The 72,089-nt window shown below is 37.9% G+C and overlaps 3 protein-coding genes across 3 annotated transcripts; all 3 read left to right on the top strand.

Annotated features, from left to right (window-relative positions):
- The first annotated feature begins 47,202 nt into the window (after positions 1-47,202).
- Positions 47,203-48,732, top strand: LOC147488998 (uncharacterized). The gene is made up of 2 exons (XM_086574540.1): positions 47,203-47,827; positions 47,924-48,732. The coding sequence occupies exons 1-2, from the start codon at positions 47,203-47,205 to the stop codon at positions 48,730-48,732; spliced, it is 1,434 nt and encodes a 477-aa protein (XP_086430666.1).
- Positions 48,733-49,068: 336 nt separating this feature from the next.
- LOC147488999 (uncharacterized) lies at positions 49,069-49,509 on the top strand. Its single transcript, XM_086574541.1, has one exon. The coding sequence runs from the start codon at positions 49,069-49,071 to the stop codon at positions 49,507-49,509; it is 441 nt and encodes a 146-aa protein (XP_086430667.1).
- A 667-nt stretch (positions 49,510-50,176) lies between these two features.
- LOC147489000 (uncharacterized) lies at positions 50,177-50,671 on the top strand. The gene has a single exon (XM_086574542.1). The coding sequence runs from the start codon at positions 50,177-50,179 to the stop codon at positions 50,669-50,671; it is 495 nt and encodes a 164-aa protein (XP_086430668.1).
- The last annotated feature ends 21,418 nt before the right edge of the window (positions 50,672-72,089 follow it).

Consider the following 72,089-nt stretch of genomic DNA (forward strand, 5'->3'; position numbering starts at 1 on the left):
CCAACGGTTGACAAAACAATGGACACAACCGTGGGCAATATGTGAGGTAAAAGTCGAACTACACAAACAATACCCCACGACCCACTAAAAACTTAGCCACGAATGTTGCCTATGGGACCCTAGCAACAGCTAATGACCGTGGCCAAAGCTCAATTTTCTTGTAGTGGAAATGCCCAAGGTGTGATCAGTTTGAATGGTTGGAAGTTGCAATTGCATGTTGTAAGAAGGAGAAGTCTGAACCAAAGAAGTTGGTTTTTGAAGAAGAGGCGAAGGAGTCATCGTCTTCTAAGTCCAATTCCAATTTGAAATTGAATATTGAGTTAGTCATACAAGATTTATCTGAAGCATTTAATGCAAATATTCTTCTTAAAAGAAAGGAACAGATGAAGCAAATTTAGCATGTTAATGTGCAGGGACTTGATGTATTATTTTGTTATGTTGTCATGTTAGCTATTAATCAAAATTGTGGTTTGTTGACTGTTATTAATTGGTGTTAAGTTTATTATCACAAAAAAAATATAAATCATTCCCTAAAAAATAAGTTTATTCCCTAAAAAATAAGATAAAACAGGAAGAATTAGAAATATATAAGTCATTCATAATATATTAGGTCCAAAACCAAACATTGTCCACGTACCATCCAAAAAGGACCAAACTAACAAAAGAAGTCATTACATGCCCAAAATGTAACGATCTTGCAGAGTTTCCAATTTAGCCATCCATCCAAAATAACAAAGGTACCCAAATCACAATAACCCTTCCTACAGAGTTCAGAGTTTCCAATCTAGCCTCACAGTTTGGAACTTCTGGCTTGATGCTAGATTTGGTGGAGGAGCTAGTGGTGGTTTGTTTTGTTTTGTGGCCTTGGCCATTTTTGGTGGTGCACTTGAACTACTGTTTAGTTTCTCTGCTGCACGTGGTGGCATGTAGGTGTCTCTGAGCCTCTTCATAAGGTCAGCAAAAGTATGCCTTTGCTCTGGAGTCTAATCAAATAAACCAACTCATCAATCAATTTACAAAACAAAGTCAATTTGATATAAATCAGTTCAACTTATCAACCCATAAAACTATACTATACTCTACCTGGAATGTATTAGCTTTATGTGGCTTCTTTGGTAATGGCACTCCACCTGTTGCCAATGTTTGTAGTTGCTTTGGTGTTGGTGATTGAAAATTCACAGTAGAAGGTTTTGTCACAGTTGAACATGCTGCCTTGGTTTTGGCCCTAGTGCTGGGATGTGATGATGCTGGCTGACTAACAACTGTTTCCTTGGACTTGGCTCTACTGATGGGCTGTGATGAAGCTGCTTCCTTGGTTTTGGCCCTAGTGTTGGGTTGTGATGAAGTTGTTTCCTTGGACTTGCCCCTAGTGCTGGGCTGTGATGATGGTGAATGCGGTACTTGACTTGAACTTGTAGCTTTAGACTTGCTCCTAGTGCTGGGCTGTGATGATGGTGAAGTTGGCACTTGATTTGAACTTGCACAAATGGACTTGCTTCTAGTGCTGGGTTGTAATGAAGGTGAAGCTGGTGGTTGACTTTCAGTGGAAACTTTGGACTTGCTTCTAATGCTGGGTTGTGAAGGTGAAGCTGGCACTGGACTTGAACTTGCAACTTTGGACTTGCTTCTAGTGTTGGGTTGTGAAGGTGAAGCTGGCACTAGACCATTTGATGCTTGTGAAGATTCTACATCTTTGGCCTTAGATTTACCTATTATCCCATTAAAATGATAAGGGTAAATGATAATTCCTGACATGTAAGTAATTCCCGACATGTCATATGTAACCATATAGTGATGAGTGTCCCTACCTTTTGGTTGTGCAGGGAGACCTTTGCATGTCTTGGAATTATGCCCCTCTGTCCTACACAACCTACACTTCCTTCTCTTCTTGTTTGGTGCTTCCTCATCTTCATCTCTCCTTATATTCTTTCTTGGCCGCCCGATACCCCTGGTGTGTAAAGGTGGATTGTATAGTTGTTCTAGTGTCTACATGCAAACAAACACATAAATTAATAATAGGGTACCTTACAGGCTGTATTATGAGGGTAACATAAATTAATAACAAGGGTTAATAACACACTATATAGAGTTTAGGGTAACTTACAGGCTTGGGCCAGTCTCTTGGATCTTCCATTGGCTTGATGTGTCCCTTGTAAGCCATTCGATATGTAGACACCTAGAAGTAGGAACTGCAATACTCTCTCCAATCAGCTCTCATTTTGTATAAAATAACTACTGCATGCACACAAACAATCCCAGAGAGTTGCCATCTCCTACAATTGCACTCTTGATCTACTATGTTCACAGTGTATCTATAATCAAACTTGACATCCCTGATACAATACAGACTGTTATTACTTGCTTCCAAATCCTAGTTAGGAATGTCTTCTATCATCTTCTCTATTTTCTTCACAACTGCAGGAACTAACTGATAAACGTAAAAAAGATAGTCTTACTCACAAATAAAGTGATGAAACTCTAAACGTAAGTAAAACTATAAACTGAACTGTTACTTATCAAAATATTTGTTTTCTACTCTCGAATCTATTGACGTAAAGTTGGAATAGAAGATTCGTTCCACTCCTAGTCCTTTAGCATTCAAGTTTTCTACAATTGACGAGTCTATCCAAAGTCTAATGAGAGTAATGGTGGAATTTATACTACGTGTGAATTCAAATAACAAGTTACGAATAACAAAATGACAAATTGCTAAGAGTTGAATCTAGATAGAGAATCAGGGGAATTTGATTCCACCTTGACTCCAACTTAATAAACTAGCGTAGATTTGTTGTAAACCAATTCTTACGTTCTCACGGTAAGAATTGGTCGTTCTAATCCCTAATTATACATGACATTTCTACCAATTCATAACTAGCATGTGAGGTCGTCCACCCATTCTCATGGCGAATCAACGACCTTCTAGAGTGGAATAGATTCTTATAACAATTCTATACTACACTATCAAGTTTTCATCAAACCCCTCTAATGGAGGTTTAGCCTTGATTCATCAAACTATCATTTCCTATTGAATTAAAACTAGACATAATATAAAGATTTGAACTTTACTAATTTTAACTAACAATACTTCAAATCTAATTAATACTAAGAATGAATAACAACAAGAATTGAAATTAGATCTATAAATTTAAATGACAAATTCGAAATGAACAAGAATAAACTATTTTATTTATCTAATCAATGAAGAACAATGATTCAAAGAATTAATCTAAAACCAGGAATGAAACTAATTAATTTAACTAATTGAATTCAAAAACTAGATCTACAAGCTATTTTAATGGCTACTTTCTATTCTAAGCTATCTAACTATCTTTTTCTTAAGAGCTAAGTCTTGTTTTATGTAAAGAAGGAGACCAGATCCATAATTTCGTGCATGGGCTGAGGTCTCATGTTTTGGGCCGGAAAATCGAGCCCAAAGCCTAATTTCTTCAGTCCACAGAGCCCGTTTCAGCTGGCTTTGACTTCAGCAGACTTTTCGTCCACTTTTGATCCTCTTATTGGGTCAAGGCTTGAACCATTGGAAATCTCTTTCCGAGCCGGTCGTTTTGACGTAAGGTAGGCCCAAATTTGAGGCCTAAGTCCAAAGATATGGTCTTCAGAAGTTCTGCTGACTTGTGCACTGTTTCTGCCCGTGTTGACTTTTCAGCTTTTGACTGGGCTTCATAAAGACCTTGTCTCCTTGAATCTTGGCCTTTATCACAGAACTTCTTAGCAACCAACCCTTTGCTCATTTATATCGCCAAAGTGGCACATTTCTGCACATAATTGAGTTCCATGCCTGAAATACATAAAAGTACGTAATTAGCATTAACTCTTATTTATTACTCGCATAATTGGTCTAAGAGTAGTATTATTAAGGGGTTAAAACTACAGTTTTGGGCTCTTATCACTAACCCATTTATATCCCATTCTTCTGCCTTCTCTCTCCTCTTATACAAAAAGGACATCAACAATGTATGATACTTATCTAAGAAAGGAACAATGGGCATATCCTTCAAGTCTAAAATCCAGTTGTTAAATGATTCAAAAAAATTGTTTGTGATGTGATCACATTTTGTATAATCATCAAAGTGTGCCCTTGCCCAACTCTCCACTTTCTCTCTCATAAGCCAGGCCCTAGCTTTTGGACATTCAGCTTCTAGTTGAGCCATACACCTATCAAAATCACTTATCTTATAACATTTTGCAGCACCCCAGACTAGCAACTCCAAATGTTTTGCCTTGAAAACTTTCTTAAAGTTTTTGTACATATACCTAAAGCAAAACCTATGGGGATTGTTAGGGAAAACAATTGACACAGCTTCAATTAATCCCTTTTGCCTATCAGACACAAATGTCAACTTGTACAAATGACAATCTAATCCATTCCTTTTCATTGTTTGTAAAAAATTAGTCCAACTCTCTTTCCCCTTAGATCTTGTGATATAGACTGCTATAGGGAACAAACCATTGTTCCTATCTAATGCTACCATGCTTAGACATTGTCCTCCATACTTACCCTTCAGAAAACACCCATCTAATCCAATAATGGGTCTACAAGCATTCAAGAATTCTGACAAAGAAGTAGTAAAACACACACATACATCTTCAAACTGCAAGGTTTGATCATTTCTAGAACAAAAAGCAATTGACCCTGGATTACTTCTCATTATCTGATAAAAAATGGAGTACACACAATATATAAGTAACAATAACAATGCATAAGTAACACACATATAGATAACTAACATTATCAATTCAAACAATATATAAACACATAAAAACATTTAGGGCTTACCTGATCACATAACACATGTACTAGTTTGTTATTCTCTGCAAAATCTCCATGAATCTATTGCAAGCATCTAATTCTTGCACTCCATGCAATCCAGTAAGAGATTGCCACATGTTGCTTCTGCCTAATGTTATCAATGATGTTTCTTGGAGTACAAGTCTTGTGATGTACCTTCATATGTTCTAACATAACAGTGGCCACCCAAACTGCATCAGCCATTCTACTCTTGTGGTCTGTATCAGTAGCACATCTATGTTCATTGTTAAAGGTGCTCAGTCTCATCGTAAAACCATCACTTTTCTTCTTCCTCCAGTAAGTCCTCCAGGGACACCCAATAGACTCACAGATAGCTAGAATTTTGTAGGACTCGTTCACAACCATCCTACCCACAAATCTATTCTTAATGCAGTAATCCTTAATCGCCTACCTCAATATTTTTATATTAGGCCATTCCATACCTCTTTCCTACTCATCTTCAACAATGTGTGGCCTAACATCATTGGCCTCAGTTCTATACACATCAACAGTCTCACCTTCATAGTTATAGTACTCTTCAGAACTTGGAATCATATACTCCAATTCATCTTCAGATGAGTGTGCACTGTGATACTCCTCTTCAGGTTCCAATTCTTCAACATTTGGAGGTGGAGGCTTTGCTGCTACTTTTCTCACTACAGGAACTTCAATACCTTCATCATCATCTAGCTCGTCTTCAAACATGAAATTATATGTGTTGACATCAAAGGTCACCACATTAGACCAAAAAGGGTCATCTTCATCAACAATGACACCCTTTCCTTTGACTTTTCTCCCACCCTTTCTCTTCGTACTTGTCTCTCCAGACTTGGCATACTTAGTTGGTTGTCTCTTTGCTGGTGTGGATTGCTTCCTTTTTCCTTTCCTACGAACTTCTTCTTGCACAACTTCTTTTCATTTCAAAGCTTCATTGTATGCCCTCTTAAGTTTTCTTTTCATGTGTGCTAATGTCAACTCAGAATGACTACCAACTTCTGCATCTATGGTCTCTTCAACTGTGGGGTCTTCAACTACTTCAGGTATGGCTTCAGTCATGTCATAAACTTTATTTTCAACATAAACATCACAGTACCCATCTAGATTGCTAACCAATTGTCTCCACATCTCCAATAAATCAGCAACAATCACTACATGAACTACTTTACCACCAACAATGTAAGCCAGCTTGACCTCTTCCATGTTGACATCCAACAATAAATCCTTCAAGTCTGATTGCATGTCCAACATATTTAGTCTATCACCATCTACATTCATCATCCAAACTTCCTTTTTACTAGTGAAATCTTTTTTTGACACTGTTAACCTTCTACGAGGTGTCTTAAAGAAACCCCCATAGTGAATCACCAGGTTTCCCACTTCATCATTAGCCATGACTGTACAGAATGAAGAACAAAATCATTGTTAAACAACTATTTTAACTACAAAGCCCTAACTTTTATAAGTTAATCATATGGTTTTAGAAGCAAACAAGTCTAAAAGCATTAATAAATGGTGAATTTCACTTGATTACCTTCAGATCTAAGATAAAGATGATGCCTTGCAGTTGATAAACACCTTCAAGCTGATGAGGCTTGCACGGTTCTACTGAAACATGTATATAACTACATCACCTTTGACAAATTAAAACTCTTACAACTTTAAAAATACAGTTATATAACAATAATTAAGTGTTGTTGTTGCTTAAGCACGCTCAAACACTAGATCAGTGATGTTCTAACAACAATGGAGCATCTTCCCGCTAAGAAAATATACTTGGCTCTTTATACAAAGTGATTGGACATAAAACTGCAGTTTAGCTTCGATCCGTTGGATAGAATGCACTAGATGACTCCACGTGTCTATCTATTATGACTGAGAAGTAATTTCTTTAGTAACTGATGATGATCGTTGGATTACTTTCATAGGATGGCGACACGTGTTTTACAGTTCAAACCATGGTAAATAGTCTGGTGGTAAATGAGTAATTAAAAGATCAGGGGTAGTGGGTGTCTTTTTCTTTGGATCAATTCTGACCGTTGATATTTTCGTCAGAGATCATGACATGTGTCTTATTTGACCTGGTGTGATGACTCAAAGTCAAGGGGTTATTTGCATCATTACTTGTGGCTAAGGGTAGTGTGGTCTTTTCACTAGAGTTGACTTTCGAGATAATAGTCAAGAGACATTGACTTGGACTGAAAAAAATGCGGGGTGACCTTAATATTTTTGAAAATGGGGCGGGTTGCTTCAATCGTATGAATCCTTCCTACCAAGGAAGACAACCACTTGAAAAGTTACAAGCTAGGCTATGGAAGCAAAAAAGCAACAGTAACTTCCTGAATTGGACATTGACTTAAAGAGTAGGATAGAGTAGCCTGTTGAATGTGGTAGAGAATATTTATTCCACTTCCGGACGTGGCCCCCATGATAAAACATAAAATGAATAGTCTACCTACGAAATGAACGATGAAACTCAAACGTAAGTAAACTAAAACTATTCAGCATGTCTATATTTATCAAGGTTTCTACTCTCAAATCTATCGAAATAGCGTGGAGTAACAAATTTGTTCCACTCCTAGTGCTCTAGCATGGAATGTTTTCTAATCTAATTAGTCGGTCTTAAGTCTAATGAGAGCTTTACGAAGGGGGAATTATACTACGATGCAATATCAAATTGATTATTTGAATTTAAACTACGAATGCTATGGAAATATGATTGTTTTTGAATCTAGATAAAGGATTAGAGGGGAATTGAATCCACCTCGAATCCAACTTAATAACCTAGTATAGATTCTTGTATCTCGATTCTCACGTTCTTACGGCAAGAATTCGAGTTCTAATCCCTAGTGTTCATGGCATTTCTACCGAATACTAACTAGCATGTGAGGTCGCCCACCCATTTCTCATGGCTTAATCCACGACCTTCTAGATTGGAATAGATTCTACAATGCTTCTACACTATACCACTAAGTTTTCATCAAGACTTCATCAACCCCTCTAATGGAGGTTTTAGCCTTGAATCATTCCGCAATCATTCCCATATGAATCTAAACTAAACATCATATCAAAATTCTAACTTTACTAATCTAAATTAAACAATAATTGAAATCTAATTAATTAACTAAGAATGAAATAAGAACAAGAATTTAAACTAGATCTATAAATGCAAATGACAAAAATCGAAATTGAATAATAATAACTATTTTATTTATCTAATTAAATGACGAACAATCATTCAAGGAATTAAATAAAAACAAGATATGAAACTAATTAAATTAAACTAATTAAATCTAAGGAAAACTAGATCTAGAATTAATTAATGGAGGCTACTAATCTAATCTTTAATCTAGGTCTAACTATCTACCATTAACAAAGAGTGAAGCTTTGGTTTTTATACATTCAGATCCAAAAATCATGCATGGGCTTGGAGCCATGTTTTGGGCCAGAGAATCAGGCCCAAAACCCAATTCTTTCAGTCCAAAAAGGCCTCTTCAGCTGCAGTTGTCTTCAATAGACTTTTCGTCCACTTCTGCTCCTCTGATTGGATCAAGGCTTGGACCATTGGAAAGCTCTTTCCGAGCCGGTCGTTTTGACATAAGGTAGGCCCCATTCCGAAGTCTGAGTCTAAAGATACGGCCTTCGGAAGGTTTGCTGACTTGTGTGCTGTTTCTGCCCGTGTCGACTTTTCAGCTTTTGACCGGGCTTTAGAAAGGCTTTATCTTCTTGAATCTTGGCCTTTAATCATGGAACTCCTTAGTAACCGACCTTTGCTCCTTTATCTCGCTAAAGTGGCACATTGATGCACATAATGGACTTTGAAGCCTGAAATGCATAAAAACACGTAATCAGTGTTAACTCTTAATTATTACTCACATAATTGGTCTAATAGTATGACTGTTACAGGGTTAAAACTACAGTTTTGGGTTCTTATCACCCCACTTGATGATAGTATGAAATACCCCTAATACCCTTCCACAACATTTATATATGAAGACATAACCTGAAAATACACGTTTAACTGAACTAAATATGATCATAGTAAGACATTGTATCTCACATGTACGACATTATGTGGTGTTGTTAAATGACACGTTTAACTGAACTAAATATGATCATAGTAAGACATTGTAGCTCATTTGTACGACATTATGTGGTGCTGTTAAATTCGTATTTGGATAACCTGAAAATACACGCTTAATATGGTTTTCATCCCTATTGCCACTATTGCTTTAGGTCTCTTTACAATGATCCAGTACTCATCAAATGCTCCCATCTCTACATGACATTTCCACCAAAAGTTGGCTTTCATTCTCGAATAATTCGTATTTGGATATCCTGAAAATACACGTTTAACTAAACTAAATATGATCATAGTAATACATTGTATTTCACATGTACGACATTATGTGGTGCTGTTAAATGACACATTTAACTGAACTAAATATGATCATAGTAAGACATTGTATCTCACTTGTACGACATTATGTGGTGATGTTAAATTCATATTTGGATAACCTGAAAATACACGCTTAATACGGTTTTCATCCCTATTTTGTTTTACTTTTACAACATGTGGAAAGAATCCAATGATCAAAGTGACTTGGGACATATAGGATTATGATGTACAAGGTAGGAAGAGATGTGACAAAAAGGTAGGAGATGTTCAAGGGTTTATATGTAAATTCATATAATGAAATATCATTTTTTCAAAAAACAAAACACTAATATGATTAGGGGTATTTCATACTATCATCAAGTGGAGGCCGCGTCCGGCAGTGGAATAAATCTTTTCTACCACATTCAACAGGCTGCTTTATCCTAATCTTTAAGTTAAGGTCCGATCCAGGCATTCTCTGAAAAAACAATCTCGTTTGAAGACAACTCATATAGTCCTAATTAATACTTCTTATGGTGCAAACACTTCTTATGGATACAAATTTGCTGAATCTCATTGGGTAGCAGGCCAGCACTGGGACTACAAATTGTATTACTTGTTGATCTTTCTAATCTCCATCTACACAACAAATACCCTGGTTATGATAAAGTCTTGATAGGTGATGTTACAAGTTTGCAAATTTCTAACATTGGCTCTACTATAATTTATTCACCAAATGTATCTTTTAAACTTCGAAATTAAATATACTTCATGTTCCATAAATTATGTGCACAAAGTTTTAAAAGATACTGAATGTTCAATAACCTTTACATCTTATCATTTTGTTGTCAAGGATAATATGAAAGAAAGGGAAGATCCTTTTGCAAGGGAGTCATGAAAATGGATTATATCCAATCAAGTTTCAACAGTCTACTACATTTCTTTGTCTTCATAAAGCTTCTTAATTTCTTTTTAACAAATAATGATATAGATGAAACGTCTACCTTCATTGGAGAAAGAATAAACCTCTAGCAACACATCTGGCAACAAAGGCTTGACCATCCATTTTATCAAGTTTTTCATAGGCTTGCTTCTAGTCATAGGATTTCTCTTGATATTACAAATAGTACTTTGTCCTTGTGTTCCTTGTAAACTTGGCAAGAGCAAATTAAAGGCTTCCATTTATGTATTTTATAACTTTTGTAAGTAAGCCTTGTAAATGTTCATTTTATGCAGAACCTTACAATTTTGGAAAACTTGGGGGGGGGGGTGGTGACTTTTACTTTTACATTTAATCATGTGTATTCTTTTTGGGATTGGATCATCATTTTTTGGGAATTGATTTCCATGGCTGATGAAGAAGAAGGGCAATATTGGCATTATGTAAGACATTAACATGGAATGGGGCGCTAAGTTAAAAACACTACACACTACACACTTATAGGGTCTAAGTAAACAAACCCCCCCCCCCCAAATTGTACTTTTACTCCATCTCTTCCTTCCAAAACAAAACTCATTTTTCAAAATTTTGATAAAAATGCTTTTGTTCAAAATCCTTATTTTTCTGACACCATTAGACAAGAACAACACTCTTCTGCCCCGCAAGACATCTCTCATTGTAGTTTTCATCCTCTTGTTTCAACCTTAAATAATACAAAATCACATACTCTTTCACAATAACAACAAAACAACTAATTAATGATCCATCACCATGACACTCTTCTTTAACTCATCATCACCACCACCACACTCACCTTTACTTCCTCGATCACCACCACACTATCCTTTATGTACTCATTCAATCACCGTCAATCTCTCCTTTAATTCATCAGTATCATCTCAGTTTGTTCAACCTAGCTAGTACTAGTTCACAACCACCTCAAACACCACATGTTTCTACTAGCTACTAGCATTCAACCAAATAACCATCATACAAGGTCAAATCTGGCGTTTTCAAAAAGAAAATATATCTTTTTACCAAAGATTTAAATGCTATATGATACAAAGTACTTTTTAAAAATTGCACATTGATACAACATATTTTTTTTTCTTGACCAATTGATACAATGTACTTCACGCAACTAACCAATCAGTACAACAAGTAGTATTTCAGGCCAAATTAGCTTGATTCATGGTGCATCGATTATCATTGTGCTACTTAGATTCTCGTCATGTGCACAATATGAACCCACATCAACTTTGTCACATACTAAAAATAAGTAGATTTCATTAGAGATATGGAATATCACTGAAATGTAGAAATCCAGGGTTGTGGTTTTTTACTATATTTTTTGTAGCCACAAACAATTATTATTGATTAATTGCCCAACAAGGGGACCATTTTCTTGGCGACTGGTTGTAACAACGTAACTTAAACTGCTTTTGTGATCCAGTGTTTTTTGTTCTTACCCAAGTTAGTTAAATTCGTTAGGTGAGAGCATCTTATCCCTTCTTTCTTCATGCTTATTTCCTTTTCTAGTAAAATCCTCGTTCGTTGATGATAAAACATAAAATGAATAGTTTACCTATGAAATGAACGATGAACTCAAAACGTAAGTAAACTAACTATCTTATGTGCCTATATTTTATCAAAGATTTCTACTCTCAATCCTATAAGATATAGTGGAGTAGAGTGATTCGTTCCACTCCTAGTCCTTTCGCATGCTGTGTTCTCTACGTATAAGTACTCTTAACTCTAAAGTCTAATGAGAGATTTACGAAGTGGCAACTAGACTACGATGCAACTACCCACAAGATGCAACTAGTCGATTAACTAAACAACTATGGGAATGCTACGTTGATTCTATGATAAGGAGTTAGAGGGGGGATTGATTCCACCTTAACTTGACTTAATCCTATTAACGACATTTAATAAATTCGTAATCGAATTTGAACGCCCAGCAGAACAATATGGTTTCTCCTAATCCCTAATTACACATGGCATTTCTACCAATTCATAACTAGCATGTGAACGATTAAACCCATTCTCATGGTGAACTAATCGTTTCTAGATTGGAAAGGAAATTACGACGACTCTACGATAATCGAGTCAAGCTTTCATCAAGGCTTCTCAACCCCCAATGGAGGTTTAGCCGAGAATCATTACGCAATCATTTCCGATTAAATTAAAACTAAACATACTATAAAGAATTGAAATTTACTAATCTAAATTAAACAATAATTAAAATCTAATTAATAACTAAGAATTGAATAACAAGTAATAAATGAAATCGGGTCTAACACAATGTAAATGACAAGAATCGAAATTGACAAAATAACTATTTTATTTATCTAATCAATCAAGAATAATGATTCTAAGAGTTTAATCTAAAACAAGAATTGAAATGGAACTAAACTTAATTAATCTACTGAAAACTAGATCTAGAATTCTATATATTTTTAGGTCTAACTAGCTACCATTAACTATTTACCCTATCTACCATTAACCAAGAGTGAAGCTTTGGTTTTTATACATTCAGATCCAAAAATCGTGCATGGGCTTGGAGCCATGTTTTGGGCCAGAGAATCAGGCCCAAAACCCAATTCTTTCCCAGTCCAAAAAGGCCTCTTCAGCTGCAGTTGGCTTCAACATACTTTTCGTCCACTTCTACTCCTCTGATTGGGTCAAGGCTTGGACCATTGGAAATCTCTTTCCGAGCCGGTCGTTTTGACATAAGGTAGGCCCCATTCCAAGGTCTGAGTCCAAAGATACAGCCTTTGGAAGTTCTGCTGACTTTGTGTGTTGTTTCTGCCCGCGTCGACTTTTCAGCTTTTGACTGGGCTTTAGAAAGGCTTTGTCTTCTTCAATCTTGGCCTTTAATTACAGGACTCCTTAGCAACCGACCTTTGCTTTTTTATCTCGCTAAAGTGGCACATTGATGCACATAATGGACTTTGAAGCCTGAAATGCATAAAACACGTAATCAGTGTTAACTCTTAATTATTACTCACATAATTGGTCTAAAAGTATGATCATTACGGGGTTAAAACTACAGTTTTGGGCTCTTATCAAACCACCCCAAACAGCATTTTGCTTGTCCTCAAGCAAAGATGAGAAATTAGAATAAGTGACCAAAAATGGAGTTCTAACTACTCGTTTTCTTGAGTGCGATTGCATTGACCGGATCTGATGCAACAAGGCCTTAAACCACTAGGAATTCCCTAGTGGATGAGTTATAGCCTCGTGAGAGTTTTCCAGTGAAGGTACTCACAAACTTCATCTATACTACAACGACTAAGAAATAAAACTATTGTTTCCTTATTCATGCTCTAAATTAACTATTCCTCTCACTAGCAATGCATATAAAGTAATCAAGTCGAAACCTAAGCTAATATATGCATAATAATCAATCATCTACAATAAACATATATACAATGAGTAATACTATGAAATGCCTAGCAGGTTCGTTTGAAACTTCGGGATAAGCGTCCTTAAGTAGGTTCTCACAATAATAGTCAAGATACAACACTCTCGATTTTTCCACTCAAGTTTAAGCATTTACTCCGATTAATGCGGTGGGCACACTTTACCTTTATAATCTCAATGACAACAAAGGAAGCCGGAGTCGATTAAACACATCTGCCACTTACTATCACACTAACCTATTCCTAATTGAGCTAGAGGTCTTTATTAGGTGTTACGGGGATTAGGAGATGGTTTAAGAAGGAAAGAAATGGATATTCAAAAAGGACAAGTATGAGATAATAGAGTCTTCAGATTATGTAACTAGAGAAAACCTTGTTATTTACTTTTGCTTCTACACTTTGTTTCCATCCTTAGCCATATATATTTTTTTTTTTTTTTTTTCTTTGGCTTTTGACTCCCTTTTATTCTATTTTTGGAGTTTTTATTTTATTTCTATTTTTATTTTTTTCTTTTCTTTGGATGGAAACTTCTTTTCTTAATTTTCTGAAGCCATTAACTAACTTTGTTTACACAAGTTTTTCTCTTCTTCTTTCTTCCTCATTCTATTTTCAGACTTATCTAAATTGGGTAGGTTGAATTTTTTATTTTGTTTTGTTTTGTAACAGGGTAAAGGATTTGTGGTTTATGAAAGGCTAAAGAAAGGCTCGAGAGGGCTTAACTAGCGGAAAATAATTCATAGGTTTGAATTTCGGCTATATCGATCCAAAGAGGGCCTAAATTCTCGCTTAGGATATGGCATAGTGATCAAGCAAGTGGGCGTGTGATTTCTCTATCCGGATTTTACTTCTCCCTCTTGTGTCATTTCTCAAATGTTTCATTTCATATATAAGGCTTTAGGCTATATTCTCACAGGATTTGTAGAATAAGTACTCTAGCCTAGAGTTCAGAAACTTACTGCTAACAATCATAGATACTCATGTAATATATTTATAGATAGATGCAAAAATTATTACCTACATATTAACCTAAGTTTCTAAAAATTATTCTAATGCAAAAGCTACGTGAGACTTCTAGATTATTAAGAGCATAGAGAAGGAAAACAATACCACTATTCCTAAGTGTATAGCATAACTTATTTATTTATATTTTTGAATTTTTGAAATTTTAACTAGAAAACAAATGCATAAATGCATATTATACATATCTATATCCTAACAGATGCCTTAATTACACGAGTTTCTATGCCCCCAAACAAGAAGCATGCTTTGTCCTCAAAGCATATAAATAAAGAGGGTAGGAAAATTACCATTGAAGCGCGTGAAATTCAGGAACATCTGCAAAACAAAGTTAGAACGTACTAATATAGGAAATAAAAACTGACTCAACTCTATAAGAGTTCTACCCATTATGGGGTTAACAAGAATGAAATTGCTTGGGACATAAGCAGACACTAAATAGAATGAAAATTTACCTTATCTCCGGCATTACTCATCATCTTCCTCATCTTCTTCTTCCATAAAGAAGTGAGGTTCCTTCGCGTCCTGCCATGCCTTGATAATTTGCCAGGCTTCCTACCATTTATCATCTATTATTGCTAACCTATTAAGAGCCACTTGGACTGACGGGGTGTAGGGTGCAACCTGATGAGGTTGTATCCTCCACCCTTGCCAAGTCATTGCACGGAAAGATCGAATAATACTATTGGTGGGTCGTACATTGTCGACCATAATCCAATCCGTGAAACGTGTACAAAAAATAGGAAAGAAACATAGCATAATACGGGAAATTAGAACAGGCATAAAAAGGTACTTATGCCTCATGTTATGGGATCGAGCTAAACTAGACATCAAGGTTCGGGGAAGGTCATGACACATACGTCGTGGCTAAAGCAAAGGAAGAGGCGGCGCAAGTGGCATCATTCACAGAAGAAAAACGCCATTCCCCTAAAATGTTTAGCATGATCCAAAACATAACAGTTCATATGTTCATGGACAGGCTACCAAAGGCGACGTTATATTCCCCTTGGTCCTCGATACGGAAAATGTCTGCGCCATACGACTCATGCAAAAACTCGTAAGTGTAGATATACATATTATCTATCTAATAGCACCATGGGTCTTGTATTTCAGCGGGCATAGCAAGTCCAAGAACAAATGCTAGCAAGAACCTGGTAATTTCCATTGGTTCATTATCAATGTTGATGGAGAACACTTGTTCTCCATCTGGTCTTTCAAAGAAAATGCAGTTATCGTAAAAATAAGATGCTAGTGTTGGAGAATAAAGTGCATCAGGTCTTACCATAAGCGGTTCCCAGCCTACATATGTGATAAACCGCCAAAACCAAGCACCGTAAGTAGTGCTTTGGAACAAATCTTCGAAAGACTGTTCCGGTATCAATGTTGGAGATGTCATCTCAAAATTACGCTCTGGAATAGCTGCGAATGATCCGAAAACTACCCGCAGAAAACTGGAATTTTTCAGGTCCACGGAAGTCAGGGCGCGAGTGCGCTCTCTTAGGGCGCGAGTGCGCTCTGAAGATTTGGAATTCCAGTGTTTGTTTGAGCTGGTCGCCTTCACCTTGAAAAGCCTCGACAAAAAATCTGAAAAAAAAAAAATTGCGGAAGCGAAAGTGCGCATTTCGAAGTTCTTGAAACTTCGGAAAATGAGACGAAACGTGGGAATCGTGGGAGTGAAAGGTGAGTGATGGAGGTTAGGTGTAGTGTGAGTTGTGAGTGTAGAATGTATGAAGTTTATATAGGTTTTAAGTTGCTAAACCGGATCGGGAAGTTGCCAAAAGCGTTTTTACGGCGTTTCACGAAAATACCAAATTTTCCAAACCCAAAGCGGAAACAACTCATTTTCTTGATTCTAAAACAAACCTAGTATCTTTTAGGTTGAATTTATGATAGAATCTACCTATTTAATCGAGATTTCATCCTACCATGATACTTATTCATAGATATGCCTAAACAGCCATATTTTCACCTTGACTCATAATAAATTCTAAGGCGAGGGTCATATAAAAATCATCTTTGGAACAATTTTTAAGGTGGGATCAATATTAAAAATTTTAATGAAAATAAATTATTTAAAATTTTCATTCAAAGTACATTTCACTACAAAATTCAAATTTACGAAATAAAACTTACATTAAAATAAATGGCAATAATAAAACTACAAATAAAAATAGAAACATCAAACGATACTATCCCTAATCACTCCGGTCATTGGTGGCGGAGGGCACACGGGGATGGCTCACGAGCTCGATGGGCCAAAGCACCATTCGATCTTTCGGCGACGACACTTTCGTGCCTCGATGGTGTGTCCTCGGAAGGAGAATCCCGTGAGGTGGGAATCGTTCAAGCATGTCGGCCGAACCGGCCGAGCTTCTAGCTCGCCCTCATCTGTTCCCACCTCTCATCCTCTCGGGTACGGATCTCGAAGTTATGATGGATAGTTGCTGTCGAGTCCGGAGGTCTTCGAGATAGTGTTGAAGCGAGCGATGCCACGATGAATTACGGCCATGCGTTACGCATCGACCAACACCTCTCCGGGGGCATCCGCATCAAAACAAGTCAAGTCCTCCTCATCCTCCGAGGCATTCTCATTTCCACCATCCTCCTCGGTGTTCTCATTTCCACCATCCTCCTCGTCCTCTATCCTATCCTCAGGCAACCGCCAAACTCGTTGGACACACTCCTTATAAATGCGAGGATTTCGGTGCAGGGTGATGTAAGACCTATCAGATGCCTGAGCTGCTCTCAACTTCAAAGATGATCTTGGTTATCAACCACGAGGGAGAGGTGCAATAGACTTCCCTACTCCCCTAATCATGCTAAGCAAAACTCCAAGATCTGAGAACTTCGTATTTTTGCTCTGGAGTATCCATAAAATGTGGAGGCGATTCGGACCGATGTCGCCGACCTTCTTCCTTCCCGGGACGTTCCGACCAATCCACTAAGTCAGTAGAAATTTGGTTGGTTTCGAGGATGATCGGCGAACACAATGCGATCTCGCATTGTAGTTCCCTTCGGTAACTGTCACGTTCATCAATGGTTCTACCCCATTATATTGGGAATCCTGCAACATGACATCCAGATGGATTCTAGGCGGAATGCCTAGAATCTCAGCCAACAACCCAGTAGTTACCTCGTTCCTCCTCTTCGCCACCATAACAAAAATTCTAGTCCCCTCCACCTCCTTCGTGTTGTAAAACCGTCGAACTAAGTCTACGTGGTAAAAGGCTTCAGTCGAGTACCACAAGCTATTCCAGTCTCTACTGATCATTTCGTCATCGAAAAGCGGTAAAGCGAAGCGCCCGATAAAAGCTTGCTCCGGTAAAATTCGACGTTGTTGAGCCATTTTAGTGTTTGGAATGTAGTGGGGGTTTAAATGGGATGTGGTGTTGGAAATTGAATCGACGGACTTAAACAAACTGTGGTGGTGGCGCGGCAGTTCAAAATTTGAAATTTTCGGTGGTTTTTGGTTATTTAATTTGGTGGAGGTGGTGGTGGAAAGCTTTTAGATTAGATTGGAAGTAGATTTGAACTGTGGGCGTGGGTTAATTTGGTTTTTTTTTTTTTTTTTTTTTAGGTTTTTGGAGCTTTGGTGGGCGTTAATGGCGGTTTTGAGAAGATGAACGCCAGATTTGTTGAAGCGAAGGTAAAGGGCGCTGGCTTGTGTCGGTGAGGCGGGTTGGGCCCAAGCCCAATTCAAAATTTTGAATTTTCGATTTTTCGCGAAACTTCAAATCACAATTGCCGCTTCGTTACCGGTCCGATTTTTGCGAATGAGTAATGGAAATGATCAGGAGAGAATTTCCAATCCAATGATCCATAAAACACTCTATTCCGACCGTGGATGACATATAAGATAGTGGAAAATGCCTCGAAGTGCGTGCATGACGTACGTTATGCGAACGAATGAACTCTAAATTCATAGAGTATGTCAACCCGAATCGAAATACAATTAAACGGCCTAAGCAACTCTAATGGGACAGAAAACATTCTAGGGCCGAAACCACGAACACCCCCCCCAAACAAATTTTTACAACAAAGCTTAGAAAATTTGTTTTTAGCGATGGGTCTTTTTAAAGTCGATTTCGAGACTTCCTAGATTTCTATGTTTATTTTTTTTTTATATATATATATATATATATATATTATTATATATTGTTACTTTTTTAAAAAAAGAAAAACAATAAACAAGAAAGACATAATTCACGATGATAAAGAGCCAAAACTGTAGTTTTAACCCCCTTAATAATCATCTTGTTAGACCAATTATGTGAATAATAAGTAAGAGTTAATCGATTACGTGTTTTTATGCATTTCGGGCTTCAAAGTCCATTATGTGTTGAACCGTGCCACTTTAGCGAGATAAAGGAGCAGCGGTCAGAGAGAACTTCGAATGCAATATCTTTGGACTCGGACCTCCGAATTGGGCCTACCTTATGTCAAAACGACCGGCTCGGAAAGAGCTTTCCAATGGTCAAGCCTTGACCCAATCAGAGGAGCAGAAGTGGACGAAAAGTCTGTTGAAGCGAACTGCAGCTGAAGAGGCCTTTTTGGACCGAAAGAATTGGGTTTTGGGCCTGATTCTCTGGCCCAAAACATGGCTCCAAGCCCATGCACGATTTTTGGATCTGGATGTATAAAAACAAAAGCTTCATTCTTTGTTAATGGTAGCTAGTTAGACCTAAATTAATATATAGAATTCTAGATCTAGTTTTATTAATAGATTAAGTTTTAGTTCCATTTCAATTCCTGTTTTAGATTAAATCTTTGAATGATTGTTCTTTATTGATTAGATTAATAAAATAGTTAGTTGTCAATTTCGAATTTCGTCATTTCCATTCTAGACCTAAATTAAATTCTTGTTATTATTCCATTCCAGCCATTAAATTAGATTCATTATTGTTAACTAAGTAAATCTCAATTTCTTACATTATGTTTAGTTTAGATTCAATGGGAAATGTTGGTTTGATGACTCAAGGCTAAACCTCCATTAGAGGGGTTGATGAAGCCTTGATGAAAACTTAGTGGTTAGTATAGAATTTGGTAGTAGAATCTATTCCACTCTAGAAGGTCGTGTTTCGCCATGAGAATGGGTGGGCGACCTCACATGCTAGTTAGTATCCGGTAGGAATGCCATGAACACTAGGGATTAGACTTCGAAATTCTTGCCGTTAAAAGCGTAAGAATCGAGATATCGACAATCTATACTAGGTTATTAAGTTGGATTCGAGGTGGATTTAATCCCCTCTATTTCTTTATCTAGAGTCAAACAATCGTATTTCCGTAGCCATTAGATTATCTTTAGTTATATTTTATCTTGTTATTTATTATATCTAGTTATTTAAAATAACAGCGTCTTGTTAGCATAACATTTAAGTAAAGCTCTCATTAGATTTAAGACTGATTTCTTAGACTTAGGAAACAATCCATGCTAGGGTACTAGGAGTGGAGCGAACTTCCTACTCCACTTAGTGCAATTTAGCATCGAGTAGAAGATTTGATAATAGACCACGAAAGATAGTTTTAGTTTACTTACGTTGTGAATTCATCGTTCATTTTAGTAGGTAGACTATTCATTTTACTTTTATCAAATGGCTGCCATCTTAGTTACACTTTAGCATTGTTTTCATAGTAGAAGTAGTCAATTTTAAGTCCCATTAAACCCACCCACCCTTGTTTGTTTCATCTTGTGGTTTGCCCATTTCAGCGTGACAAATTCGAAAAAATACGGGATGGCGCCAGCATACAAGGAGGAAGGCGACCAGCTAAATTCTTGGAATTTTGTTTACCACCTTGGCGCCAGCGCCCATACCAAAGCGCGACCAGCTCAAAAACTGGAACTTCGACTTTTTGGTAGCGACCAGCCCATTTGGGTAGCGACCGCCCTAAAAACAACTGTAATCTGAAAATTACGGAAGTGGCCTATCTGTATCTTGGCCTTGGATGTTAAAATTTCGGATTTCCACGGTTTTGATTCGAACTTTAATCTTTCATATTTTTCGGTGTTCTAACCTCTATATACACTGAACAAAGCGTAAACAAGATGCTATTCATAAAGCGAAGCAAGGGCCTTAATCGGTATTCCTTTCTTCCATACCTCGCATTTCGGTTAGAGGTTTTCTACTAGTATATCGAATTGTTTGGAGTGTTGCATGTTTAGTTAAGCTCAACTTAGTCTTGCATGAGATTAAGGTCTGGTCGAACAAAACAACAAAGCGTAATTACGCGCAACAAACAAGTCTATCTAGTAAACCACCCCGACACCTCTAACTACTATCACACACACCATACGACATAATGGTGAAGAAAAGAGACTCCTCTCTCCGGCTTTTACAAAGCCTTGGCGATAGCCCTAAATCGTGCATCGTTCTAGCGGACCCGGTGGGGATTTTTGAATCCCCAAACATATTTAATTTGTTACCCGTTTTTCATGGGTTAGACCATGAAAAACCTTATCGGCTACATCGTAGGATTGAACAAGTCCTTACAACATTCCATCATCCTACGGTAGGTGCGGAACAAATTAAAGCGAGGGTATTCCCTTTCACATTAGCCGATAAAGGCGTCTTGGTTAAGCTGCCCAAAGCGCCTAATTACGTGGACTTCGTGGGCTAAACTTGTTGTTTGTTTATGGAACATTTTACCCACCCCTAAAAACGGATGAGATGCTTTCCAAGATTCATTTTTCCGCCCGAATCCTCATGAATCATTTTTCGAGGCATGGAATCGTTTCACCGATCTCCTTATAGAGTGTCCACATCATAACTTAGCTAAAGACACCGTTAGTTAATTGCCTTTTCAAAGGTCTTCTACACCACCATAAAGAAGTCCTTGACATAATGAATGGGGGTAGTTTCCTAAGTAAAGGAGCCCGGAGGCTTATAAATTTTTAGAAGACCAAACTAAGCGGAATAATAATTGGGGGTAGTGATGATATCCCCATTTCGCTAGTTCTTCTTCAACGGTAAAAGCCGCGGTATGTTTGAGAAGAAAACCGATCGAACTTAAAAATCTAATCGAATCTCTAACTAAAAAAGTAGAGGCTATTTACGCTCAACAAAAGCCTATCCCGTCATGAATGTAAACTCCAACCCATGTAATTTCTGTTTGAGTCGAGCACCACGGCGATTATTGTCCTCTAGCTTATGAACAACAACCACGAGAACAAGATAATGTTTACTCTATTAATAACTATCCTATTCCTAAGCCCCTGGAGACAACATCAACCGGTTGGAGAAATAATCAACAAGTAACACCTCCGGTACAATAATCAAAGCGTTAGGCAAGCAAACAATTATAACCAAGCTCCACCTAGACAAGGACAAGGACAAGGTCAAGGGAATTATAATAATTATAACAACCAAAGCGCAACCCGACAAGGTCAAGCACAAGGTCGGAATAATTATAATAATTATAATACCAATAAAGGTATCGTTAGGTTAATAATAATAACTATCACAACCCACCCATAAATAATCAGCGAGAGATAGTTCGATCCACACCACCCGTGACTACTACACCTACACAACCGGATCGTATCGATGCCTTTATACAAGTTACCCAAACAACTTTTCGGACAATGACTCAATCAAACCAACAGATTTTACAATCCATAAATCGGGGCATACAACGGTTATGGCGAAAAGCCCAACCAAAGCGTGTTTCGGGACAAGCAATACCAAACCCTAAAACAGCAAACACGGCGACCTTTGGGGTAAGCGGTAATTCTAGTGCGGAAACTACAATCGTAGGTGACCTAAATGCCATCACCACTCTCGCTCTGCACGGAAGAGTGGTTGATAACAAAGTAACTATGCCTATAGTTACCCCATCCGTAATCCCTACACGGATATCGAACTAGATGCGAAATAGAAGCTGAAGAACCTACCTTTGTAGAGGTCGGTTAAACCACAACCTAAAAGAAAGAAAGCCAAGGTTACACTTCAAAGTCGAGCCATACACTAAATATAGAAGCGAAACCACCGTTCCCTAAAAAATTAGCCATGCTAACCGGGGATACAAACTTTGAGGAAATTAGGAGCGTTTTCAAGAATCTAACGATAAACCTTCTTTTTTTCGAAGCTATTAAAAGCTACCTAACCAGCTAAGTTTCTTAAAGAGTTGTGCACTACTAGGCGTAAGACCAATATACCTAAAGGCGCTTTTAACTGAGCGGTTCAGCGTTATCGAAAACAATGGAATTGTTAAGTACAAGGACCACAGTAGTATCCTCTTGTAAAATGCACCTTAGGAGATTCCCACCACGGCGACCGCCTTATTAGACACGGGGCGAGTGTTAACTTACTCCCGTATTACTTGTATAAACAAATAGGTCTACGGAAATGCAACCTACAAAAATAGCGTTGCAATTAGCGGACGAGGTCAATTAAGTATCCTAAAGGTGTAGTGGAAAGCGTGCTTGTTAAGGTTCGGGATTTCTACTATCCTGGCTGATTTTGTTATCCTCGATCGAAAGTAAGCTAATGACTCTGTACCGATCATTTTAGGGCGCCCTTCTTGGCAAGCTGCCAATGCGCTTATAAATTGTCGCGATGGAAAGATGTCCTTATCTTTTGGCCATCATGCGTCGAGGTAAATGTTTTTAAAATGATGAAAAGCGTTGCAGATTAGATGCGTAGATGGGGAGGTTAGCATGATCGAGAGTTTAGCTCAAGATTATTTTAACAACCGTTTCACGAAAACAATATGTACAAATTCCTTTCTTTTTGGACCTTCGATTTTGTAAATGACTCCTACTTAGAGGAAGTCAACACCATCTGGAGTCCACACCAATTGTAGACCGTCGGTTGCTCCATATCGCGATTCACGAAGACTTGCTACCTAAGCAAGTCTTCATTTCTAAGAATAAGGACACTTATGAAACATCAGCGGACATTCCGTCCCACACGGTCTTAAACCTCTTTCCGGAGTTAAAATATATTCAACTTGATCCGGATGGTAGTCACCCGATAATTATATCTTCTCTGTTAACTAAGGATGAAGAGACATGTTTAATAAGGGTGATTAGGGAACATCGGTCTGCGATTGGTTGGTCCCTAGCCGATATTAAAGGGAATTGACCCCAATGTTTGCACTCATCATTATCCATTTGGAGGATAGCGAAGACTTCTCGCGAACCTCGCGTCGTTTGAACCCTGCCATGAAAGAGGTGGTTAGGGAAGAAGTCTTTGCGATTACTTTCGATCGCGGGTATTATATACCCAATCTCCGATAGTGAATGGGTAAGTCCCATTCATGTAGTTCCTAAGAAATCGGGGAGTTACCATAGTGCGTAGCGGGAAGGGTGACTATGTTGTCACTCAAGGTCCTATGAAATGGAGAATCTGTATTGATTCTGAGGCGTTTAAATGCTATGACGAAAGGATCACTTTCCTTACCATTTATAGATCGGATGCTAGAGCGTCTAATTTGGTCATGCCTTTTATTGTTTTACGGATGGCTACTCGGCTATTTTCAGATTATTATTGATATTGATGACCAAGAAAAGACAACCTTCACATGTCCGCCGGAACATATGCCTATAAGCGAATGCCTTTTGGCCTTTGTAATGCCCACTGGTACCTTCGGTGATGTATGCTTCATATATTTAGTGACATGGTAGGCTTTATGGAAGTGTTCATGGATGATTTTTCTATCTATGGAGACTCCTTTCTGAGAATGTTTGTCTAACTTTGTCTAAGGTCTTGACGGTGTGAAAAAGAGCCTCGTTTTAAATTGGGAAAAGTGTCATTTCATGGTCAAAAAGGGCATAGTACTAGGTCATATTGTATCTAGTGATGGCATCGAAGTAGATAAAGCCAAACTAGATAAGATAGCGACCCTACCTAAACCGCAATTTGTCAGGTGAGATTTAGAACCTTTCTAGGCCATGCGAGGGGTTTTATAGGCGTTTCATTAAAATTTTTTGAAAATAGCTAGGCCTTTAACTAACTTTGCTTTTTGAAGGATGCAATCTTTGATTTTAATTTTAGCGTAAACGGGCTTTTGAAACCTTAAAAGCCATGCTAAACCATTGCACCTATTATCTGACCTCTGATTGGTCTAAACCTTTCGAACTCATGTGTGATGCTAGTGACTATGCGGTTAGTCTTTGTCTTGGGGACGAAACTAGATAATAAGTCCCTTTGTTATTTATTATGCTAGTAAAACATTAAGCGATGCTCAGCGGAATTATTCAACTACTGAAAAGAATTCTTAGCTGTCATTTTATGCTTTAGATAAGTTTAGTCCTTATTTGGTTGGTTCTAAAACTTTAGTTTTACACGGACCATGCGACCATAGGTACCTTCTTGCAAAGAAGGATGCTAGCGAGATTAATCGATGGATTCTTCTCACGCAAGAGTTCACATTAGAAATAAAAAGGACAAAGAGGGTCGAAAGCGTAGTTGCCGACCACTTATCTAGACTTACAAATGGCGATAGTAGTGATTACGAGTCCATACTGGGACTCTTTTCACGATGAGCATCGTATGCTTTTTTTCATCACCATGGTATCGCGGACATCGTAAATTATTTAGCGGCTGATGTTATGCCTTATAATTGGACAAGAAATGAGCGTAAGAAGTTCTTGGCGAGTCAAGATTATACTCTTTGGGATGAGCCCTACCTTTTTTAAGTATTGTGCGGATCAGATTAATTCGTCGTTGCATTCCCGGTGGGAATATAATGAAGTTCTATCGTTTACGCCATGACAAAAGTGTGGTGGCCACTTTAAGCGGAATGAAAACAGCCGCTAAAGTCCTTCAATAATGGATTTTATTGGCCTACCCTTTTTAAGGATGCCCAAGTGCATTGCAAGGCGTGTATTCGTTGCCAACAACTTGGGCGAATCCTGGCGTAATATGATGCCATTAAATCCAATCTTGATAGTAGAAATTTTTGATGTTTGGGGTATTGATTTCATGGGCCCTTTCCCTGTTTCCCACGGTTATATTTATATTCTAGTTGCCGTGGATTCGTGTCTAAATGGATAGAGGCCCTAGCTTGCGTAGCAATGACCATAAGACCGTGGTATTTTTATTAAAGAATATATTTTCGTCGGTTTGGCATTCCTAAAGCCATCATTAGTGATGGTGGAACACATTTTTACCTTGAGTTGTTGCATCCCTAGTGAAAAAGTATGGAGTTACACACAAAGTAGCAACTCCTTATCATCCACAAACTAGCGGACAAGTAGAAGTTTCTAATAGGAAATCAAAAGATTTTAGAAACAACGATAAACCACGATAGGAAAGGCTGGGTGAAGCGTCTATCGGATGCCTTATGGGCATATAGAACTGCTTTCAAAACTCCTATAGGTATGTCTCCCTTTAGACTTGTATTTGGGAAACCATGTCATTTGCGGTTGAATTAGAGCACCGTGCTCGTGGGCTATAAAAGCCTTAACTACAATATTGATGAAGTAGGGTGTCAAGCATGAGTTACAATTAAATGAGCTTGAAGAAATCCGTGGCGATTCTTACGATCTCATGAAGAAGGATTATAAAGCTAACATGAAGCGTGTTCATGATAAGCATATCGCGCAAAAGTTTTGTGGTCGGACAAAGGTTTTGCTTTACAACTCCGTCTACATATTTTCGGAAACTAAAAACCCGTTAGTGCGGTCCTTTTAAGTTCTTGAAGTCACCCCTACGGGGCAATTACCTTGGTAAATCCCAAGGACAACGGTACCTTTCAAGTTAGCGGTCAGCGGTTAAAACATTTTCACGAACCACGTCCCACGATATAGAGGAAGTCCTTTTTACAGGGACCATATATGAGGAATGACCCTTGTCATTGGTGTACTTCCTTTCACTTCCATTTAATGGTAAGTGCACCATTAAAGGTAACGGGCCCTCCCTATGGAGTGTGTGGCTGTAAGTACGGATCCTAAGTCCACGGTTCACATATTTCCGTTTTCCACTCTTGCATGTTTTCCGGATTTTTGAGTCATGTTTCTCTATGGTGTGAATTATGTCTTTATTTGCTTAATGTTTTTGCTTATTATTCAAAAAAAAAAAAAAAAAAAAAAAAAAAAAAAAAATAAATAAAAAATAAAAAATAAATAAATAAATAATAATAATAATAATAATAATAATAATTAATTTTTCATTTTTAGATATAGATATATATCTAAACCCATAAAACTAACAATCAACAAGTCTTGGGAATCGACTTTTAAGCGACCCATGTTAAAACAAATTTTGTGTTTAAAAATTTGTTTGGGGTGGAAGCGATCGATCCTTGCATCGGATTGCTTTCGAACCTTCCTTTTTGCGTTGCTTAGGTCCATTAGTATAGTTCATTGGGGTTGGCGTCATCTAATTTAGTGTTCATTTGTTAAGCATAACTACGTCGTCATGCACGCACTTCGAGGCGTTTTCCACTATCTTATATGTCACCCACGGTCGGAATAGAGTAGTTTATGGATCATTGGATTGGAAATTCTCTCCTGATCATTTCCATATCTCATTCGCAAAAATCGGACCGATAACGAAGCGGCAAATTTAGTTTGAAGTTGCGCTGAAAATCGACGAAAGTCGAAAAATCGAATTGGGCTTGGGCCCAACTCAACTTCACCTCACTGGTGGCGCCAGCGCTCCTTTCAAAATCAAATCGCGAGTTCATCTTCTCCAACCGTTTCTCACAAATTTAAATTCAAACCCTAGCAACCAAAAAAAAAAAAAATAGAATAAAAATAAAAATAGAATACATCAAAATAGAAAGACATCCCAAGCCCTTGTGAAACACCAACACAAGCTCAACCGTTCCACCAAGAAACCACCCACCAATTCAAGTTTTCAAACCTCCACCGTAACCACCACCGCCACCACCATTGTTTCTCCTTGTTTTCATCAAACTTGCATCCACCTCCATCTACAAACCCCAAATCGGTTCAAACTCCAATGGTATTTCTGACGAAGAATGTTGCGGAACCGCAGCGTTTGAGGCCGACCATTTCGCACCATTTTATGGCGCCAATATGATTAAGAGGGATTGGAGACGGTGGTATTCGACCGGGATTTCTATCACTATGATTTGGTAGAACAGTTTTATAAGAAAGCGAGAATTGGAGGGAAATAGGATTTTCATTAGGATAGCGAGGAGCGAGGAGGGAAATGCGAGGCGGTTGTTGGTGAGCTATTAGGAATCGCGCTGTAACCAACCTAGATCGACCATTCAGGAATCAAGTATCTGCAGTTCTGTTTTGATGAAAGATCACGGTCATAGAGGGTGAATACAATCGATATCTCATTGCGTTAAGCGGGCGACCACGAGAACCAATCAAAGGGTAGCTTCGGTGGATTGGTAGGAGCGATCCGGGGAAAGACAAAGTCGGCGACATAGGACTTGATTAATGCGCACGTTCTCACGGATTTTGCAAGCGAATGAGTGTAATTTCTGCATCCTCGATTTAATTTTGAATGTGATTAGAGGAGTGGGAAAGAGCAGCATGGCCTCTTCCCGTATTGATCACTAAGATTATGCTCTCATTTAGAGTTGTCGCTAAATCTGCTCCTATTAAGATCAAATTGCATTCTAATGCAAGTATTTATAAGGAATGCATCAAGAGACTTGGCGTTCTCTGAGAGAATAAAGTTGAGTCGAATAATGAAGGCGAAGATATGACATGGTTGGTTGAGGATAATTTCGATAGTCAAACTTCTAATTTAGAGCGAATGATAATCGCAAAAACCGGGTTGCGATGCGGTTATCGTATCTGTGAAGATATCCGACATAGACAAATTGTAATTGAAATAAGCAAGCGAACTTTCGGGCGAGAGTTGAAATGCTTTCGAAAAGTCGGGGAAGATATCTTGTCTAACTTGGAGATTATCCACCGGAATCACCAAGCCCGATTATCACGATACTCAAGGCGAGATGGAAGCACAGGCGCTTGTTCGGGATAGAGATGCTTTCGACGCATGCCACTTTCGTGGATGAGTCTGTCTCGGTGAGTCGAGAGGCATGGCGTCGTCGCCCTTGAGGCGGATGGCTCAAGCCATTCTTCACCACGAACCGGTCTCCATCTCGGGGACCATCTTCTTCTGCGCCTAGGTGTTCACCATCGGTTGTGTCTGTTATTTCATTGTTTTATTGTTTTGTTAGTGGAATTTTATTTCAGTAGTTAGATTTAAATATTAAGTTGTTTGTTTTAGATTGCTTGGATTTCATATTATTTTAATATAATTTATTTTGATCATCTTTTCGTAAGGTTGTCTTGGAGTTAGAGTTGAAAATTAGGCCGATATCGGCATAGCTATGATTTTTTGTAGTGGTAGCATGATATGTAGGAGAGTTTAGAAGTTACTATGCTAAACCAAGTTTAAAAGATACCATGGTTGTTAGGAAATCAAAACTATGGATAGTTTCGTTTTCGGGTTTGGCGGTTTTCAAGTTAAATTGCCTTAAAACAATTTGGCAACTTGCCGATTCGTTTTGGAAACCCGAACCTATTTAAACTTCCATCTTTCTACACTCACAACCCACACTACACCCCACAATCATCTCTCACTTTTTACTCCAAGCTTTTTTCTTCTTGTTTCTCTTGTCAACTCGGTTTCGGTTCGGCGGCGCGGAGGAGGCCTTTTACACTTACACTTTGTCGAAATTTTGTTGGAGCGCCAGCGCCAAGTAAGAGCGACTTGCCCTAAAACACTGTAAATCGAAAAATCTCGAGAAGCGCCAGCATACGAAGCCCGAAGCGCGACCACCAGCTCAAACACTGTAATTTCAAAAACCTAAAAGCGACTTCGCTCTATCTGGCAGCGCCAGCGCCCTCCATCGATAAACCACGAAATTCAAATTTTTTTCGAGGTTTCTTCCAGGTTTTCGCTTTTTGTTCTACTGAGTAGTTTTGAGATGACACCTCTATAGTGATTCTGAACAGTCATTTGAAGACTTGATGGGAACCGATACCTATGGAGCATCGTTCATGGCCGGATCGTGCGATTAGGATGGCGGCATCTTACGGTGAGTGATGGCGACTCTTTTTCACCTAAGCTAACTGAATTCTTCTATAATAATATTACTTTTTATTGTACCCAAGAAGGAGAACAAAAATTTTCCCTTGCTATTGATGGCACGACTATGAAATTCAGTAAGCAATTGATAGCTTTGGTTTCGGGGTTGCCATTACGACCACTATGCACACGTGGGGATATATGACCGGATAACTCATACCTATATGAATATGCCTATTTCCATGAGTATTATGGGGGAGGGTGTTTAAATTATCATGGACCAAGACCAATATAACACGCATACGAGTAGCCTATCGCTGAATGTAGGCACAACCATGTTGTTCATCATGATGAACATTCTAGAACGGCGGTTTATACGCCAATAATATCGGCTGGTGGCGTTTTCCTTGCTTTATTTGAGGGGCGTCGTCGGTATGACATTCCCGAGTTTTAGTTGCTACTCTGAGGCGAGGCCATTCCTTGAGGCATAAGTACCTTCTTATGCCTGTCTTGGTTTGCCGCCTTATCGCGCTTGCCTACCCATATTGCGTACCGCGATTACCAGTTTGGGAAAGGGTCGAAATCATGAGACCCACCAATCGATAATGGTAAGATCATTCGAGCCATGACTTGGCGGGATGGCAGGTGCAACCACATTTGGTTGCCCCTTACACCCCATCGGACCAAATAACACTAGAGAGGTTAGCACTAGTTGATGATACGGCGGAAGGTGTGGCAAGTTGTTATGGCATGGCGGGGATGCGAAAAGAACCTCATATAGAAGAAGAGGATGGCGAGTAGATCTTTGGGGTGCGGGTAAGTTTTAGTTAAGTTAGTGTGCGCTTATGTCCCAAGCAATTTAATTACATTAACCCCATAATGGGTGGAACTCTTATAGAGTTGCGTCGGTATTTTATTACTATATTTGTATGTTTTAACTTTGTTTTGCAGATGTTCACGAATTTTCACGCTTCAATGGTATTTTTCCTACCCTCTTTTTATTTAAATGCTTTGAGGACAAAGCATGCTTCTTGTTTGGGGCATAGAAAACGTGTAATTAAGACATCTGTTAGGATATAGATATGTATAATATGCACTTGTTTTCTAGTTAAAATTTCAAAAATTCAAAAATATAAAAAAAAAAAAAAGTATGCTATACACTTAGGAATATTGGTATTGTTTTCTTTCTCCATGCTCTTAACAATTTAGAAGTCTCACATAGCTTTTGCATCAGAATAATTGTTAGAAACTTAGGTTAATATGTAGGTAATAATCTTTGCATCTATCTATAAATTTATTACATGAGTATCTATGATTGTTAGCAGTAAGTTTCTGAAATCTAGGCTAGAGTACTTATTCTACAAATCCTGTGAGAATATAGCCTAAAAGCCTTATATGAAGCCGAAACATTTGAGAAATAACACAAGGGAGAAGTAAAATCGGATAGAGAAATCACCGTCCACTTGCTTGATCACTATGCCATATCTAAGCGAGAATTTAGGCCCTCTTTGGATCGATATAGCGAGAAATTCAAACCTATGAATTATTTTCCGCTAGTAAGCCCCTCGAGCCTTTCATTAGCCCTTCCATAAACCACAATTCCTTTACCCTGTTACAAAAACAAAAAAAAAAAAAAAAAATAATAATAATAAATCAACCTACCCAATTTAGAATAAGTCCGAGAATAGAATGATGATGAAAGAAGAAGAGAAAAACACGTGTAAACAAAAATTAGTTAGTTGCTTAGGAAATAAAGAAAAGAAGTTTCCATCCAAAGAAAAAAAAAAAATAGAAATAAATCAAAACTCAAAAAATAGAATAAAGGGAGTCAAAAGCCAAAGAAAAAAAAAAAAAAAAAAAATATGGCTAAGGATGGAAACAAAGTGTAGAAGCAAAAGTAAATAACAAGGTTTCTCTAGTTACATAATATGAAGACTCTATTATCTCTCGGACTTGTCCTTTTTGAATATCCATTTCCTTCCTTCTTAAACCATCTCCTAATCCCCATGACACCTAATAAAGACCTCTAGCTCAATTAGGAATAGGTTAGTGTGATAGTAAGTGGCAGATGTGTTTGATCGACTCCGGCTTCCTTGTTGTCATTGAGATTGTAAGGTAAAGTGTGCCCTTGCACACCTTTGGAGTGTGAAAACTTGAGTGGAAAAATCAGAGTGGTTTTGTCTTGACATTTATGTGAGGACCTACTTAAGGGCGCTTATTCAAGTTTTTAAACGGACTGCTATTACATTTCATAGTATTACTCATTGTTATATGTTTATTTTAGATGATTGATTATTATGCATATATTAGCTTAGGGTTACATTTGGGTTATTCTTATGTATTTGCTAGTGAGATGTATAGATAGTTGAGACATGAATGAGAAAACAATAGTTTTATTTCTTAGTCGTTGTAGTATAGATGAAGTTTGTGAGTACCTTCATTTGGAAAACTCTCGCGAGGCTATAACTTCGTCCACTAGGGAATTCCTAGTGGTTTAAGGCCTTGTTGCATATGGTCAATGCAATCGCACTCAGAAAACGAGAGTAGTTAGAACTCCATTTTTGGTCACTTATTCTAATTTCTCATCTTTGCTTGAGGATAAGCAAAATCTTTGTTTGGGGGTGGTTTGATAAGAGCCCAAAACTGTAGTTTTAACCCTTAATAATCATCTTTGTTAGACCAATTATGTGAATAATAAGTAAGAGTTAATCGATTACGTGTTTTTATCCATTTAGGGCTTCAAAGTCCATTATGTGCGAAGCGTGCCACTTTAGCGAGATAAAGGAGCAGCGGTCGTGAGAACTTCGAATGCAATATCTTTGGACTCAGACCTCGGAATTGGGTCTACATTATGTCAAAACGACCGGCTCGGAAAGAGCTTTCCAATGGTTCAAGCCTTGACCCAATCAGAAGAGCAGAAGTGGACGAAAAGTCTGTTGAAGCGAACTACAGCTGAAGAGGCCTTTTTGGACCGAAAGAATTGGGTTTTGGGCCTGATTCTCTGGCCCAAAACATGGTTCCAAGCCCATGCACGATTTTTGGATCTGGATGTATAAAAACAAAACCTTCATTCTTTGTTAATGGTAGCTAGTTAGACCTAAATTAATATATAGAATTCTAGATCTAGTTTTATTAATAGATTAAGTTTTAGTTCCATTTCAATTCCTATTTTAGATTAAATCTTTGAATGATTGTTCTTTATTGATTAGATTAATAAAATAGTTAGTTGTCAATTTCGAATTTCGTCATTTCCATTCTAGACCTAAATTAAATTCTTGTTATTATTCCATTCCAGCCATTAAATTAGATTCATTATTGTTAACTAAGTAAATCTCAATTTCTTACATTATGTTTAGTTTAGATTCAATGGGAAATGTTGGTTTGATGACTCAAGGCTAAACCTCCATTAGAGGGGGTTGATGAAGCCTTGATGAAAACTTAGTGGTTAGTATAGAATTTGGTAGTAGAATCTATTCCACTCTAGAAGGTCGTGTTTAAGCCATGAGAATGGGTGGGCGACCTCACATGCTAGTTAGTATCCGGTAGGAATGCCATGAACACTAGGGATTAGACTCGAAATTCTTGCCGTTAAAGCGTAAGAATCGAGATCGACAATCTATACTAGGTTATTAAGTTGGATTCGAGGTGGATTTAATTCCCCCTCTATTTCTTTATCTAGAGTCAAACAATCGTATTTCCGTAGCTTCGTAGATTATCTTTAGTTATATTTTATCTTGTTATTTATTATATCTAGTTATTTAAAATAACGCGTCTTGTTAGCATAACATTTCGTAAAGCTCTCATTAGATTTAAGACTGATTTCTTAGACTTAGGAAACAATCCATGCTAGGGTACTAGGAGTGGAACGAACTTCCTACTCCACTTAGTGCAATTCGCATCGAGAGTAGAAGATTTGATAATAGACACGAAAGATAGTTTTAGTTTACTTACGTTGTGAATTCATCGTTCATTTCGTAGGTAGACTATTCATTTTACTTTTATCATCACCCCATAGAGAAACATGACTCAAAAATCCGAGAAAACATGCAAGAGTGGAAAACGTGAATTATGTCAAACGTGGACTTAGGATCCGGTACTTACAGCCACACACTCCGTAGGGAGGGCCCGGTTACCTTAATGGTGCACTCACCAATATATGGAAATGAAAGAAAATGCACCAAACACAAAAGTTGAGTCGTTTATAGTCAGATACTCGAGACTTTATCTAAACATATGTATGAACATGCGGTTTATCATATATCAACAACCGAAATAGTTGTGGATCATTCCATAAATAAATATCACAGAAAATATATCCAAACACAATCAAGCACCAAGATTTCCTATGACGCAACCTAGTGAAATGAAAGCGAAGTCGGATAACCCTATTACGTAACCTAGCATGCACCTTCTTTTTCATTTTTGAATGAGTGGGTGTTCTAGTAATTAAGTGTGGAAAAGTGAATGGTTGTGGAGAATATGGTGGATATGGATAAGCTGTAGAAGGACTGACATGTAAACAATGAGGATGTGGGTTTAGCACAAAACTCATTCATGGTGTGTGTAGGGACTGTTTCAAGTCTGAAAATGAAGGTGTCAAATGCTTTTGTCTTCTGAATTATTTGTTTACTAGGTGGATTTAAAAAATTCTGAACCACAGAAGAAACAAAAGGATCGAGTGCAAACTCGAGATTCCTTTGAAAGGGTGGAAGGAGGGAAGTCGAGGTGTATGTTGTGCAAAGTAGTTCTTGATAGGGTGATTCATCACCTGCTCTAAGAAACTCATCGAATTCCTCATCTAGATTGGTCATATCCTCGTTACTATGATAGTCCTCTACATCTTTGAGAAAGTCATCTATCTCATCCTCATCCGTAATATGTGTATCGAATAGTGTAGGGATGGAAATGTTGGAGTCTGAACTTCCAAAGGAAAGAAATTTGGGCATATGATTATCATGGAACGTGTTGTTGAAATAATCTCGAGCAAAGCTCTCGATCATGCTAACCTCTCCATCCGAAGATCTAATCGGGTAATAGCTGTGTCTTTGTTTTAAAAACATTGACTTCAATGACAAGATGGCCAAAAGACATGGACATTGAACCATCGCGACAATTAATGAGCGCATTTGCGGTTGCGGGGAAAGGGCGCCCTAAGATGATCGGACCAGTCGTTAACGACTTACGTATCGAGGATGACAAAATCAACCGGATAGTAAAAATCACGAACTTTTACGAGAACATTTTCGGCGACACCCTTAGGATACTTAATAGACCGATCAGCTAATTGCAACATCATTTTAAGTGGGTTGCATCTCGTCTAGACCTATTTGTCTATACAAATAAAACGGGAGTAAGTTAACACTAGGCCCCAAGTCTAATAACGTGGTCGTCGTATAAGAATCTCCTAAGGTGCATTGTACAATAGGACGACCAGGGTCCTTGTACTTAACAATTCCATTATGTTCAGATAGAGTTGGGAATTGTTATGTTAAAAAGGCGTCTTTTGGTATATTGGTCTTACGCCTAGTAGTACACAACTCCTTAAGAAACTTAGCATGGTGTGGCAGCTTTTTAATAGCTTCGAGGAAAGGAAGGTTTATAGTTAGATTCTTGAAAACGTCCCTAATCTCCTCATAATTAGTATCCTTAGTTAACACGGCTAATTTTTGTGGAAACGGTGGTTTCTTTCTATATTTAGCAATAGTATCACCTGGATGTTTAACCGTGGCTTTCTGGTTTTTAGGTTGTGTTGTAACTGGTACCCTACAATTGGTAGGCTCTTCAGTTTCTATTTCGGTATCTAGTAAAATAGCGGTGTAGGGGCTCTTGGTGGGGTACCTATAGGCATAGTTACTTTGTTATCAACCACTCTGCGAGCGAGAGTGGTGATGGCCTTTAGCTCACCTACATTTTCATATTCATTACTAGTATTATCGGTTACCTCAAAGGCTGTACGTGACTTGTTGTTTTAGGATTAGGTATTTTCGTGACTGGAAACACACCTTTGGGTTGGGCTTTATCTTGAGCCAACTTGTTGGGTTAAATTATTAGCGGATTGTAGAAGCTTGGTTATATTGAGCCATGGTTTGGAAAAGTTTTTGGCTCACTTGTGTGAAGGTGTCAAGACGATCGGTTTGTGTGGTAGTAGTCCGCGGTGGTGTATTTGGAACTATTTCACGTGAATTATTTATAGGTGGATTTTGATAGTTATTATTTACCGGAACGATACCTCTATTAGCATTATAATTGTTATAACTACCTTGACCTTTTGCTTGACCTTGTCGAGGTTGCACTTGGTTGTTATAATTATTAAAATTACCCTGACCCTGTCCTTGTCGTGGTGGAGCTTGGTTAAAACTTTGTGTTGGCCTAACATATTGATTATTGTACCACCGGAGGTGTGGCGTGTTGGTTATTTCTCCAACCGAAGTTGGGATTTTGTCTCCAAGGCGTTAGGTTCACTATTAATGGAACAAGCCCGTTCATAGGCTATAGGGACGATGGAAGTCGGGATGCTTTCGGGGGCTCTAAACAAAACTACGTGGATTTGAATTTACATTCATGACGGGGATATGCTTTTGTTGAATCGAAATGGCCTCTACCTTTTTAGTGAGTGATTCAATTAGAGTTTTAAGCTCGGGATTGTGTTTAATTTCAAACATACCGGCGGCCTTAACTGTATTAGAAGAACTAGCGGAGCGGTGGATATCGTCACTACCCCCCAGTTGTTATTTCGCTTAGTTTGATCCTCTAAAATTTATAAGCCTCCGAGGCTCCTTTGCTTAAGAAACTACCCCCATTCATTATGTCTAGGACTTCTTTATGGTGGTGTAGAAGTCCTTTGAAAAAGGCACGAACTAATGTGTCTTTCGCTAAGTTATGATGTGGACACTCTATAAGGAGATCGGTGAAAGCGATTCCAAGCCTCACGAAAATGATTCATGAGGATTTTTTGTCGAAATAAATGAATCTTGGAAAGCATCTCATCCGTCTTTAGGGGTGGGTAAAAATGTTCCATAAACAATTTGAACAAGTTTAGCCCATGAGTCTGAGAATTAGGCTTTGGCGAGTTAACCAAGAGCGCGCTTTATCGACTAAGGTGAAAGGGAATACCCTTAGTTTAATTTGTTCCGCACCAACCGTAGGATGGTGGAATGTTGTTAGGACTTGTTCAATCCTACGATGTGCTGATAAGGTTTTTCATGGTCAAATCCATGAAAAGCGGGTAACAAATTAAAATATTTGGGGATTCAAAAATCCCCAATCGGTCCGCTAGAACGATGCAAGATTTTTTGGGCAATCGCTTCAAGGCTTTATAAAAGTCCGAGAGGAGTCTCCCTTCGTCGGGCATTATGTCAGTGGTGTGTGTGAAATAGTAGCTAGAGGTGTAGTGGGTGGTATACTAGATAGACTTGTTTGTTGGCGTTGTTGTGTAATTACGTTCGGTGTTTTGTTAGGCCCGGACCTTAATCTCATACAAGGCTAAAACCAACCTTAGCTAAACACATCAACACTCCAAAAACAATTATGATATACTAGTATAAACCTCTAACAGGAGATGCGAGGTGTGGAAGAAAGGAATACTGATTGATTCGCCCTTACTTAAACTATGAATAGCGTCTTGTTTGGCGTGTTGTTGTATATAACAAGTTAGGACACTGAAAAACTTAAAAAATCAAAGTTCGAATCAAAACTGTAGAAATCCAGAAAAATTTAGCTTAGGGCGCAGGTGCGCTCACTTAGGGCGCGGTCGCGCTCCGTGTAACTTCAAGTTACAGTGATTTAGGGCGGGTCGCGCTCCACATGGGGGCGGGTCGCGCTCAGTGTTACAGTCTTTTGGGCGCAGGTGCGCTCGGTTAGGGCGCGGTCGCGCTCCGTGTATATTTTTGCGGAACTTTCCAACGCTGACTCGGAAAACCACAGTATGAATCAAACAAGGGTGGGTGGGTTTAATGGGACTTTAAGAAAAGTACTTATACTACAAAAACAATGCGAAAGTGAAACTAAGATGGCAGCGGCGCCATTTGATAAAACATAAAATGAATAGTTTACCTACGAAATGAACGATGAACTCAAAACGTAAGTAAACTAACTATCTTATGTGCCTAAATTTTATCAAATATTTCTACTATCAATCCTATGAGATATAGTGAAGTAGAGTGATTCGTTCCACTCCTAGTCCTTCCGTATGCTGTGTTCTCTACGTATAAGTACTCTTAACTCTAAAGTCTAATGAGAGATTTACGAAGTGGCAACTAGACTACGATGCAACTACCCACAAGATGCAACTAGTCGATTAACTAAACAACTATGGGAATGCTACGTTGATTCTATGATAAGGAGTTAGAGGGGGGATTGATTCCACCTTAACTTGACTTAATCCTATTAACGACGAATCGTCGTAATCCGAATTTGAACTGCTTCGCAGAACAATATGGTTTCTCCTAATCCCTAATTACACATGGCATTTCCACCAATTCATAACTAGCATGTGAACGATTAAACCCATTCTCATGGTAAACTAATCGTTTCTAGATTGGAAAGGAAATTACGACGACTCTACGATAATCGGAGTCAAGCTTTCATCAAGGCTTCTCAACCCCTTCAATGGAGGTTTAGCCGAGAATCATTACGCAATCATTTCCGATTAAATTAAAACTAAACATACTATAAAGAATTGAAATTTGCTAATCTAAATTAAACAATAATTAAAATCTAATTAATAACTAAGAATTGAATAACAAGTAATAAATGAAATCGGGTCTAACACAATGTAAATGACAAGAATCGAAATTGACAAAATAACTATTTTATTTATCTAATCAATCAAGAATAATGATTCTAAGAGTTTAATCTAAAACAAGAATTGAAATGGAACTAAACTTAATTAATCTACTGAAAACTAGATCTAGAATTCTATATATTTTTAGGTCTAACTAGCTACCATTAACTATCTACCCTATCTACCATTAACCAAGAGTGAAGCTTTGGTTTTTATACATTCAGATCCAAAAATCGTGCATGGGCTTGGAGCCATGTTTTGGGCCAGAGAATCAGGCCCAAAACCCAATTCTTTCAGTCCAAAAAGGCCTCTTCAGCTGCAGTTGGCTTCAACAGACTTTTCTTCCACTTCTACTCCTCTGATTGGGTCAAGGCTTAAACCATTGGAAATATCTTTCCGAGCCGGTCGTTTTGACATAAGGTAGGCTCAATTCCAAGGTCTGAGTCCAAAGATACGGTCTTCGGAAGTTCTGCTAACTTTGTGTGTTGTTTCTGCCCACGTCGACTTTTCAGCTTTTGACCGGGCTTTAGAAAGGCTTTGTCTTCTTCAATCTTGGCCTTTAATTACATAACTCCTTAGCAACCGACCTTTGCTTCTTTATCTCGCTAAAGTGGCACATTGATGCACATAATGGACTTTGAAGCCTGAAATGCGTAAAAACACGTAATCAGTGTTAACTCTTAATTATTACTCACATAATTGGTCTAAAAATATGACTGTTACAGGGTTAAAACTACAGTTTTGGGCTCTTATTAGTTGAGTTCAGAAAGGAAACCACAACAATGGCTATCATGACCAACACTTCGATAGGTTTAGGTAACGGCAGAAATCAAGCCATTTACCCCACTCCAACTGGTGGTTTAAGAGTAACTATTGGGCAACCAAACGCAAAGGAAGGAACTCTTGTTCTTGTAGTCACCACGACGAAGCCGTCATATGCAGATAAGGTCAAACAGAGGCTGAAGCAATCTGTTGATCTCTCTTCACTTCCTATTCCTACAAAACGAGGTGACACCCTTCTTATCAAAATTTCAATGAAATCAATAGGAAATGGTATTGGAGCCTACAAATATGCCTTGGTATCAAGGTTGGATATGCATAAAACTAAGTTGGAGGACATTAGGAAGCAAATAAAAGAAAAATGGAGTCTTGGTAATGAGGTAAGGATCTCTCCTTTGGGTAAGGTATACATTATGTTCCGTTTTGTAAAGGAGGAAATTTACATAGAATATGGTTTGGGGGTCCGTGGTTCATTGATGGCTAGCTGCTAAGATTCACTAAATGGATACCAAACTTCAATACAGAATCACACAGACAAACTACAACGTTAGTTTGGGTAAGATTCCCAAGACTCAGTTTGGAGTATTGGGAAGTTGACATACTGATGGCAATGGGTAGAACTCTGGGATGCCCAATTAGAGTTGATGAAAACTCTTTAGAACGAGATAATGGTTACTATGCTAAAGTCTTAGTTGACATTGATTTGGCACATGATATTCCAGACCAAATACTGGTTGAGATCGAAGAAACAGGGTATGAGTTATGGCAAGAAGTGCAGCTAGGCAAAACACCCAAATTTTATAGCCATTGCAAAATTGTGGGTAATCGTATTTTAGAATGCAGAGTTGTGAGAAAAGATATGGCAACAAAAGGAAAAGGCAAAGAGACTGCTACATAACAGGTTAACGCACAAGAGGTAGAAGCAAATTTGTCTAGAAAACAAAAGAAAAATCTTAGGAAGCAACAATGTGAAAAAAATTCAGAAGGAATTGAAGCTCCAACTCAGGTATGGAAAGAGAAAACTAAAGAAGCTGAGGTGGTCGAAGTGATCAATGTGGAACCGGAGGCTAGTGGAAGTACACCCGAAGCACCACAAGAACATGAAGTCACATATCATAGAATGGTTATTTATAAGGAACAGAATACTGAAGAATATTTTGAGCAGCAACAGTCTGATGAAGAACAATTCAAGGATGCATTTGCAGAAAAAGATGTAGCAACAATTCAGCTGCCATACAAGCGTGATCAACCTCCTGATCTCTTGGTGAGCTCAAACTTATTTGTGGCATTAATGAATTCTTCAGAGGAATCTAATCAAGTGTCAAGTGAGTAAAGAGGCAAGATTCTTGAGCAAATGTTGGGATGATCTTACTAATCCTTGCAATGAGAGTGTGAGACAATTGAGGTGGGTGAAACTAGTATCCCAATACAAAGTGTAAAATCTTATGTTGTTACTAGATCCAAACTTAAGGTGCACCTTAACACCTCTCTATAAATGAATACACTCTTTTAGAATGCTAGGGGTATTAGGAAACTTGTAGTCGTTAATAGTATAAAGGAGTTAGTTAAACTTCATAGTCCAGAAGTCTTCTGCATTGCTGAATCGAAGATCAAACCTACTTTTAGAAATATTTGTCTCAGTTTGAGTACTCTATTTTACACAATAACTCTGAAGAGCACTTGGGCAATCTTTGAGCCTTTTACAAGAAAGGAGTGCAAATCATACACATCTTCAGTTCTAAACAACATATCACACTTCTCTTTAATGGCATGATCATCACTTTTGTGCATGCTAACTGTACGGTCAACATTAGAAGAGGATTATGGACAGATATGAAAGCTATTCACTCTTCTGCCCCATGGCTGATCCTTGGCGATTTTAATGTTGTACTCTGAGGGGAAGAAAAGATAGGAGGCAAACCCCCTCTTAGAATTGTTGTCAAAGAGTTTTTTGTTACAGTAAACTTTTGTGAACTCTTTGAAAGTCCCTATGTTGGGTTATCCACTACTTGGTGTCATAACAAAAAAGGTGTGAGGAGAAGGTATTGTAAACTGGATCGAGCTATCTTCAATGAAGCCTTTCATAATCTTTTCCCAGGTTGGAGTTACAAAGTGTGTGCCAGATTAGGCTCGGATCATTCCCCAATCCTTGGCAAATGCACTTCTGTCCCAAAACCAAGTAATATTCCTTTTAGATTTAACCACTGCTGGCTTAAACATGAATCTTTTCTTAAGTTAGTTAGAATCAGCTAGAATAAGGAAATATATGGTGCACCTCTTTATCTGGTCATGCAAAAACTCAAAAGACTGAAGCAAGACATCAAGGTTTGGAATAGAGAAGTGTTTGAAAACATAAGCATCAACATTTCTAAAGCTCAGAAGGAACTCTTAGAAGCATAGACACAAGCAGAACAAGATCTGATGAATGAGGGCTTAGAAGTCCAGTCCATTAATAAAGAACTAGAATTAAACGATGCACTAGCGACTAGAGAATCCTTACTTCACCCAAAAAAAGCAAAATCAAAGGTTATGAAGAGGGTGAAAGAAATTCTAGTTATTTCCATGCCATGCTGAAGATCAAACAGGGAACATCCTTCATAACAACATTGGAATCTGAGAATGGCCAACTCATGGAGAATCAAAATGAAATCAATGCCTACATAGCTAAATTCTTTGAAGGCAGATTTCAGAAAAAATATGTTGAACTGGATGAGCATATGATGAACTTAATTCCTAAGCTGGTATCAGATGAAGATAATGATATGCTCATTTCAATGCCATCCTTTCTGGAGATAGAACAAGTTGTTTTTTCTATGAACAAAGACAGTAGCCCAGGTCCGGATGGTTTCCAAGGTTCTTTTTATTAAAATATATACATGGAAGGTGATTAGATATGATGTCTGCAGAGGCGGTTAAATCATTCTTTGTGGAGTGCACTCTACCAAATGACTTAAACTCAAACTTCATTACCATGATACCCAAAGACAAGAACTCTAGAAATATCACTAAGTTTAGGCCCATTTGTCTCAGCAATTTTCTTATGAAAGTGATAACTAAACTCATGCAAATCCGGTTGAAGAGAATCATAGAGAAATTAGTTTCCCCATAACAAGCTGGTTTCATACATGGCAGATGCATACAAAGTAATATTGGTTTAGCTTCAGAGATGGAAAATGAGATGAGAAAGAAGAGACATGGTGGAAATCTTGGCATAAAGATAGACGCCACCAAAGCATATAACATAGTGGATTGGTCCTTTCTAGAGGCAGTATTGATGAGGTATGGCTTCTCAGGGATATGGATTAAATAGGTTCTTACTATAATCAATACATCAAAATTCTCTGTATTGATAAATGGAGGTCCATATGGTTATTTTGGTATTGGTAGAGGACTTAAGCAAGAAGACCCTTTGTCCCTATTACTTTTTGCCTTAGCCGAGGATGTTCTTAGTCGAGGCATAAATTTCTTGATGGACAGTGGACTTACCAAGCCTATGGTGGTGGTGAAAAATATAAGAAGGCCTAGCCATCTTTTTGCGGATGATATTCTCATATTTCTTAATGACAACATTTGAGGAGTAAGAAACCTAGCCAAATTACTCCAAGCTTATGAAAAATCATCAGGGTAATGTATCAGCAAAGAGAAAAGTAGAATTCTAGTTGGTGGCTTTACTGAGACAAGATTAGAGAGCCTACATCAAACTCTCGACATATCAGTGGGTCATTTTCCTGAAGTTTATCTGGGAGTACCTATAGTGCAAGGAAGGGTTACTAAGAGCACCTTATCTGGTGTGGTGGATAAAATAAAAAGGAGAATCACGAGCTAGGCTGGAAGACATTTGTCTTTTCAAGGTAGATCGATCCTTATAAAATCAATTATGTTGAGCATTCTCATTTATAACATGTCCATTTATAGATAGCTAAACTCTCTCATTAAAAAAACAGAAACTTTACTCAGAAATTTCTTATGGACTGGTGATCTGTGCAAAACAAAGGTAATTACAGTAAGCTGGGATAAGGTATGTAAGCCAACTGATGAGGGAGGGCTGGGAGTGAAGAGACTGAAGGAGATCAACAAGAGCATGAATATGAAGCTTGCATGGCAAGTTTTGAATGGTACAGATGCCTTCGCAGAATTCATAAGAGCTAAACACTTCACCAAAGCAGGCAGAGACATAGAATACTATAACTTTTCTTCCATATGGACAGGGGTGAAACAAGCTATGGAGGAGATTTACCAAAAACTACCACAGTGGATTGTGGGAGATGGTAAGAGTATTGATCTATGGAGAGACTGCTAAATGGGGAGTTAGTCTATTCCACAGGTTCTAAATCTACCCAAATTTTCTATCAATGGATGTGTTAAGAATATACAACTTAAATGTACTTACTCTTTACCAATCACCAAACAGTACAAACATTTTGTCTTGTAAGTGTCTTGTACTTCTTTGTTAAATTCGAGCCTAGTGTAGAAACACTATGTCCTTAAGACATATTTCCCCCCTCATGGTGCCTGAAGGTTGATGGGAAACTGTCTCCCAAGATAGAACGTATTTCCTTCTATAGAAAGCTAGCACTTCAATTCTATAGAATCAACGAACACAACATAGTATTTAACTAAAAACAGTGGGAGAAGAGAAAGATCATAAATGTGCGATCTGGTGTGTCTTTCCCTCCAAATCCATCTACTATTTATAAGTGAGAGGTGCCTTTTTCGAAATAGCACAGTGGCTCTTTGAAAAAGGTAGGCACCTCTTCGAAAAGTCACATGTTTCGAAAGGACGCACTATTTTGGCATAAAGCACTATTTCGGACCAGTGCCTATTTCGAAAGGTCGCACATTTTTGACATAATGTACTATTTCTAACCAATGTACATTTTGAAAGGTCGCACCTTTTTAGCATAATGCACTGTTTCGAACTAGTGCACCTTTTCGAAAAGGTTTTTTTTTCTCTTTACGTATTGTTTCAAGTGAAACCCATTTCATCTCAAGTGGGGTAACTTGGGAGACAAATTATTTACTCATATCTCAATGGATTTGTACAAATCCATTTTTCTAACAGGATGTTCTGCTACTGTGAACCACCTAATTCATGAGGGACAATATTAGAGTTTTCCTACAAACTTTATTCAGCTTTTACAAACTCATAATATACTAATGGATGTTTTCCTCAATCATGTAACCATGATGCCAGATCAGAGAGTGTAGTGCCCTGGAAAACATGGTGACTTCACTGTTACTTCCGCACACGTGTAGGGGCAGACCCAGGAGAGAGCTACACTAGGCTTTAGTCTGGGGTCCATTTGGGTAAAAAAAAAATTAGTTTGTATCTAAATTATAAAGCCCAGTCCAGTTGGCAGTTGCCTAAAGTAGACTAGTTTGGAGTATCTCAAAAAATTTGATGTGGTTCATCCTAGATTGTTTAGAGTTTGAATGTTGGGAGTTGAAGAAAGGAAGGTAGACTCTTAGTTTAAAACTTATGTAGTTTTTAGTTTATGAAGAACATTGAAAACTTAAGTTGTTTTGAAGATTAAAATGACACAAACATTGAAAGGAATGATTGAAATATCAACAACAAAAAGAAGATTGATTGATTGAATAACAAAGCAAAATAGCAAGATTAAAATGAAGAACAATAAAGTAAAATGACTTAAAAATGTAAAAGACTAGAAATTAAATCCTATATGACACTATATTAAGTCTAAGTGCATTCTCTACTCCTACAAACCAAATAGTTTGGACCCTAAATGCAATGAATGTCTTCTCTCTCCCTAACTTTTAGTTTATATACCCCTATTTTATGTCTTTTACTGATTTGCCCTTCTCCATTACCTTTGAGACACCTCACACTTTACTTTATGCTTTTGCTTTTTGATTTCTTCTTGATCAAGGTGGGTTTTGGAGAATACCATAATTAGTGATAAAGACCTCCATCTCTAGTCTTATGAGTTGAGGGCTTTGACCTTTGACTTTGACTTTTTCAGCACTTTTTTTTATAACAAATTATGGTATTCATAATAAGCATGATTAAGGCTATTTTTGGTGCTAAGACGCATCCATCCTAGACAAGTTGGCATCCATTGAAGGTGATTAGAAAAAAAAAACTAAGATAAGTTGGCATAAGTGGGTGTGGGCAAGGCACATCCATCCTAGACAAGCTGGACTTGCTTGGAAATTGATTCACCGCATGGTACCAACAGATGACAAAGTGCAAAAGAAGGGCATTCACCTTGCTTCTCGATGCAGGCTCAGTAGCAAGGAGTCAGAAAGCATAAATCATATACTATAGGAGTGTGAGGTGTCCAGGACGTTGTGGCAATGGGCTTCAAACTATTTTAGAGTCAAGCCCACAAGCTTCAACTTAAAATCGGTCATGGAAGAAGGAAGTGGACACAGCCAAATTAGAAGGGAGATTTAGAATGTTGCGTCTATCCACCTCATGGTTCAACTATGGAAAGCTCGAAACAGTGTTTTCCTCGAAGATGCGAAGATAAATCCTCTGAGAATAAGATGTGAAGCTCTTAAAGGGGTAAGCATAGCTAGTCTTCTGTTAACTGGAACAATGAGTAACTTTACCATAGATTTTCAGCTGCTAAACCAGTTGAACATTAAAAGAAGAGTGAGGCCATCCAACAAAATCAGAGAAGTGTCATGGCTTCCACCTAATCTTGGGGTAGTTAAAGCCAACACAGATGGTTCGGCTTTAGGAAACCCAGGAAATGGGGGTACGAGAATTATCTTTAGAAACACCAAGGTGGAAATTCTGGGTGTCTTAGTACAAGGCCTAAGAGTTACAACAAACTATGAGGCATAAAGCTTGGTAGTGGTTTTGGTTGCTGAAACTGCTGTGGACAAAGGCTGACACAAACTCTGGATTGAGAGTGACTCAATGGCCGTAGTTCTTGCATTCAAAGGAGGCGAAGTTTCATAGTGGCTGAAAGCAAGATGGTATAGAGCTTCAAAGCTTATTTATGGAAAATTTCACATACACTCAGAGAAGCAAACTTTGGTGTGGATGCGGTAGCAAAACATGGATCGACTTTAAGTGAAAGAGTTTTCTCTTGGAGTCCCAATAGACCTCCTTTCATTAAGTCCTTAGAATGTCCTCACCGGACTTACTACATATTTGATTCTTAGAGTCTGTTGTAATCCCATCTTGTCAGAGTTTTATTCTTTATATTCTATTATTAATAAAATATCCTACTTGTATGCAAAAAAATTGGTGCTAAGACACAACTTTTATGATAAGTGGTATGAATTTCTCTGTAACCTGAAAAAGATAATAAAAATTATGAGTTGTCTTTTCATTAAACGTAAGAAGGGCTGTAATGCAATAATATAAGAGTAATAAAACACACATTTGGGAGTTGATCATTGCCCAAAAGTTTTAAAACAAAATAAATGGAAATACAGACAATAAACTTGCAATCGAAATACAGACGATATCTCTTCAATCTCCTGAGTCTTGAAGACAGAAGACATGAAGTCTTGATTCTTCATTCCTCCTTTAACTAGGCAACTAGCAATTCTAATTGTCTAATTCTAATCCACGTTCTTCACTTCTTTTACAACTCGACTATTCGTTCTCCTCAAGTAATATATTATATATGTTAGTTTTTATTTAGTTTTTATTCATTTTATTATTTTTTAAAATATGAAATGTTGATGGTTAATTGGTTATTGGTTTTGATTATTTGCAGCCATCTGATAAGATTAGTAAAGTGTTGTTTACTTGTTTGGTGGTCAGTTAACTGAGGAAGAAACATAAAGTATTAAGAGGTGAGTTTTTTAGTGTAAGCTAGTTTGTTTATTGTGGATTTGTGAAACTGTGGAAAGAAATGGTTTTGGTTATTTTTTTAAAATTTCATTGCTTGATTTGGTGGAATGTAGGTTTTAGATATGTGAAAATTGTTGTTTGAAAATTGAAATGTTGATATGGTTCGCTAGTTGTAAAATTTTGTATGTTATGTGTTAATGTGTCGTCGTGTCGAGATGTACTGTTTTTCTTCTTTGGATTTGAATTTTGGGGCTTGTTAGAATCGAAGTGTGTGAGTGTATAGATAAATGTGTGAGTTTTTTTTACTTTTTTATTTTAATGTTTCAGACGTCTAAAATGCCAAAAGGAGTGCAAAAGATAGATTCATTCTTTAAACCAAAAGAAACCGAGACATCCAATGTTGCTAGAACTATTGAAAAGGATGATCAAGGCCATTCAAAGCTCCAAAGAGTTGAGCCCATTGAACAACTTCGTCCCAATCCTCAAGGGATTGAACCCATTAAACAAGTTTGTCCCAACTCTCAAGGGATTGAATCTAGCAAAACCGGTGTTACTAGTTCTTTAGTACGTGATCTGGGGTTATGCCGTCAAATAAGTGAATATCTTATTAATCAGCGTGACGAGATCCGACGAGCTTATGTCACATTGGGGCCACTTCATTCTAGACTCGGCGAATATCCGCCCACCATTGATGGAAAACAAAACCGGTATTTTAATAGTCATGGGTTTGATGAATTTCCTTGGCTAGAATATTCTGAAGAAAAAGATAGTATTTTCTATTTTCCTTGCTTTGTCTTTAGTTCTAGACGTTCTAATTTTGTAGTTAATGGATTTCAAAGTTGGAAGAGAGTGTATTGTGGAGTTAAATGTGCATTTTTGCAACATGTTGGAGGCCCTTGTTCTGCTCATATGTCTACTGTAGCTGCTTGTGAGGATCTAGTGAATTCATCTCGATATATTGGTAATCTTTTAAATACCCAATACAAATAAGAGGTAGTGAAGAATAGGTTTATGTTGAAAACTATTTTACGAACTCTCTGATGGCTTGTATTACAAGGTTGTGCACTTAGAGGACATGATGAATCAATCAAGTCAAGTAATCATGGAAATTTTCTTGAATTTATTGAGTTCTTAGCTGAATTGGATCCTGATATTGATCGTGTTTTAGATAATGCTTCTGAAAAAGCCACATATACTTCTCCGAATATTCAAAAAGAGCTTTTGAATATTATTAGTGATCATGTGAGGGGTAAGATTCGCAAGGAAGTTGGAGATGCTAAGTTTTGTATTCTTGTTGATGAATCACAAGATGTTTCAAATAAAGAACAAATAGCTCTTGTATTAAGATTTGTCGACTATGATGGTTTTGTACGTGAACGATTTTTAGATGTTGTCTGCGTTGATGACACTTGTTTACAAACCCTCAAGAATGAAATATGTAATATTCTTGTTCGGAACAATCTCTTTGTTGATGATATGAAGGGTCAAAGGTATGATAGTGCTAGCAACATGCGGGGTGCTTGGAATGGATTACAAGCTTTATTTCATACGGAGTACTTTAGTGCGTATTATGTGCATTGTTTCACTCATCGATTACAATTAGCATTGGTTGCAGCTGCTAAAAATATATTAGATATTTGGTTGTTCTTTTTGAAGTTGGGCACAATTGTCAATTATTTTAAGGCTTCTCATAAGTGCCAAGCTGAGTTACTAGTTGTTCAAGTCGAAGAAATTCAAAAATTGATTGATTATGGTGAACTGGAGACAAGAAGGGGGGGAGAATCAAATTATGACATTGCAGAGAGCTGGGTCTACTCGTTGGAGCTCCCATTTTCAATCTGTAAAGAGTTTGATACTTTCATTTAGTGCACTTTCTCGTGTTCTTGAGAACAACACAAAACACGGATCAACTAATTCTAACCGGGGGGAAGCTAAGGGTGCTCTTATTGCACTTAGATCATTTGAGTTTGTTTTCATGTTATATTTGCTACATAAGACTATGGGAATCACTGACATACTTTGCAAAGCTATGCAAGATTAATCTCGATCAAGACATTATTAACGTTATGCATCTAGCCTCCACCACAAAAGTACTCCTTTAAAACCTGAGTGATGATGGTTGGTTTTTTTTTTTTTTGTGAAGTTGAGTTATTTTGCAAGAAGAATAATATTTATATGCCTTATATGGATGCACGCATTACGATGGGCATGGGTCGTTCTTGTCAGCAACATGATTGCATAACGTTTGAGCATCAGTATCGCGTTGATATATATAACAGTGTCATAGATTTTCAGTTAATGGAATTGAAAAGTAGATTCACCAAGGAAACAATAGAGCTTTTTACTCTTAGCTTTGCTTTGACCCCTAAAGATGTTTTCAAATCATTTAGGATTGATGATATTTGCAGTCTTGCTAAAAGATTTTACTTTCAAGATTTCAATAATCAAGAGTTACTTATATTGAGAACTCAGCTGCAGCATTATAAGATTGATGTTTGTCGTAATTCGGTTTTCTATAATATGTCCACGATGTCTGAGCTGTGTAGAAGATTAGTTGAAACTGGAAAGTCAAAGTCCTACCACTTGATTGATAGATTGGTTCGTCTTGTACTTACTCTTCCCATATCTGCAGCAAATACATAAAGGGCATTCTCAGCCGTGAAACTTATCAAAACACAACTTTGAAACAAGATGGAGGATGAGTTTCTTGCAGATTCAATGGTCATCTACATTGAAAGAGATTTTGCTAATGATATTGATATGGATTTGGTAATAGATGATTTTGACGCCCGCAAGAACCGTAAAATACCGTTTAAGTAGTTTTGCTTTTTAAATAGATTTGTAGTCGAACTTGACCAGATATTTTCATGAATTAGTATATATATTTGGCTACTTATGAATTATGGTGTTTCAGTTGTTTCTTTGGAATGTGTCTATTATTTTGTTTGTTTAAGACTCTAGCTATCGTTGTTTAGCCTAGAGAGAGTTGAAATGCTGGGTCCACCCCTTCACACGTGGAGATTCGATCCAAGAGAAACAAGATAGCATGGCACAAAACACTTTGGAGTAAACATATTCACCTAAAAATAGTAGCTAATTTATGGAAACTAATGCACAATTGTGCAGCTACTGGAGAGAAAATGCAGAGAATTGGTATTTCGTATGTGACGAGGTGTTGTGTATGTTTAGATGCATGTGAAAGTCGTAACATCTAATATGGGAGTGCCCAATTGCTCAACAATGGTGGATCTGGATGGCAGAAAAATTTCAGGTAAGTAACAATTTTAATTCTCTAAATCAAACTATCAAAATGGCTAGAAGTAGAAGCTCATTTATGCAACACATTTGGGAGTCAGTTGTTTGTGGTGGAGTGGTTAGTCTATGGCTACACAGGAACATGATTTACTTTGAAGAAGCCAAGGTTAACTTGAGGTTTTGTAAAGGGTATGCCTTTTCGCAGATTAAATGTGCAACTCATATGTCGAAAGGCTTCTTGAGGGATTCAGTTCCAGACAAAAGGTTTCTCATTTCATGGGGAATCAATTGTAAACTTGAGTGTACGCCACAAATAAAGCCTTGTAAATGGTTAGCCCCTCTCCCCCATATGATGAAAGCAAATACCGATGGCTCTAGTTTGGGAAACCCGGGTCGAGCAGGGTGGGGAACTACATTCAGAGATGTAGAAGGAGCTTTCAAACTGGTATATAGTAAAGGCCTTGGGATAAGTGATAGTTACTTTGCAGAATGCTCGGCTATGCTGGACAGTATGGAGTTGGCGATCGAGAGGAACTGGAGACACTTATAGATTGAGTCTGACTCGCAAGCTGCCATCAAAGCATTCACATCAGATAACATCCCATGGCAAAAGCAAAATAGATGGAGGGGATGCGAGAGGATGTTTACACAACTTCTTTTCTCTCACACTTGGTGAGAGGCTAATTTTGCCGTAGATCCTGTGGCCAAAATAGGTGCATCTTTAGAAATGAATGAGGTATTAATGTATGAGGGCATCCCCCCATATTTGCATAAATGGGAGAACCCAAATGCGGTGTACTTTCATTTCGAATAGACTGATTTGTTGCACTAGAGGGAGCTCTAGTGAATAGATACAAACCTTGTAATTCTTTATTCTTATAATATATTATGCTTACCTAGCCAAAAAATAATAATAATAATAATAATAATAATAATAATAATAATAATTGGCCAATAGGAACTTCCGGGTACTTTATTGGGGTTTTATTTGTATTTTACTAAACTCACTTTACAAAAACTCTTGCTTGAAAAACACAGACCTGATCATACAATTAAAAATATCACTTGCTGGAAAACTCTTCTAAGCTAACATACATTTGAACCAAATGAAACAATATAACTTGATCGAAAAGATTCCATGCTAATGAAACCCCCACGGATTGTGTAATATGTCATTAATCCTTATACAAAAGATCATGAGACCAAATGCATGTGCTAAGAAATGTAGCGTCTATTGGAACCCAATTATATGCAACCAGTGGCAGAGCTAGGGGGGGGGGGGGGGGCAAGGTACACCCTGACGTACCCTCAACTTTCTAAAAAAAAATTGTTAGTTATCACTTAATCTAAGTATAGAACTAGAAGGTTAGTTACCATAAAAAGAATATAGAACTAGAAAGAACTGAAAACAAGAATTGAATTGGGCAATCATGATTGCATCCTCTTCTTCCATTCAGCTCTCTATCCCATTTCATTCATCCTCTTCTTCTTCATCATCATCAATATATAAAACCACAACAACATAATATGCCTTATCTTTCCTTCACAACAAGAGCCACAAACTCCGAAACGGAAGCCAAAACAACTAAAACTGAAACACCTTAAGACTCCGAAGACACTAAAACTTTTGAGAACCGGCACTACCAAAAAAGTGACTTTTAGCCTCGGACATTTTGCTGTGACTAGGGGTTTGGTGGCTATATCTTACTTGTTGCCACGACAAACCAAATATGTGGCAAGAAGTACCTTTTTGCCTCGTGTTATCCTTTCGTAGCAAAAGGTGCATTTTTTGCAACCGTGTCAATGTGTTTGTGGCTTTAAGTCACACATTTCATAGCGAACAAGTTTTATGCGTGGTTTTAAGTAAGTGTTTGGCGTCGATGGTGGCAAAAAGGCTATTTAAAACATTAAATAGTTATTTTAGTTTAAAAAAAAAGCAGAAATAGATATTAGCATTCCCACGGGCTGTTTCCCTAGTTTATTTTGGTGAAAATTGAATCTCAAATAATAAAAAGAAATAGAACACCCAAATATTTTTCACCAGCTGTCGCACCAATTGTTGCCTTCTCCTTCACCGGTTGCCGCTTTCTTCTTCACTGCTTCTGCCTCCTTCCCCACTACTTGCTTTACCTTGAAACAAGAAGCAAATAGACTAGGACCATATGCTAAACTCTGAAGTTGCTCGCTGGCCAACTCCCCATCCTTTTTCATTTGCTTGACCTATTCAGATAAGGAGGAAAAAAAAAAAATTAACATACACATAACAACATTTGATTAGTCTAATACCTATGCACATTTGACTTTGAATTAAAAGAATGCTGAACTTCAGTAAATATAAGCAATAAGTAGCAAGTAGCTCCAATTAAAATAAAAATAAAAAGGAAAGACATGTCGCTAAAGGAGGGCATTAGGAAAGAAACTAGCCAGCAAGTTCAGGTCTGGGACACGATACCTTAAGTCACCACAATGAGTGACCTTCTTGTTAAGTTCAGGCTTGGGTTTGGGCTTCAGGCTTGGGTTTGGGAAGGCAGGCAGTGCAATCTGGGGCACAAGGGTCCCAGTTGCTTCTGTCCCTTCCTCCATTAACTAAGAAATGGCTTTTTCAACTGAGTGAATAAACAATTGCCACTACCTGCTACTTGTGGCTTTCCACTACTTGTGACAGGTGGTGCAAGACTAGGAGAGATGGATTGAGCTAGAACAGTCGGCGAAATGAGGCTGTAATCCTCTAAATCCTAACAAAAGGGCAGGGGAGGGGGGTTTACTAGCATCTTCCTATTTTTTCCTTGTTCTTTGTGTTGGACAGACTAATTACCAATGCTCTAGGAACCTACAGCTAAATTCCAAGTAGAACAAACATCCCTAAATAAGAAAAAACAAACATAAATATAAATAAAACAAGTAGAATCCTTCTTGAGGCATGGTACTAAACTGTGAAATCATATCTGCCATACCATTGAAAGAACTAGAAAACAATTAGTAGAATCCAAATTGCAAGAATAGAGAATAATTGAGATGTTATCTACAAAACTACTTTGGAAAAAATTAAATATAGTACATAAACTTATATACATAATCTAACTGCATACAATTAACACTTACATGATTTTCAGACCATTTACCAAACCGTTCATTATGAATACGGTCCACATTCCTAGCACTTGCCCACCGCCCAAGCTCATCCCTAATCACTTGTTTGTGCTTCCTGTACAAAACATTATTGCATTTATGACATAGGTTTATATATAATATTTCTTTTAACTAAGGTGCAATTTCAATAAAGTGGACTTACTCAACAAATGGTACCACTTCCTCATAATTGATTAGCACATACAAACGAGCTTGTTCCCACTCATCGTCTGTTAGAGTCCTAAATGTTTCCTTCCCTAAAGCACGACTGTATCCTGAAAAAATGAAAAATTGTCCATCCAATCCAACAACTCGGAACTCTTCATTCCTCCTCGTTCGGTTGAACTTAGTCTCCATCCCATCATCTAAGTATCTTGAGCAAAAGTCAAGCATTCATCAATAAGATACCCTTCGGCAATGGATCTCTCTGGTCTATTCTTATTACGAACATACTTCTTCAAGGTGTACAAGTACCTGAATCAATATTATGGTTATTTAGGCTTTGGTCTTACTATTAATAGCAAAATTAGGCTTTGGTCCTACTTTTTAAATTTATTAGGCTTTGGTCCTACTTTTTTCCTTGATTGTGAGTCAATATTGTTGACCTTGGTCAAGCTGCTTGTTATTTCAAAATGGCAAGAATACCCCTCCTTGTCCATGTCACGTGTTTTAATGTTGACATTTTCAGTTCGCCATGTGTCGATATAGGGTTTGGTTAAAGAGAACTAAAAAATCAGACCGTCAATTTGTTGTTGTGCGCATCTCGAGGAGTTGGTGAATAAGGAGGGTAAATTTGAAAAGTAGGACCAAAGCCTAATTTCGCTATTAATAGTAGGACCAAAGCCTAAATAACCCATCTTAAAACCCTAATAAGTCAATGATCAAATCAAACAAGCACTTGATTGACATCGTTTGATATTAAAAATTCAGTAATAAATGGGAGAGAGTAAAAAGAGACCAGATTGGTGTGGCATCGTTTAAGGTCCGAGCACTTGACAGCAACAAGTTGATTAGAAGGGAGATAGATCGCTCTGAAAACAGTAGCAACACTATCACCGTATCCAGCCTCTTCCAATAACTTGTAATCATTTTGTTGCAACTAACGCGAAAGTGATTAATTAACAACAAACTACCAACAAGACTATTCAACAACTCTCAAGCAACACCCAATCAACACAATATCAACACAAGCATATAAACTAAATAGAGAAGATAAAAACATACTCACACAAGACCAAGTTTTACATGGTTCGGCAATTTGCCTACGTCCACACGGCAAGCCTTTGATAGATTAGATGCACTAGATACAAGATTACAAAGAGGAGCACTCAACGCTCACTTAGAATGTATCACTCACACTCACAAAGAATGTTCACTCTCTTTTCTTCTTGGTTTAGTTCTCTCACAATCTCTCACTTAGAAAAATATTTCTCTCACAAAGAAAGGTTGAAGATTCATTCATTTCACAAAAAAAAAAGGATGAAGATTAGGTTAGGTCATACTTGGGCCTTGGGGGGCGACTTGGACCTTGGGTTTTTTCAAGCCCAAAACAACATTCATTTAAATTCACTGAGTAACTTGTCTTTTCGTTACCCTCCATCCTTCTTTCATTTCAACTAGTAGATTATGGGCTATTGATTGATGATTAAATGTGTGATGTAAATATGGGACAATTCGGTGTTGAAGTCTGCTAAGTTGTTATGTTTGTATTTACATTATGTAATTCAATTAAATTGATTATGTCAGAAGATTTTTGAACAAGATTTGTACAGTAAAATAAAATGAGAAAGATGAAGATTCTTTGAATCTTAAGATAGATTGAATAACATCTAGCTATTAATAGACTAAAAAAGTTAGGGTTATTTAGGCTTTGGTCCTACACTAAAGGGTAATGTTACCATTTTGAAAATACAAACAGATTGAAGCAGATTGACCAAGGTAAACTATTTTGACTCAGTTAACAAACAGAAGTAGGACCAAAGCCTAATAAATTTGAAAATTATGACCAAAGCCTAATTTCACTATTAATAGTAGGACCAAAGCCTAAATAACCCTAAATATTAAAGATGACAAAATTTAAGTTCAAATTTTAACAAAATATAAACAAAAGTAACCATTACTATTATCTTTACTTACTGACCTTTTGATTGGGTGCATCCATCGATAGTACACTAGTCCAGCGAGCTTAGCTTGACTAGCTAAATGATTAGGCAAGTGCACCATAACATCAAAAAATGGAGGAAATATCATTTCCATTTTGCATAGTGTGACAGCAATCTAGTACTCAAGACGTTCCAACTCTGCAACCCATAATACTTTTGAACACAACTGCTTGTAGAAATTAGAGAGCTCAACAAGAACTAATGTAACTTCCTTAGGTAAGATTCCACATATTGCAATTGGAAGTAGTTGCTGTACTAGAACATGCCAATCATGGCTTTTTAAGCCAGGTATTTTGCATTCTTTCACCTGAACACGACGCGATATATTTGATGAAAAATTATCGGGAACTTTAATACCTTTCAAGATGAATTGACAAAGTTTCCAATTCTCAGTCAAGGACAAGGTAAAGGGTGCAGGGGGGATATAGTAGTTGTTACCCTCTTTAGCTATCGGATGAAGTGACTTTCGCATACCCATTAACACCAAATCTTGTCTTGACTTCAGGTTATCCTTTGATTTCTTCTCTAAATTCAGCAATGTCCCAAGCCAACTTTCACCGTTGTTCTTTTCAATGTGCATGACATCTAGATTATGGAGTAAACGAAGGTATTTCCAATATGGGAGATCAAAAAATACACTAATCTTCTTCCAATTGTGTGGAAGAGAATTATCTCCTCGACTTCTCTTTTGTCCAACCTTATCACAATTCACCTTACCAAATGTGATTTGGTCGAATCCATCTAATTGAGTAAGTACATCACTTCCAGTAAAGGGGCTTAGGGAAACTCCCATTTCTCTCTTGTTATTAAAAGAACTCTTATTCTTTCAATATCTATAATCAAGTGGCATGAATTTACGACTTCCCATATAACAGAACTTTTTCCCATTTTGCAACCATTTTGAGCAAGTCTTCTCATGGCAAGAGGGACAGGCAAGTTGTCTTTTAGTGCTCTGATAAACATAAAAAGATGAAGTTTACCTACGAAATGAACAATAAAACTCAAAACGTAAGTAAACTAAAACTTAATTATGTGCCTAGTTTATCAAAGATTTCTACTCTCAATCCTATTGAGATATAGTGGAGTAGATGATTCGTTCCACTCCTAGTTCTTTCGCAAAGTAATGTTCTCTACGTATAAATAATCTTAACTAAAGTCTAATAAGAGATTTACGAAATTATAACTAGACTACGATGCAACTACCCACAAGATGCAACTAGTCGACTATTTAAACAACTATGGGAATACTAAGTTGATTCTATGATAAGGAATTAGAGGGGGATTGATTCCACCTTAGCTCAACTTAATCCACTAACGACGAATCGACGTAATCCGAATTGAACTGCTTCACAGAACAATCTGGTTACTCCTAATCCCTAATTACACATGGCATTTCTACCAATTCATAACTAGCATGTGAACGATTACACCCATTCTCATGGTGAACTAATCATTTCTAGAGTGGAAAGGAAATTACGACGACTCTACGATAATCGGAATCAAGCTTTCATCAAGGCTTCTCAACCCCCTCTAATGGAGGTTTAGCCGAGAATCATCACGCTATCATTCCCAATCAAATTCGAACAAGACATGATATAAAGATTGAAACTTTGCTTATTTAAACTCAATTGGAAACTACTCATTCAAAAATCTATTCAATTTAATAAAGACAAATAATTTAATCTAAGAATTGAACTAAATAAGTAAATGGAAAATGAAACTAGATTACCAAGAACACTATTTTATTAATCTAATGAATAATAAAACAATTATTCAAATACTAAATTAATAATCTACTTGTTCTAAAGTAATTAATTAAACATGAAACTAGATTTAAAACAAGATATGAAAAACTAATTAATTAACTAATTGAAATTCTCAAACTAAGTTCTAAAACTAATTAATGGAGGCTAACTAATCTAGGTCTAACTATCTACCATTAACAAAGAGTCAAGCTCTTGTTTTTATACTTTCAGATCCAAAAATCATGCATGGGCTTGGAGCCATGTTTTGGGCCAGAGAATCAGGCCCAAAACCCAATTCTTTCAATCCAAATAGGGCTCTTCAGCTGGATTTGGCTTCAATAGACTTTTCGTCCACTTCTGCTCCTCTGATTTGGTTAAGGCTTAGACCATTGGAAAGCTCTTTCCGAGTCGGTCGTTTTGACATAAGGTAGGCCCAATTCCGAGGTCTGAGTCCAAAGATACGGCCTTCGGAAGTTCTCACCGACTTTGTGTCTTTGTTTCGTCAGCGTCGACTTTTCAGCTTTTGACCGGGATTTACAAAGGCTTTGTCTTATTGAATCTTGGCCTTTAATCACGGAACTCCTTAGCAACCGAACTTTGCTCCTTTATCTCGCTAAAGTGGCACATTTATGCATATCATGGACTTTGAAGCCTGAAATGCATAAAACACGTAATCAGTATTAACTCTTAATTATTACTCACATAATTGGTCTAAAAGTATGATGGTTAAGGGGTTAAAACTACAGTTTTGGGCTCTTATCATGCTCCATCCGGACAAATTAGCAAATGCTGGGAAGTCATTAATAGTCCACAAGACATCTGCATGCATTTTAAAATTCTATTTTGAAGAGGCATCGTACGTCTCAACTCTTTTCTCCTACAACTCCTTTAACTCATCAATCAATGGCTGCAAGTACTTTTTTTTTGCTTGGTAAGTAGAAAATATATTAAAAACGGGAAAAGTTACAAAATTGTGTGGTAAGGACTAAAAAGTCCCACCGTGATCAAGCTCAGTGTATCCAAAACCATATTACATGATTTCAAGTTGTACAAAAATTAGAATCTAAAAAACTGCTGAAAAGGTAACTCCCAGTGTAGTAGCCATGCTGGTTTGCCCTCATAGATTAGCTTTTCATTAGGCTGCAAAGCCACTCCAGCTTTTGCAATTGCATCTGTCGAGAAATTGGCTTCTCTAAAAGTTGATGTGAAAGTGAAACCCTGAAGCATAGTGCAGCAGTTTCTCCATCGCGGTTGCAGCTCCCATGGTAGACTATCATTGCCAAAAGCTTTGATCGCCGGTTCCGAGTCCGCTTCTATCCATAACCTTATCCATCCCTTCCTTATTGCTAGTTCAATACCCTCCAAGATAGCTAAGCATTCAACTCTAAAATTTGATCCATTCCCAATATTTTGGCATAGAGACAGTTTAAAGGACCCTTCAAAGTCTCTAAAAGTAATGCCAATCCCCGAGGGCCCTGGATTTCCAAAAGCTGCACCATCAGTATTTAGCTTCATAAAATCTCATTCTGGTGGAACCCAAGTACACTGCCTAGTGGTGGGGGTTGCCTTGGTCTATTGGTTAGATTCCATGCTCTAAGAGTAGCCACATCTCTAAAAGAAGAGTTGTTACTTGCCTTAGAAAGATGTGCAGTGGTGAAAATGTGGTATTGAATCAAAAGCTTACATTCATCTAGATTCGCCTTTTTGCCCTCAAAATTTATTCTGTTTCTGTGTTTCCATATCACTACCATACCACCAATGAGATCTGCGTTCCATAGGTGCTTTAGTCTCATACTCCACATTTTTGCCAGTTTATAAGCAATTGAGAAAGAAGTAAGGGTCTGACGAACCTCAAATCTATTTTCAATCCACTTCCAAAGGGTCTGAGAGATTTGACACTCCCATAGAATATGCTCCAGTGTTTCTCCATGCTGCATACAGAATCTGCATATAGAGACTAGGTGGACACCCTTCCTTTGAATGACATCATCTGTAACCGCACATCCCTTGAGAATCTTTCAGGCAATAGCAGTAACTGTCAGGTGCATATAGGAATTCCACACCTGTTTATGCCAAGCGATTCTGGTCCTATGCTTCCTGATAGTCTCATGGGCTGATTTGCACGAGAAACTTCCCTTGAGATCGGGGCACCACACCATGTAGTCTAGAGGTTGTGAGAGATCTCTAAGAACTCTAGTTGTATTTAGACCAGCAACGTCAATGAGAGAAAAGAGAGGATTTGGAATGACCAAGTCATTATTAATCAAGAGCGAGCTCACCTTGGCAGTGCATCCCCTTAGATTATTGATAAAAGATAAAATTGAATAGTCTTACCTACGAAATAAAGTGATGAAACTTACAAACGCAAGTAAAACTAAACTAATTTTATGGGTCTTATATTTTTATCAAAGATTCTACTCTCAAGTCTATGAGATATAGTGGAGTAGAGTGATTCGTTCCACTCTTAGTCCTTCCGCATGCTATGTTCTCAAGTGTAAGTACTCTAAACTTAAACTCTAATGAGAGATTTTACTTAAAAAGGCAACTAGACTACGATGCAACTACCCACCTAAAATGCAACTAGTCGACGATGGGAATAACTAAGGGAATGCTACGTTGATTCTATGATAAGGAGTTAGAGGGGATTGATTCCACCTTAACTCGACTTAATCCTATTAACCATTTAATCATCGTGAATCCGAATTGAACTGCTTCGCAGAACAATTGGTTCTTCCTAATCCCTAATTACAAATGGCATTCCTACCAATTCATAACTAGCATGTGAACGATTAAACCCATTCTCATGGTGAACTAATCGTTTCTAGAGTGGAAAGGAAATTACGACGATTCTACGATATTCGGAATCAAGCTTTCATCAAGGCTTCTCAACCCCCTCTAATGGAGGTTTAGCCAAGAATCATTACGCAATCATTTCCGATTACATTTAAACTAAACATGATATAAAGAATTGAAATTTACTTAATTAAACAATAATGAAATCTAATTTAATGACTCAATTGAAATAAAGACAGGAATTGAAATTAGATATAGGAATGGAAATGACAAAATCGAAATTGATAAAAAATACTACTTTATTGATCTAATCAAAATGAAGAACAAGATTCAAAGGTTTAATCTAATACAATAATTGAAATGGAACTAAACTTAATTAATCTACATGAAAAACTAGATCTAGAATTCATTAATGGAGGCTAACTAATCTAAATCTAATCTAGGTCTAACTATCTACCATTAACAATGAGCTAAGCTTTTGTTTTTATACATTCAGATCCAAAAATCGTGCATGGGCTTGAGCCATGTTTTGGGCCGCAGAATCGAGGCCCAAAACCCAATTCTTTTCAAATTCCAAAAGGCCTCTTCAGCTGCAGTTGGCTTCAACAGACTTTCCGTCCACTTCTGCTCCTCTGATTGGGTCAAGGCTTAGACCATTGGAAAGATCTTTCCGAGCCGGTCGTTTTGAAATAAGGTAGGCCCCATTCCGAGGTCTGAGTCCAAAGATATGTCCTTCGGAAGTTCTCACGACTTTTGTCTTTGTTTCGCCGCGTCGACTTTTCAGCTTTTTGGACCGGGCTTTTAGAAAGGTTTTGTCTTCTCGAAACTTGGCCTTTAATCATGGAACTCCTTAGTAACCGACCTTTGCTCTTTTATCTCGCTAAAGTGGCACATTTCTGCACATAATGGACTTTGAAGCCTGAAATGCATAAAAACACGTAAATCGTGTTAACTCTTAATTATTACTCACATAATGGTCTAAAAGTATGATTGTTAAAAGGTTAAAACTACAGTTTTGGGCTCTTATCAAACCACCCCCAAACAGCATTTTGCTTGTCCTCAAGCAAAGAGGAGAAATTAACATAAGTGACAAAAATGGAGTTCTATCTCTTCTTACCGTTCACGAAAGTCGCGATTGCATCAATTATATATGCAACAAGGCCTTAAACCACTAGGAATTCCCTAGTGGACGAAGTTATAGCCTCATGAGAGTTTTCCAAAGTGAAGGTACTCACAAACTTCATCTATACTACAAACGACTAAGAAATAAAACTATTGTTTCCTTTATTCATGCTCCAAACTATCTATACATCTCACTAGCTATGAACAAGAATAACCAAGTCAAAAACCTAAGCTAATATATGCATAATAATCAATCATCTATAATAAACATATATACAATGAGTAATACTATGAAATGTCTAGCAGGTCCGTTTCTGAAACTCGGAATAGCGCCCTTAAGTAGGTTCTCACAATAATAGTCAAGATACAACACTCTGATTTTTCCACTCAAGTTTCGCTACTCTAGTGCTAGTGATGCACACTTTACCTTACAATCTCAATGACAACAAGGAAGCCTGAGTCGATCAAACACATCTGCCACTTACTATCACACTAGCCTATTCCTAATTGAGCTAGAGGTCTTTATTAGGTGTCAGGGGATTAGGAGATGGTTTAAGAAAGAAGGAAATGGATATTCAAAAAGGACAAGTCTGAGATAATAGAGTCTTCATATTATGTAACTAGAGAAAACCTTGTTATTTACTTTTGGTTCTACACTTTGTTTCCATCCTTAGCCATTTTATTCTATTTTTGACTCCTGACTCCATTTTATTCTATTTTTGGAGTTTTTATTTTATTTCTATTTTTATTTTTCTTTTCCTTGGATGGAAACTTATTTTCTTTATTTTCTGAAGCAATTAACTAACTTTTGTTTACACAGGTTTTTCTCTTCTTCTTTCTTCCTCATTCTATTCTCAGACTTATTCTAAATTGGGTAGGTTGATTTATATATTTTTTTATTTTGTTTTTGTTTTTGTAACAGGGTAAAGGATTTGTGGTTTATAGAAGGCTAAAGAAAGGCTCAGAGGGGCGACTAGCGGAAAATAATTCATAGGTTTGAATTTCTGGCTATATCAATCCAAAGAGGGCCTAAATTCTCGCTTAGGATATGGTTTAGTGATCAAGCAAGTGGACGTGTGATATCTCTATCCGGATTTTACTTCTCCCTTGTGTCATTTCTCAAATGTTTCGCTTATATAAGGCTTTAGGCTATATTCTCACAGGATTTGTAGAATAAGTACTCTAGCCTAGATTTTAGAAACTTACTGCTAACAATCATAGATACTCATGTAATATATTTATAGATAGATGCAAAGATTATTGCCTATATATTAACCTAAATTTCTAACAATTATTCTGATGCAAAAGCTAGGTGAGACTTCTAGATTGTTAAGAGCATGGAGAAAGAAAACAATACCAATATTCCTAAGTGTATAGCATAACTTATTTATTTATATTTTTGAATTTTTTTAAAATTTTAACTAGAAAACAAATGCATATTATATCTATCTAATCCTAACGGATGCCTTAATTACACGTGTTTCTATGCCCCCAAAAAAAAGCATGCTTTGTCCTCAAAGCATTTAAATAAAGAGGGTAGGAAAAATACCATTGAAGCGTGAAATTCGGGAACATCCGTAAAACAAGGTTAGAACGCACTAATATAGGAAATAAAACTCCACACAACTCTATAATGAAGTTCTACCCATTATGGGGTTAACAAAAATGAAATTGCTTCGGGGACATAAGCGGACACTAACTAGAATGAAAACTTACCTTATCCCCCCTAGCATTACTCATCATCTTACTCATCCTCTTCTTCCATAAAGAAGTGAGGTTCCTTCAAGGCCCTGCCATGCCATGATAATTTGCCAGATTTCGCCATTTATCATCTATGATTGCTAACCTATTAAGAGCCACTTGGTCTGACGGGGTGTAGGGTGCAACCAGATGAGGTTGTATCCTCCACCCTTGCCAAGTCATTGCACGGAAAGATCGAATAATACTATTTGTGGGTCGTACATTGTCGACCGTAATCCAATCCGTGAAGCGTGTACAAAAAACAGGAAAGAAACATAGCATAATACGGGAAACTAGAACGGGCATAAGAAGGTACTTATGCCTCATGCTATGGGATCGAGCTAAACTAGACATCAAGGTTCGGGGAAGGTCGTGACACATACGTCCCGTGGCTAAAGCAAGGAAGACGCTGCAAGTGGCATCATTCACGTAAGAAAATGCCATTCCCTAAAATGTTTAGCATGATCCAAAACATAACAGTTCCTATGTTCATGGACAGGCTACCAAAGGCGACGTTATATTCCCCTTGGTCTTCAATACGGAAAATGCCCGCGCCATACAACAAATGCAAAAACTCATAAGTGTAGACATACATATTATCTAACCTAATAGCACCATGGGTCTTGTATTTCAATTGGGCATAGCCATCCAAGAACAAATGCTAGCAAGAACCCGGTAATTTCCATTGGTTCATTATCAATGTTGATGGAGAACACTTTTCTCCATCCGGTCTTTCAAAGAAAATGCAGTTATCATAAAAATAAGATGCTAGTGTTGGAGAATAAAGTGCATCCGGTCTTACCATAAGCGGCTCCCAGCCAACGAATGTGATCGCCACAAAACCAAGCACCATAAGTAGTGCTTTGGAACAAATCTTCGAAAAGACTGTTCGGTATCAATGTTGGAGATGTCATCTCAAAATTACGCCTGGAATAGCTGCTAATGATCCGGATACTACGCATCTAAAAACCGGAAATTTCACGGTCCACGGAAGTCGAGGTATGAAGCCGAAAGCTGAAGAAATTGAAATTTCCAGTGTTTGAGCGCGGTCGCTTCGGCTTGGATGGCCCTCGACAAAAACTCAGAAAAATATATCACAGGAGCGAGTGCGCCTCTGTAGGCGCGAGTGCGCTCGGAGTTGCAGAAACTCGGAAAATGAGCCGAAACGAGGGAATCGCGGGAGTGAAAGGTGAGTGATGGAGTTTAGGTGTAGTGTGAGTTGTGAGGATAGATTGTATCAAGTTTATATAGGTTTAAAGTTGCTAAAATGGATCGGGAAGTTGCCAAAACTAATTACGGCAGTTTCCGGAAATCCTAAAATTTCCAAACCCGAAAACGGAAACAACTCATATCCTTGATTCTAATTCAAACCCAGTATCTTTTAGGTTGATTTTATGATAGAATGTACCTATTTAATCTAGATTTCATCCTACAATGATACTCAATCATAGATATGCCTAAACGGCCATATTTTCACCTTAACTCCGCAAGAATAAATTCTAACACGAGGGTTATAAAAATAATGCTTGAATTGATAAAACCACCCCAAACAAGTTGGGAAGGTGGGATCAATATGAAACAACCACGATACTGAAAATAACCCCTTATATTAAAATTTTCATTCGAGTACATTACACTACAAAATTCAAATTACGGAAATAAACTTGCATTAAAATAAATAACAATAATGAAATTACAAATAAAACATAAAACATCAAACTATACTATCCCTAGCTACTCCGAATCGGTGGCGGAGGGAACATGCTCGAGACGCTCCCGAAGCTCTCAAGAGCCAAAGACACCATTCGCCCTTCGGCGACGACGCGGTTTGGATGGTGTGTCCTCGAAGGAGAGTCCCCGTGAGGTGGGAATCATGTCGAACTCGTCTCGTCGGCGCTCGAGCTTCTAGCTCGGCTCATCCGTTCCCACCTCTCGCCCTCTCTCGGGTAACGAGCTCGAAGTTGTGATGCATCGTTTTCTGCCGAGTCCGAGGAGGTCTTCACAGATAGTGTTAAGTTTAACGCGATGCCTCGATGGATCACAGCCATCCGTTCTGCATCTATCCAGCACCTCTCCAAGGCATCCGCGTCAAAACATGTCAAGTCCTCTTCATCCTCGGAGGCATCCTGATGTCCCCCAGCCTCCTCGGCATTCTCAGCTCCTCCATCCTCTTCTTCTTCTTCTATATCCTCAGCCAATCTCCAAACCCGTTGGACACAATGCGATCTTGCATTGTAGTCCCCTCCAATAACTGTCTCGTGCATCAATGGCTCTACCCCATTATGCTGGGACTCCTGCAGGGTGACATCCAGATGGACTCTAGGCGGAATGCCTAGAATCTCAGCCAACAACCCAGTCGTCACTTCCTTCCGCCTCTTCGCTACAACAACAAAAATCCTAGTCCCTTCCAACTCCCTCGTATCATAGAACCGTCGGACTAAGTCCTCGTGGTAATAGGTTTGGTCCGAAAGTACCACAAGCTATTCCAGTCTCGACTGATCATCTCGTCACCGTAAAACGGCGCGAAGTGGTCGGCGGTAAAAGCTTGCTCCGGCAAAATTCGGTGTTGTTGAGCCATTGGAAGTTTGGAATGTAGTGGGGGTTTAAATGATATGTAATGGTGTGATTTTAATAGACCGGTTGAAGCAACCAGTGGTGGTGGTGGAGTGGTGGTCGGCAGCACCAAAATTTTGAATTTTTGGTGGTTTTTAGTGATGGAAATCGGTAGTGGTGGTGGTCGGTGGTGTTTGGAATCGATTTGGGTTGGGATTTAATTTGGGGCGTGGGTAAATTTTTGTTTTCTTTTTATTTTGATTTTGTTTTTTAGATTTTGGAGCTTGGTCGTTAATGGCGGATGGAGAAGAAAACGATGAACTGATGGTGAAGGTGAAGGGCGCGGTCGCGCTGTCGGTGGGCGCGGGTTGGGCCCAAGCCCAAAATCGAAATTTGTAATTTTTTTTTTCGATTTTTCGCGAAACTTCAAATCAAAATTGTCGCTTCGTTACCAGTCCGATTTTTGCGAATGAGATATGGAAATGATCATGAGAGAATTTCCAATTCACTGATCCATAAAACACTCTATTCCGACTGTGGATGATATATAAGATAGTGGAAAATGCCTCGAAGTGCGTGCATGACGTACGTTATGCGAACAATTGAACTCTAAATTCATGGATTATGTCAACCTGAATCGTAATACAATAAAACGGCCTAAGCAACTCTAATGGGACATAAATATTTAGTACGGAAACACGAACACTTGACCCCCAAACAAATTTTTACAACGAAGCTTAGAAAATTTGTTTTTAGCAGTGGGTCTTTTAAAGTCAGATTCCCGAGACTTCCTAGGTTACTATGCTTATTCTTTAATATATATATATATATATATAATTTTAAAATGAAAAACAATAAACAATAAAGACATAATTCACCCCATAGAGAAACATGACTCAAAAATCCGAGAAAACATGGAAGAGTGGAAAACGTGAATTATGTCAAACGCGGAACTTCGGATCCGGTACTTACAGCCACACACTCCATAGGATGGGCCCGGTTACCTTAATGGTGCACTCACCAATATATGAAAATGAAAGGAAATGCACCAAACACAAAAGTTGAGTCGTTTATAGTCAGATACTCGAGACTTTATCTAAACGTATGTATGAACATGCAGTTTATCATATATCAACAACCGAAATAATTGTGGATCATTCCATAAATAAATATCACAGAAAACATATCCAAACACAATCAAGCACCAAGATTTCCTATGACTCAACCTAGTGAAATGGAAGCGAAGTCGGATAACCCTATTATGTAACCTATCATGCACCTTATTTTTCATTTTTGAATGAGTGGGTGTTCTAGTAAATAAGTGTGGAAAAGTGAATGGTTGTGAAGAATATGGTGGATATGGATAAGGTGTAGAAAGACAGCCTGTAAACAATGAGGATGTGGTTTTAGCACAAAACTCATTCATTGTGTGTGTAGGGACTGTCTCAATTCTGAAAATGAAGGTGTCAAATGGTTTGTCCTTCTGTAGTATTTGTTTACTAGGTGGATTTAAAAAATTATGAAGCACAGAAGAAATAACAGGATCCAGTGCAAACTCGGGATTCCTTTGAAAGGGTGGAAGGAGGGGAATCGAGGTGGATATTGTGCAAAGTAGTTCTTGATAGGGTGATTCATCACTTGCTCGAAGAAACTCATCGAATTGCTCATCTAGATTGGTCATATCCTCGTTACTATGATAGTCCTCTATATCTTTGAGAAAGTCATCTATCTCCTCCTCATCCGTAATATGTGTTTCGACTAGTGTAGGGATGGAAATATTGGAGTCTGATCTTCCAAAGGAAAGAAATTTGGGCATATGATTATCAGGGAACGTGTTGTTGAAATAATCTCGAGCAACGCTCTCGATCATGCTAACCTCTCCATCCATAGACGAATCGGGTAACTGTGTCCTTGTTTTAAAAACATTGACTTCAACAGCAAGATGGCCAAAAGACATGGACATTGAACCATCGCGACAATTAATGAGCGCATTGGCAGTTGCCATAAAAGGTCGCCCTAAGATGATCGGGACAGAGTCATTAACGACTTCTGTGTCGAGGATGACAAAATCAGCCGGATAGTAAAAATCCTGAATTTTTACCATAACATTTTCGATGACACCCTTAGGATACTTAATAGACCGATCAGCTAATTGCAACGTCATTCTAGTGGGTTGCATCTCGTCTAGACCTATTTGTCTATACAAATAAAACGGGAGTAAGTTGACACTAGCCCCCAAGTCTAATAACGCGGTCGTCGTATAAGAATCTCCTAAAGTGCATTGTACAGTAGGACGACCAGGGTCCTTGTACTTAACAATTCCATTATGTTGGGATAGAGTTGGGAATTGTTCTGTTAAAAGGGCGTTTTTGGTATATTGGTCTTACGCCTAGTAGTACACAATTCCTTAAGAAACTTAGCATGGTGTGGTAGCTTTTTTATAGCTTCGAGGAAGGGAAGGTTTATAAAACATCCCTAATCTCCTCGTAATTTGTATCCCTAGTTAACATGGCTAATTTTTATGGAAACGGTGGTTTCTATCTATATTTAGCAATGGTATTACCTGGGTGTTTAACCGTGGCTTCCTGTTTCTTAGGTTGTGTTGTAACTGGTACCTCTACAGTGGTAGGCTCTTCAGTTTCTATTTCGGTATCTAGTAATATAGCAAGTGTAGGGGTTACTGGTGGGGTAACTATAGGCATAGTTATTTTGTTATCAACCACTCTACCAGAACGGAGGGTGGTGATGGCCTTTAGCTCACCTACGGTTTCATACTCATTACTAGTATTATCGGTTATCTCAAAGGCTGTATTTGTTGTTTTAGGATTAGGTATTTCATGACCTGGAAACACACCTTTGGGTTGGGCTTTATCTTGAGCCAACTGTTTGGTTAAATTATTAACGGATTGTAGAAGTTTGTTGGTTAGATTGAGCCATGGTTTGGAAAAGTTTTGGCTCACTTGTATGAAGGTGTCAAGACGATCCGGTTGTGTGGGTGTAGTAGTCACGGGTGGTGGATTTGGAACTATTTCACGGAATTATTTTGGGTGGATTTTGGTAGTTATTATTTACGGAACGATACCTTTATTAAGCGTTATAATTATTATAACTACCTTAACTTTGTGCTTGACCTTGACGAGGTTGCACTTGGTTGTTATAATTATTAAAATTCCCCTGACCCTGTCCTTGTCGTAATGGGGCTTGGTTAAAGCTCTGCATAGGCCTAACATATTGATTATTGTACACTTGGGGTGTGACGTTTTGGTTATTTCTCCAACCGAAGTTGGGATTTTGTCTCCAAGGGGCGTTAGGTTCACTATTAATGGAACAAGCCTGTTCATAGGCTATAGGACAGTGGGAGTCGGGATGCTCAGGGCTCCAACAAAAACTACATGGATTTGAATTTACATTCATGACAGGGATAGGATTTTGTTGAACCGAAATGGCCTCTACCTTTTAGTGAGTGATTCGATTAGAGTTTTAGCTCGGGATGGATCGTGTTTAATTTCAAACATACCGCTAATCTTTAAACTGTATTAGAAGAACTAGCGAGCGGTGGATATCGCCACTACCCGGGTTGTTATTTCGCTTAGTTTGGTCCTCTAAAATTTATAAGCCTCCGAGGCTCCTTTGCTTAAGAAACTACCCCCATTCATTATGTCTAGAACTTCTTTATGGTGGTGTAGAAGTCCTTTGAAAAAGGCACCTAACTAACGTGTCTTTCGCTAAGTTATGATGTGGACACTCTATAAGGAGATCGGTGAAACGATTCCAAGCCCTCGAAAATGATTCATGAGGATTTTGTCGAAAAGAAATGAATCTTGGAAAGCATCTCATCCGTCTTTAGGGGTGGGTAAAAATGTTCCATAAACAGCTTAACAAGTTTAGCCCACGAGTCCACGTAATTAGGGCGTTTGGGCAGTTTAACAAACGCCGCCTTTATCGGCTAAGGTGAAAGGGAATACCCTTAATTTAATTTGTTCCGCACCAACCGTAGGATGGTGGAATGTTGTTAGGACTTGTTCAATCCTAACGCGATAATAGCCGATAAGGTTTTTCATGGTCTAATCCATGAAAAACGGGTAAGAAATTAAAAATATTTGGAGAGGGATTCGAAATCCCCATTTGGTCCGCTAGAACGATGCAAGATTTGAGGCTATCGCTCAAGGCTTTGTAGAAGTCGAGACGCCTCTCTTCGGTCGGGCATCAGGTCGTGATGATGTGTGTGAAATAGTAGCTAGAGGTGTAGTGGGTGGTATACTAGATAGACTTGTTTGTTGACGTTATTGTGTAATTACGTTAGGTGTTTTTGTTCGGCCAGACCTTAATCTCATACAAGGCTAAAACCAAATTTAGCTAAACACATCAACACTCCAAACAATTCTGATATACTAGTATAAACCTCTAACAGGAGAGCGAGGTGTGGAAGAAAGGAATACCTAATTGCGTCCTTGCTTCGCTTATGAATAGCGTCTTGTTTACGCTTGTTCAGTGTATATAGCAGGTTAGAACACTGAAAAATATGAAAGATCATAGTTCAAATCAAAACTGTTGAAATCCAAAAAATTTGTTAGGCTGGTCGCTACGGCCAGAGAAGCGGGTGATGGCCGCTCGGTGTATTTTAGAATTCCGAGTTTAAGGCATGGTCGTGTTTTCAAGGAAGCGACATTTCGGTGTAATTTTTATCCGGAATTTTTCAACTCTGAAATGGACAACCACAGTATGAATCAAACAAGGGTGGGTGGGTGAAATGGGACTTTAAGAACAGTACTAACACTACGAAAACAATACGAAAGTGAAACTAAAATGGCAGCGGCGCCATTTGATAAAAGATAAAATTGAATAGTCTTACCTACGAAATAAAGTGATGAAACTTACAAACGCAAGTAAAACTAAACTAATTTTATGGGTCTTATATTTTTATCAAAGATTCTACTCTCAAGTCTATGAGATATAGTGGAGTAGAGTGATTCGTTCCACTCTTAGTCCTTCCGCATGCTATGTTCTCAAGTGTAAGTACTATAAACTTAAAGTCTAATGAGAGATTTACGAAAAAGGCAACTAGACTACGATGCAACTACCCACAAAATGCAACTAGTCGACGATGGGAATAACTAAGGGAATGCTACGTTGATTCTATGATAAGGAGTTAGAGGGGGATTGATTCCACCTTAACTCGACTTAATCCTATTAACGATTTAATCGTCAGAATCGAATTGAACGCTTCACGTAACAATTGGTTCTTCCTAATCCCTAATTACACATGGCATTCCTACCAATTCATAACTAGCATGTGAACGATTAAACCCATTCTCATGGTGAACTAATCGTTTCTAGAGTGGAAAGAAAATTACGACGATTCTACGATATTCGGAATCAAGCTTTCATCAAGGCTTCTCAACCCCCTCAAATGGAGGTTTAGCCGAGAATCATTACGCAATCATTTCCGATTACATTTAAACTAAACATGATATAAAGAATTGAAATTTACTTAATTAAACAATAATGAAATCTAATTTAATGACTCAATTGAAATATAAAGAGGAATTGAAATTAGATCTAGGAATGGAAATGACAAAATCGAAATTGATAAAAATACTATTTTATTGATCTAATCAAAATGAAGAACAAGATTCAAAGGTTTAATCTAATACAATAATTGAAATGGAACTAAACTTAATTAATCTACATGAAAAACTAGATCTAGAATTCATTAATGGAGGCTAACTAATCTAAATCTAATCTAGGTCTAACTATCTACCATTAACAATGGGCTAAGCTTTTGTTTTATACATTCAGATCCAAAATCGTGCATGGGCTTGGAGCCATGTTTTTGGGCCGAGAATCGGGCCCAAAACCCAATTCTTTCAAATTCAAAAGGCCTCTTCAGCTGCAGTTGGCTTCAACAGACTTTCTGTCCACTTCTGCTCATCTGATTGGGTCAAGGCTTTGACCATTGGAAAGATCTTTCCGAGCCGGTCGTTTTGACATAAGGTAGGCCCCATTCGAGGTCTCGAGTCCAAAGATATGTCCTTTCGGAAGTTCTGGCGACTTTGTGTCTTTGTTTCGCCCAAGGTCGACTTTTCACTTTTGACGGGCTTTTAGAAAGGCTTTGTCTTCTCGAAACTTGGCCTTTAATCACGGAACTCCTTAGTAACCGACCTTTGCTCCTTTATCTCGCTAAAGTGGCACATTTTGCACATAATGGACTTTGAAGCCTGAAATGCATAAAAACACGTAATCAGTGTTAACTCTTAATTATTACTCACATAATTGGTCTAAAAGTATGACTGTTAAAGGGTTAAAACTACAGTTTTGGGCTCTTATCAATTATGCAAGCTAAGACTTAGAATAGATTTGAGAGAAGAAGATTGCAGCCAATTGTCTCTCCATAAGTCTATCTTTTCGCCATTACTCACCACCCATTTCGACTGGGGTAGAATCTCAGTGAGAGCTTCTTTGATGCCTCCCCAAATCGAAAACCTTTTGTGGTACTCAATAAGGTCACCCCTGCTGTTCTTGTACTTATGCTGCATGAACTTCGCAAAGTCATCATCTTCGCTTAGAAATTTCCAGGCAAGCTTCATCAACATGGATTTATTGATGTCTTTCAATCTCCTAATACCAAGACCACCTTCCTCGTAAGGCTTGCAGACCTTTTCCCAGCTAACAGTCATTGCTCTCTTTTTTAATGCATCCCCAGTCCATAGAAAGTTTCTAATCC

The sequence above is a fragment of the Coptis chinensis genome, chromosome 7, assembly GCF_015680905.1.
Source record: "Coptis chinensis isolate HL-2020 chromosome 7, ASM1568090v1, whole genome shotgun sequence".
Taxonomy (NCBI): Eukaryota; Viridiplantae; Streptophyta; class Magnoliopsida; order Ranunculales; family Ranunculaceae; genus Coptis; species Coptis chinensis.

Coding starts and splice junctions, on each gene's coding strand:
- LOC147488998 (XM_086574540.1), top strand. CDS start 47,203: ATGCCAAAAGGAGTGCAAAAGATAGATTCATTCTTTAAACCAAAAGAA. Junction 47,828..47,923: donor GAATTCATCTCGATATATTG/GTAATCTTTTAA, acceptor TTGTATTACAAG/GTTGTGCACTTAGAGGACAT.
- LOC147488999 (XM_086574541.1), top strand. CDS start 49,069: ATGGGCATGGGTCGTTCTTGTCAGCAACATGATTGCATAACGTTTGAG.
- LOC147489000 (XM_086574542.1), top strand. CDS start 50,177: ATGGCTAGAAGTAGAAGCTCATTTATGCAACACATTTGGGAGTCAGTT.